The 68029-nt window shown below is 36.4% G+C and overlaps 2 protein-coding genes, 1 non-coding gene and 3 pseudogenes across 6 annotated transcripts; 4 read left to right on the plus strand and 2 right to left on the minus strand.

Moving 5' to 3' along the window:
* Positions 1-5802: 5802 nt before the first annotated feature.
* LOC147486566 (putative glycosyltransferase At5g03795 pseudogene) lies at positions 5803-6787 on the minus strand (annotated as a pseudogene).
* A 7190-nt stretch (positions 6788-13977) lies between these two features.
* LOC147486567 (ras-related protein Rab2BV) lies at positions 13978-15560 on the plus strand. The gene is made up of 2 exons (XM_086570149.1): positions 13978-14331; positions 14671-15560. Exons 1-2 carry the CDS (start codon positions 14167-14169, stop codon positions 15154-15156), a joined length of 651 nt encoding a protein of 216 aa, XP_086426275.1. The 5' UTR covers positions 13978-14166; the 3' UTR covers positions 15157-15560.
* Positions 15561-15811: 251 nt separating this feature from the next.
* LOC147486568 (metal tolerance protein 1 pseudogene) lies at positions 15812-18010 on the minus strand (annotated as a pseudogene). 2 transcript variants are annotated; one of them, XR_015200848.1, is made up of 3 exons: positions 17870-18005; positions 17307-17401; positions 15812-17144 (listed from the first exon to the last, which is right to left on the minus strand). The product of XR_015200848.1 is annotated as a metal tolerance protein 1 pseudogene, transcript variant X1 (transcript). The 2 variants fall into 2 exon arrangements; XR_015200849.1 differs by lacking the exon at positions 17307-17401 and having other exon boundaries at positions 17870-18010.
* Positions 18011-22915: 4905 nt separating this feature from the next.
* On the plus strand, positions 22916-30529 carry LOC147486569 (uncharacterized). The gene is made up of 6 exons (XM_086573774.1): positions 22916-23039; positions 27245-29297; positions 29422-29685; positions 29780-29965; positions 30127-30307; positions 30353-30529. Exons 1-6 carry the CDS (start codon positions 22916-22918, stop codon positions 30527-30529), a joined length of 2985 nt encoding a protein of 994 aa, XP_086429900.1.
* A 2193-nt stretch (positions 30530-32722) lies between these two features.
* Positions 32723-39637, plus strand: LOC147486570 (origin of replication complex subunit 1-like; annotated as a pseudogene). Its single transcript, XR_015202103.1, has 18 exons — positions 32723-33184; positions 33263-33387; positions 33495-33768; positions 33984-34136; positions 34405-34545; positions 34638-34789; positions 34869-34968; positions 35168-35290; positions 35373-35534; positions 35619-35676; positions 35778-35956; positions 36107-36221; positions 36663-36743; positions 36845-36944; positions 37053-37138; positions 37206-37292; positions 37403-37453; positions 39368-39637. The product of XR_015202103.1 is annotated as an origin of replication complex subunit 1-like (transcript).
* LOC147486571 (small nucleolar RNA snoR28) lies at positions 34044-34121 on the plus strand. The gene has a single exon (XR_015203419.1). It is a non-coding gene; the product is annotated as a small nucleolar RNA snoR28 (small nucleolar RNA).
* Positions 39638-68029: the final 28392 nt, after the last annotated feature.

The following is a 68029-nucleotide window of genomic DNA, read 5'->3' on the forward strand; positions in this document are numbered from 1 at the left end:
TTTATAGTGAGCATTGTTTGATGCATGTTATGTTAGATTTTTTTTTTGTGTATTGGAGTATGAAGTATTGTTTTTTTTTTACGTGGGCATTGGTTGGTTGTATAAGTTAGTATTTGGTTTTCTCTGTTTCAAGTTCAAGTCGAAATAGACAAGTCTTTGTATGTTCCTACTCAGCCTTGTATATTCCACCTTGAGAGGGGGAATAGGGAGATATAAAGACATTCAATAGTATATGAGGGAAGAAGAATATGGAGACATATGAGAAAAAGTACTCATTTCTCCATATTCCAGCAAGCCTTGATGAACTCTTCATGACAAAGCATATCCACTATTCAGTCTTCAGTATGACATCTCCACTATTCAGTCTTCAATATTCAGGTAGCAGTCAAGCCTAAACTACCAGTATGTTTCAGGTAGCAGTCATGCCTAAACTGCAAGTATGTTTCAGGTAGTAGTCAAGCCTTAACTGTATGTTTCAGGTAACAGTGAAGCCTAAACTGCAAGTATGTTTCAGGTAGCAGTCACGCCTAAACTGCAAGTATGTTTCAGGTAGTAGTCAAGCCTTAACTGCAAGTATGTTTCAGGTAGCAGTCAAGCCTAAACTGCACTCATCAGGATTCAGGTAGCAATCAAGTTATAACTGCACCAGTATTCAGTATTCAGGAGTACCCATAATAGTATTTTGTTAACATTAATAGTGATATTGATAGCAGCAGCCAAGAAACTCACATCAAGTCAGTGTTATTGTTTTTAATTTATATTATGACAGCCATAACACCGAATAGAGTGAGTAGTAGCCAAGCAGTGCGCCACTAAACTAGTGTTATGATTTCAGTTTGTGACTATGGTACACCTTTAGTATTCAGGTTAGGCCATTGCCTACACCGACAGTTTCACCTCCATAACGTCTCAACAGTTGTTCGAGTTCTTCAACTAAAGACAGTTCTATACAAAAGGGGGAGCAGTATTCTTATCTTTTGTTTTTTGTAATACAAGCTGTAATTTGCATAGTTTGCGTAATTACAACTTGAGGGGGAGTGTTAGAATATGTCAGTATTAGAATATTTCCTTAGATATATATTATAGCTGTACCCTCTTGGCTCTATTTTTTTAGCCTTTAGAGAGTGTCCACATCATACAACTAATTACTAAAAAATCAGAGTGAAAAACAGGAAGTTTCGAAAACGTATAACGAAAATATAGAAATAGGAAAGCAAAAGAGAAGTTTACATAGACCTTAACCCAAAAAACCAACTTCGTCACAAATAAATAAAAAAAGATACTAAAAATTCGGAAAAAAACCCAAACATCATAGCACAACTAAAACTCTAAAGTTAACTCTGTGCACGCCGTGCCATATTGCAGAACAAGGGTATTCCTTAAACCCTTGGTGAACGGAACAAGGACGAATACCCTTTATAGGTATAACGTACTACTCGATTTGTTGGTTGGTTTAAATGAACTTCTCTATTTTCTGTAAATCTAGGTGTTGGATTTGTTTGTTGTTGTTGTTGTTTTTATAATATTGATTACTTTTACCAACAATTCAAATTTGGGTATGACAGATAGATTGGTGGCAATAGTAGTTTAGTGAAATCTATTTTGTTGTTTAATCGAGTGTATAATGTATAATAGGTTTATAAGCTTAAATGTTATAGAGATTTTGTTGGAGCGAAGAGTCGAAGATAACCAAAGTCCTCGAATTCTACTCAATTTTAGATACGTTAAGACCAGCAAGTTATGTTTAGGTTGTGCGTCGACCTGGGTACCCAATATAGTTAAGTTTATATGATGCCATATGATGAAACTTATTTGTATCGAAACCTCGAGGCATTGGTGTGTACAGTTAATATATTTAAAGCATGTTTAGTGATTTTTTTTTTTTTTTTTGCATAAGTGTATGTTACAGTTGAGGAAACGTAAAACTTCAACTGCTTTGATGTGTGCTATCTGTAATCACATTAACTGGAATAATTGCATTAATTTGTACCAATTAGCAGGGTTAAATTTTACGTACTATCTCTTACTTTTGATTATTGCGAGATTGTCATACATAAGGACCACGATATGGTATACTTTTGAGTAGCCTAATTTTTTGATTACTATGGTATATGGTTATATTACATATGGAATTGTTGATTATTAACGAAAAGTTATTATTATTGATTTTTCGTTTGAATTGAGCAGCTCTTTTTGCAGGCCCCAAAAAGAGGTGCAAAAGCTCCAGCACCAGCAACGAAGAAGGCTGTTGTAAGTTTTACTTCCATTGTTGAGTATTATTGATAGACATTCATATGGGTCATGTATATCTTCAGCATATAAGAATCATTAAATGAGGATTTTGTATCTATGCTCTCTACTAGAGTAACGTTTAGTGGATTAGCTTTTAAATATTGTAATTGAAGAGCATGTATATTTGTTACAGGAAAAGGTCACCAATCCTTTGTTTGAGAAGCGCGCAAAGCGGTTTGGGATTGGTGGTGCCTTGCCACCAAAGAAGGATTTGCACAGGTTTGTTAAATGGCCAAAGGTTGTTCGTATCCAGAGGCAACAAAGAATTCTCAAGCAGCGTTTGAAGGTTCCTCCTGCATTGAATCAGTTTACAAAAACACTTGACAAGAATCTTGGTAAAGCAGTCATAGTAATTATTTGCAACTTTTACTTAAATAAAGAACTTAAAAAAGTAAGGGTACTTATCAAGTTAAAATTTCAAAATGTCTTGATGGTGCAGCAACAAACTTATTTAAGATGCTACTTAAATACCGACCTGAGGACAAGGCTGCTAAAAAGGAAAGACTTCTGAAAAGGGCACAAGCTGAAGCAGAGGGAAAAACTATTGAATCGAAGAAACCCATTGTTGTCAAATACGGTCTTAACCACATCACATACCTTGGGGAGTTTAATTAGAGTGAGTTCTAATTTTATTGATGTTGTAGAAAAGAGAAGGCTCAAGGAGAAATGGAGAAGATGGAGGCAAATCTTTGCTTTAGGTAAAAATACTGCCTACTCCATGCATATGTTCTTTACTTTGTCTTTTATGGTCCTGACTTTCTTTTTACTGGTTAATGCCAGTTCCGCGAATGGAGTTGGATATTCAAAGCTTTATGCAAAACCATGATCAAAGGCGAGTTCGAAGTTTCAACATTTTCCTACGTCATATCTTCGACTTGCTGCTCACCGTGTCGCTTCAACATTATAGGTTGCAGTCTATGGTAGCTGATAAAGTCTCTCATTTGATCTCGAGGCAGTGACGACCGATCTATTCCCTTGATTTTTTGGTTGATAGATTTGAGGGTTAGTTCTTTCTTCCCCTTTTCATTCCATCAACTATCAATTTTGCGTTTTTCAAAGTTCAATATTGCAGGTTTAGGTCATCACTTAGGGAGTTTAATTAGACTGAGTTCTAATTTTATTGATGTTGTAGAAAAGAGAAGGCTCAAGGAGAAATGGAGAAGCTGGAGGCAAATCTTTGCTTTAGGTAAAAATACTGCCTACTCCATGCAGTATTTTTACCAGAATCGTGCGTGGTGAGGAAAACTGCCGAAAGTAGATACCCTGCTATTTATCTATCAATTAACTTTTGAACAGTCAGGAGAATCATGTAAGTCTTTTCACTACTCAGAGTCAGTTAAATCTGCACAAAACTTTGTTTCTGAACAACAAATAACTGCTTACCTATCTAGAATACAAAGGGGTGGTACTATTCAACCTTTTGGTTGTATGCTTGCTGTTCAAGAACGTTCTTTAACTGTTATTGCTTATAGTGAGAATACCATTTCTTTGTTGGATCTTGATACTCAAGTGTTTAGTGATTCTTTACTTAGTCTTGATGTCCGTTATCGTTTACTCCTCAAGCGATGGCGTCGTAGGGCGGTGGCTGCCGAGGGAGATTTTGTTGGTAAACCCGATTTGGGTTCATTCTAGGAATACCCAAAAACCGTTTTATGCTATATTACATAGGATTGATGTGGGTATTGTGGTAGACTTGGAGCTAGCACGTTCTGGTGACCCTGCATTTACAATTGTTAGGGTTAGACAAATAAAAACTTCATTTGTGAGGGCGATTTCTAGGCTACAATCACTCCCTAGGGGAGATATTGGTGAGTTGTGCGATACGGTGGTGGAAAAAGTATATATTTTTGCTACTTATAAGTGTCAAATCCATCATTGGAATAGCTAGATCATACTTAGATAACTTCAAATTGGACACTGGCACTCTTTTTGTGGCTTCAATGATTGATTTTCTTTGTTTAGTATGCCTATTTTACTTTATATATTTCAATATTTGTATTTTCTTGCCTACATGAATGCTTTACGAGATCTGAGTTAGACACTTACATAAATGAGTTTTTAGGAAATTTTGTAGCATAAAGATGTTTTATCGCCTTTAATAATAACCATGTACCATGGGTTGATCTTCCATACTGCAGTCTAATTAATATTGGAGTCTATGAGTTTTTTTCTTAAGAGTTGAATCAGATTAAACAGTTTGGTTTTACCCCACTGTTGCATCTGCTTAGTTGTCGTGAAATTAAGCATGTGTGTTCATTGTTAATGTCTAATACTCTCCGTGTTCTTTTTTGCTCATTGAATATTGACTTGATTTAATTGATCTTCATTAATACTCCATTGTTTTCGGTAGGATGATTAGCCCTTTCTTGACTCTTAAGACAGCAAGTTTATTTTTGCAAGCCATTGAGATTTGCTGATAACCTTTTCAAGTTGGTCTTGAATTATTTTTCTTATTGTATTACAGCGAAGACGAATCTGGATCAAGACATCAAGTCAAATTTATAAATCCTCTTTCAGTTTTGATGCAATCTCTTGCAATCTCTTTCAGAAAGCGAATGATTTGGTGTTGGCAGAGATGGTGGATAGAGGGTTCATGCCTCGGAGATTTACTTTCAATCGAGTTGTGATGCCTGATGGTCAGTTCAGAACCTGAGGCCTTACTCCTTAGCATGTAATGTAACTTAAGTGTGATTGTACTGATACGAGTCATTTGTAACTTAATATTTGTTTTACCTAAAACAAGAATAATCAGCAAGAGATTACTTTCAGAATATCTTTTCATGCTAACTTTACATGGTGTGTTTCTTTCTGTCCATTGATTGTTATCTTTATCTTCCATTTCAGTATAGCAAATGCTTATAATTAATTATCTTTGTCACCTTTGTGGATCTGCTCCAGCAGATTTAGGCTGTTTTTAGCCTTTACGAAGATGGTTAGCATGGTGGCACTTCCTACTTGAAATGGTTTTCAGTATGTTAATCACCAATCCTCTATTGCTCTGTATGAAGTTGACAGAGTCCATTGAACAGACGGGGTTCTGTTGAATGATCCTTATGCAACTTCATTTATGCCCTACAATCATTTTCTCTGCATAATTTTCTATGTAGTGGGAATAAGATAATGCTTCACTTATGAATTGACAAACAAAATTGTATCCTTTTACCCCATTAAAATTGTAGTCCCAAACTCTAACAAATGATGAAACAATCTTCACCTCCACACTCAATATATTTTTATGAGTACTTGGAGTGCCTTTTAGTTTGTTCATTGACAACTTGGGTAGTTGGGTGTCTTGTAGATACGCTGCAACATTCTTTTTATCAATTAATAAAAGCCTTACTTGCATCCAAAAAAAGGTCATGTGAAGACTGTCAAAGACTCAAAGTGTTTCAGACTTTGCAAAACCATTCTTTTGCAGTTGTTATTTCGAAGTTAAACTCAACAAACAATCTATCCAATAGTTAGAGTGAAAAACAGGAAGTTTTATGAGACCAAAATAGGAAATCTGGGTTTCCTTCTTTACGAGTGGGTTCTTTCTACTTCATATACAAAAACTCTCTTCTGCAGCTTTGTCAAAAAGAACTTTACACCACTCCTATCTAGGACTTACCTGAAAAACTCTGTTGTACCAAATCGAATGAAGGATCATGTGAAATATGTCATATTTCACAGGCTTTAGGTTCCAAAGAAAATGTCGCTACACCCTCTGCACTCTCATCTGCAGTTTTTTATACTTCTCCTCTGGTATTGAAGGGACACATTCATAAAAGATGGCCTCAACCACTCTTGGGTTGTTCACCTCAAAACCCTTTGCACAGATACAGTACTTGCTGTTTTTCATGTGTTGGGCATAATTTTCTTTGCTTTTGGTTCCATGACCCATATGGCTAGAGATTTTCATATTAGGGTCTTTGTTTTCCCAGTACTGTAGTAGGATAGGACGGAGATACCCATGCATGCCCCCAGCAAAAAACGCGAGAATCTGCCTCTTAGAAGGAGGTTTTCCACCAAGATCTCTAAGAGGATTAGTTGCTCTACGCACATTAGTCTCTGGAAGAGACGCGTCTTTGCCAATTACAAAGCCTTCATTAACATCAGCATTGCAGAGTGCTCTAATGCACCTACTCATATGTCGCACCGTTTCATGTGAAGCCTGGGAAATACACAATTTATCAGAGACTATACATGAAATTGGAGTCTCAGCTAAAAACGGTGAAATTCAAGTCTGAAGGAGGCACGCGAAGTGTACCCAATTAGGTACATATAAAAATTGCTCTAGCCTTCTTATGCTAAAAGGCATATAGAAGAGGTGAGCTTTTCTTGGATCTTTAACCGAAAATTGTCTATTTCCTTCCATTTGTTTCATAAACCATCCCTCAGAAGCATAAATTCCCTTGGTTTCTGGCTGGTGGAAGACGGGTCTTGCTCCTTCTCTGTAGGTGTATACTTTGAGCGTCTGTTCCATCAGTTCATAGCTCCTGCAAATATTTATCATATTGAAGTCTTCAAGTAAAGAACTCTTCCCAGGGGTAATTTGATTATCGAAACAAATTCCCTGGGGTAATCATTGTGTATTTGGGGATGTGTGAGATATGCGTATCTTTCCAATCAACAAAACTCTCTAAAAATTGTAGCCAAACAGCTTAATTCTATAAAATAAGAAAGGATGATTGATGCGAAATCCAAAAGACAAAAACTGACTTGGTCTTAACCAAACTGCGATAAAAAAAAACGAGAAAAAATATTTCCTATAATGCCACGTCAATTTCCTAAACACACCCAATTTGCACTTATATAGTGTCCACTTTTTCCTAAACTCTTGCACCGATAGAAGTTTAAAAACTTAGAATCTTCATCACATTCTTCATCTTTATCTCTCTCTTCCTCCATGTCCATCATGAAGCGTTAATTTTGCGTTATAGTGAACTCAATGTGTTTAACGAGGCATAGAAATTTATGGCTCACCAAGCAATCGAGAAAATATCTACAACAACAAAATTTCATGCCTTGATAGTGGTTATATGAAAATTTTGAGTGAAATTGGTTTAGGCCTACTTTTTCATATCTAAGTTAAACTAATATTCCAACTTGCAGAGTAAAATATACTACATCATGAGATACAAAGCAAGTACATCAACTTTGATAGCAGTCAATGCAGCTTAAAAAGCTCCCAGATAGGTGACACCAAAACCATGTTAAGTTGTCTAAGAGAAGTATAATGCAGCATGTAATAAAGTACCAGATGCAATAAACTCAATGTAACAATCGCCCATATCAGCAAACAAGCGAGCAATGCCCTTCACATTGTATTTGTGTCGTATGCTTGAGTGTAAGAATTCAACTCAGGAAGTCATATAGGGGTGTCAATATAGCCTGACCTATATACACAAACAAAATAATATACACTCAAGTCCCAAAGATTGAAGGAATCCTTCCTATGTTGTCAGAGGCATTCATTTTTATCACAAATTATATCAGAAAGTATCTGAACAAGGGTATAAGCCTAGGCCGATCCAGAGGTGTGAAATGTTCAAGCAATTAACCACGACCGCTGAATAGAAAACTGCGTGGATACTCATGGAAGAAGAGAAACTAGGAGGGCTAGGTTCTTTAGGCTATAAACCTTTTCCTGTAAAGCGGTCAAAATCAATAAGAAACTGCAACGCAAGCTTTTATCCCACAACTCAGAGGAAACTATAAAGTTTGGCAAGCTGATTTTTTAATCTAAGGAACCTATCCAGCACCTTGGAATCCCCATCCTAAGATTCGAAGAAAGATTCACTTATTATTAAGATTAGATATGCCAACAGATAGATGGGCGGCGGGGACGATTTCATGAAATTGTAAAATTTGAAAGACAGATGGATGGGTAAAAATTAAAAAGCAATACATTTACTCAGCAAAGTGAACTTTTCAATCCAACAAGATGACTAGATGTCAAAGTAATGCTTGACTGGAGATTCAGACCATTTGAGAGATTATGCACAAGACCTACAACATCTTGACCTGCAAGAAGGCTCCACACTCCTTGCAATAAAAATCCCACAAGATTAACTACTACCTAATAAATAACATGTATTTCATAGCGTCAAGAGACTACATCAAATAGAACACATAAGTTCCAAATAAAACCACAATAATTGATACAAAAGAATCAAACAAAACCAACAAATCATTACATACCTGTGCCAATCTCCCCAATGCAGAGGCTGACATTTCACTAAGCTGTGTATCTGGAGATTGAAGCATCTCAACAACACAAACACTTCTACTCACAACAATACTATTAACATTAAAAATAACTGTTATTGTTCTTTAAGTATGCAATCTGAATCTGTACCAGCAAACTGCCCAAGTAACAAAGCTGCCTCCTATTGCCTCTCCGAACAGCAATAAATGAAACAAAAAACATCCAATGAAAACTTTGTGTTCTACTAAACTGCTATAAGAACATATAATAAGGATTTCAAGGCCTACAATGAAGAAGTACCTTAGTAATCCAATTACAGGTTGTAAAGCTCCGGCAACTAGAGCATCCTTCTTTATGTTTGGGGATGAGTGGACCAAATTCCCAATCACACCAACCTGACATGCACAAAATCCTTCTCATAATAAACTATAAAATTACAAAGTATGATTCCAACATAACGATTTTGATGGTAATTGTTGTTGTTTTAAGGTCGATTTGATTGAAAAACGTGTTAATTAAGCCTCTATTAGTCTGCCTCACAAGGAACAAGAAGTGTGGGAAATGTTAAAACAAGTAAAGAAATGTGATGAGATATAGCCAAAATGTTAACACTTGAAGAAAACGAAATTAAGATATTCAGACGTGAAATCAAGTGGTATGTTGAAATAACCGACCTCAAACATGAAAAAGAAAAGAAAATCCTCAAGTTTATTCGTGAAAAATATAATGGGCTGAGCCCAAGTTAAAGACACCAAACCATATTTGCAACATTAGCCGAATAGTACAATTATAGATATACATGAAGTTAGAATAATACACAAACTAAACTTCTAATCAAATAGGGAAGCCTAATCAATTTAAACCTATAAATACACCACAACAATGCCTCAAGTAAAATAATTTTAAGAAAACTTATCATCATAAACAAGGATTCAGAGCTACTACAAAAAAAAAGGTACACATTCCAATAATTTTTTTTTTCAATCTTATTAGATTTTTTAATAATATTAGTTAACATGTGTTATTTTAATCCATGAATTCAGCATAAATATTCGAATAGATAGTTGTATGCTTTAGACTGTGAATTTCAGCCCATGACCAGAACTAACAACCACAAGCCTAAGCATCAAAGGCAACTCAGTCATAATTCCTTACGCATGAACCCAATCTGGTACTTCCCAATCAAACTGCTGCAAAGGCAACTCAGTCGTAATCTCCTATCAAGACTCAAAACAAAAGCACCATTCGCAATAGGTTGAACCAATTGCACCATCGATATTCTATCCGTTGGTAAAAACACAATGGCAAGAATACCAGTGACAGCGCAATAAGCAGAAAATAAAACAGTCATGCCCAAATCTTTAAACTACCAGTATCACTAATCCCACAATATTTAACCAATAAATCATTCATACCCAATGTTTCGTTGCCATACCTTTCAACCCAAAACAAATTAGAATTAGCTTCAAAGGCACTAACAATATGGTCACCCATTCATTTTTACTCCAAATGCCACATCCATAAGGCATAGTAGTTTTACCAATACATGAATCAAATAAAGTTTTCCAATATTGCCTATCAAATTTTTTTAATTCTTCCATATCATGTCTAATAACTTGATATACTGTTCTTAATATGGATCTACAAGAAGCATAAAAAGTACGATTTTTTAAAACAAGTATCTTTTTTTTTTTCTGAATGTGTATTGCTACATTTAGTTATTTCGATTAAAAAAATAATCTTCTACTTACTACAATGTGAACATAACATTTTTCTTGGCTATCTTATACAAAAAAATAGAAAAAGATCACTATGGAGATGAGAACAGAGCAATATTCAAGACGGATTGAAGTGTCATTCAAACCCATGCTGGAATAAATAATGAAAGATCTAAATCTAGATCAACCTTTTTACGAAAGTTCAATACATAACGGAATGTACAATGCAAGCGTCAGGGTGAGAAATGATGTAGTTGGTGTGGAAGGTGCGTCTGAAATCATAAGTTTTAAAGGAGTACCATCAAAATTCATTGAAGAGACTAAAAACACTGCAGCAAGACGGGCTATTGGATTTATATAAAAAGTTAATGAATTCGAAGTTGTTGACTACAACTTCAAAGAGTTGAAAATCAAGCGAAAGTTCTTCAAAGAACAACAAGAAAGAATCGAATTCCTCGAGAAATCAATGAATATCAAACAACGAACAGAGACAAGTTTTTTTTATTTAATATGATTTTTCATATGTTATATATCACTAACTTTTTAAAGCTTAGGTTGGAAGAATTGAAGCACGTCACGGAATATCCAGTACAGATATTATAAGTATTATTTTAGACAATACCAAACTCATGATCAAGGAGAATAAAGAACGGTACTCGAGTCTCAACAAATTCAATAAAAAGGTAAACAGATTTAACATTCATATTTTTTTTGGTTAATTGTAATTTTTAAGTGTTTTACTAACAATAAATTGATCTATAAATTGATACAGCGAATTCAATTTCAAAAACTTATCCCTCTAAAATTCAAAGATATGTTGATGCACTGCACCAAAATATTAAAGATAGACGACCCAGAATTTTGCAATGAAATATTGGGAGAAAATCAATACAGATGTCAAATATCAATTGACGTTCCAATCTTTAACATCAAAGACAATCACCAATTCGAAGGAAATTCAACAACTCAAGAAGATTCAGAAAATTCAGCATCGAAGAAAGCAATTGATTTTTTGCGCAGTGAGATAGGCTTTGAAGTAGTAGACTATAACTATGAAGAAATAGAAGAATTGACATTTGCAACAAACTTGAGATTGCATAAAAGAACGACACGCTTAGAAATCAGTGCATACAAATTCAGGAAGAAGAAATTTAGAGTCTAAAAGAAGATATTGATTATATAAAGGCAATTATAAAGAGGGAATGGTAGAGTTATGATTCTCTCTACGTAATTATCTGTTCAATCTTGGAGATGAGATGACTTATCAGACATTTTTAGCCAAGGTTTTGTGTACAAATGGAGTTTAAGAGTTATCCCCAATCATCAAACCACGAGGAAAGAATGACAGGTATCTTTGAACAGATAAATTGCTCTACTCATGTATATTACAGAAAAAAAAAAAACTAAAATTGTGTTGCCACTTGCCAGTATGACATAATAAGAAGTGCTAGGTTTAAAATATTAATTCTAACATAATCAGAAGTGATGGGTTTAAAATATTAATTCTAAACCAATTATACAAAGTGCCAAAAGCTGGAAAACATAGCGCACAATGTTTTCTTTGTGCGTTGTTACAACTCATTTTTCTATTTTGTATAACATGACGAAATTGAAAGTAAGCAAATACCAAATCAATATATCATAACCCATTTAAAAGCCCATTTGAAAGCTCATAGACAAGTGAGAAGCAAATGCAAGAAAAAGATCCCAGTAGCTATGTAAGCAATAAGCTAAGGGGTTCACAATGTTCTGTGCTTGAAGAAACCTCTGCATTGCCAAATTCAAAGCAGAAGCATAGAATTGAAGGAGCATGCCACGGGCAAAGCATAAATAATCAGAAACTAAATACATATGCAGAAAGGGGTTCTAAAATTGCAGATAATGTACTTTAGAAGTAAACTAGACTTCCAAGAGTAATCATTTGTTCAAGTACATCTACTTGAATAGCAAGGAGTTCCCAATCATCCTTCTCACATGAGTAATTACGAGTAATTAGGAACCCAAAACAAAAGTGAGTTTATAAAAACATACTTTTACATGTATAAAAACTGTATAGAAATTGTAAACTATCAAACTAACCTAGAAAAACATTTAACGGAAAATCATAAACTGGATGCAAATGCAATTAACTAAATCAAAAACTTAATGCAAATGCATTGAATTCACCACAAAGAACAATTAACATAAAATCGGGAATTGGATGCAATTGCATTAAACTAACCTCAAAGAATAATTAACAGAAAATCATAAAGTGGATGCAACGGTAGTAAACTATAATCATAAATTAACTAATGGGTTTTATCAATGTCTGCTGCTTCCTTTTTATAGATAGTACAAGAAATTTGAATGAGTGATTAAAATAATTTTCATATCTCATAGCTATGCATAGTTACTAATATTTTTTAGAATAATTTAATATAACGGCACCCGTTCGTAGGACGGGTTCGAAAACTAGTCCAATATGGAAAGTCCCATGTTTCTATAAGTGTGAACATCCATATATAGTAGTTTCTATTATCATGTTTTAGTTTTAGTATAAGTATGTAACTCTGGGTAGAGAACACCTCTCTCAGACTCTATATTCCAACTCTAATCAATACCTAGTCTTCTCAGTTCTTATTTTTGGTTTCTCTAATATATCAATGTCATAACTCTCGTAGCATCACTACTAACATAGACTTCAACAAATAGAAGAAGAAATTGTGACACACTTGTTAGCCCCCCTAATCCCAAGAGACCTCCTTACGTAAGTCAAAAACTATTGGCAAGTGGCCACAGCCGAATTAGTTTTATCATGAGACCGACGTGGCAAAAATCAAAATGCAAAAAAAATAAAATAAAAAAAATGGCAAGATTCTTTCGAATTATCAAACTCATCGTTTCGAGATGGTAGGGACTTTGTTTTTCTAATCTGTCCAAGTCAAAATGAAGTCTCAACGAATAATCGTAAAGCTAATAATTGGTTTTGTTTTAATAGGCAAATCAATAACAAATTCATAAAAAAAAACATATTTCAACTATTATGATCAGTTATTCTACCTTTTGATCAAATTATTCGTCCACTTTTTGTATAATAACATATATAATACCGCCAACTTGTTTTAATTGATCCAAGACAGCACTAGACAACATTATCTAGCAGTCGCATACTATACAAGCACTATATCTACAAAAAGTTCAAAACCATTTCGCTTATATTTTTCATAACATACAAGCTGTGTAGCTAAAGTTCTAAACTGCAATTTTGTCTTTACTCGCACGGTTTATAAATATATAATACTGAGCAATTGTCAATATTGTTGTGAGCAGCCACACCTTTTCGTTCATATGCAATCGTTGCGTTTTGTATAGTTGCATATAAACCAAAAAGAATGATAATGCGGCCTAATAAATAAAACTGAATTCGTTTAGCGATTTAGTATTAGGTGAGCGCGAGACCATGTGATTTTCATACTGCAGAACACTTGAAGACTCGAACAACTCATAACTCATAACTCATAACCATGTTTTAACACTACATAGGTTACCCATTCTTTGTTGATTGGTAATTTGAGATTGTAAGTGGTAGTCTAGTAGATCATCAATGTTGAATAAGTTTTTATTAGTTGTAGAAAATCAAGAGAAAAAAAGACAGTGAAAATGTTGGTGTCCATAAAAAAAAACTAGTTGTCATCTCCTTTGTTATCTACCCACAATTTAATAATTTATTATTAAAAATAAATAAATAAAAACAAAAAACAGAATATATATTATATAATAAAATCCCCCGTAATAAAAGCATTTTCGTCAGTTATTCAGTTTCTTCGGAAACTCTCCTCAAAAAACCCAAACCGTACCTCATTTTCTTCATTTCCCTTGTTTTCCTTCTTCTCATTCTTCATCTCTCTATCTAACACAGATCTAGAGAATAATAACATTCTATACTTTCTTTTTCGAAGATTCTAGAAAGAAGAATCTTCGTTTGGAATGGCAAATAGGGTGGATCACGAGTACGATTATTTATTCAAGATTGTATTGATCGGTGATTCTGGTGTGGGCAAATCTAATATTCTATCCAGGTTTACTAGAAATGAGTTTTGTTTGGAATCTAAATCTACCATCGGTGTCGAATTCGCTACCCGGACTTTACAGGTCACTTTGCATGAATTTATTTATATCGTTTTAGATAAGAGTATAAAAAGAAATCCATTTTGCTTTCATTTTACATTCTATAGATTATAACTACGTAGTCGTGGGTGAAACAAATTGAGGGATTGGTAGTGGAAACTAGTAGACAGACCATTGGGTATGTGTATTGACGTATTGTGAATATGTATCTTGTTTTGACAGTAGGTGAAGTGAAGGCAGTATTTGAAATTATCATGACATTTAAATTTGTCATAATAAGCTTCTTGCTAATGTAATTTGTAATATGCACAACTATATTGGTTCAAATTTGTAATCTTAACATTAAGTTTTTCCTTGTAACAGGTAGATGGGAAGACAGTTAAGGCACAGATATGGGATACAGCCGGGCAAGAGAGGTACCGAGCCATTACTAGTGCTTATTACAGAGGTGCAGTGGGTGCACTGCTGGTCTACGACATAACAAAGAGGCAAACCTTTGATAATGTCCAGAGGTGGCTTCGTGAATTGAGGGATCATGCAGATTCCAACATTGTTATTATGATGGCAGGGAACAAATCTGATCTGAACCACCTTAGAGCTGTTGCGGACGAAGATGCCCAAGTTTTGGCGGAGAAGGAAGGCCTCTCATTTCTCGAGACCTCGGCATTGGAAGCACTTAACATTGAGAAGGCATTCCAGACTATTTTGACTGAGATCTATCACATCATAAGCAAGAAGGCATTGGCTGCCCAAGAGGCAGCGAACACAGCCACAGTTCCTGGTCAAGGAACCACCATCAATGTTGCCGATACTAGTAATATTAAGGGGAGAGCTTGCTGTTCTTCATAAAGGGAATAAACTTTTGAATTGAAGAGACAGAAAAAACTTGGTGTGCAGTGCAAAGGGACATTCTCTTTCTACGAGGCATGTAGAATACTGTCTTGATCTGTGAGATGTTTTCCTTTGGGGGCAGCAGAAAGATATTGTCAGACAATTAGAAAGAGGATAATTATGTGAAAATGATAGTTCTATTAGTGTAGTGGGCTTGCACTTTCTTTTTCTTTTTTCTGTTTTACGTTTTTGTTTAGTGGAGCTGACTGCCACCATAGAAGTGTGGCTGGGGATTGAGTGTTTCAATTGATGGCAGATGGGTGGGTGAAGGAGTATATTGTAAGTGTAGTCACTTTTTTTTTTGTCTTTCTAACTTGTAATAAAAGTTTCACTTTCCATATAAAACAAGAGGTCTCCTAAAACAATCAGTGTTCGCTATGTCTAAGTGGATACAATGATACGGTCTCCTAAAACAATCAGTGTTCGCTATGTCTATGTGGATACAATGATACCCTGAGTGTCTTACTTTGAGGCAGAATGTTAGTGCAGTAACATCATATCTTTCTTTTTAGCACATATCTGGATCAAATATGTTATTTTTACGTTGGGGTAGCACTTGTGGTTTGTGTAAAAGCAATGTGAAGCTAGTTGGAAAACTAGAACTGAGCGCAACTTTACAAAGACATGATTTGCATTGTATTTAATCCTGGTCAATTTGTATAGTTACATGTTGAATACCGTATTCCCTTTCACAAAGAACTTGAGCCTTTTGAAGTATTTCCTTTGAGTTTGCTCCTTCCTCAGCTTTTACATGACATGACAACAAAATTTTCCTAACGGAGATGGCCCAGATGTGCAGGTCATGGATAGCTTGTATTCCTCTGATACATTTTAGACTAGCTTCAAGTTTGGCATTGTCAATTCCATCCGGCGTGCCTTCCATCAGTATAGGCATAATATCATTGATCAAACTTATTGTGGTAAGCAGAACCAGTACAGAGAAGCCCAGTGTACAGAGCAAATCAACTATCAACCAATCTGGTTTTGCCCATATAACTGCCCCACCGATCATCACACCAACAGATTGGATAAGATCGCCCATGACATGCAGGTACGCTCCCTGCAGATTCATGTCTCTTTGTGTTTCTTTTAGCTTTCTCAGGTGCAATGAAATCCATGCTAACACGCCTTGGTTTTCATTGCATGCTAATATGCCTTGGTTCTGTACTTGGTTGTTGCCAATCTCACACTGATGATGCTCATGCACTGGATTGTGCACAAGATAAGTACTGGCCTCTGCATCTTCTATTTCATGGTGATGCTCTTTACTATCACAGCCATGAAGCCTATGATGATGGCTGTGATCATGACCTAGCCATGTCACCATTACCAAGTTGATGAAGAACCCGAATGCCGCAGTCACAAACATGAGCTTTCCATTCACCACTACGTTTTGCTTCAAAATTCTGTCTATGGATTCGTAGACTAGAAACCCAACGATAACCCAAATGAGCTGTACAGAAAAGAGTGCTCCTAAAACTTCAATCCTCAAGAACCCAAATGAGTGCCGACGTGTGGCTTGCCAACGTGAAGCCCATACTGCAAAAAGAGAGACGGAAAATCCCATAACATCTGTAAGCAAGTGAGCAGCGTCAGTCAAAACGGCAAGGCTGTTGGCCTTGAAACCTCCAACAATCTCCACCACGACAAAGATCAGGGACAAGATAATGAGTCCGCCTAGTTTTCTTGCAGACCTTGACGTGCTTTCAAATTCTGACTTGTGGTATGCTTGTTTCGAGAATGCACAAATGGCGTCACAAGAAGAGCATTGTGATGGACTCCCTTTAATTCTGTGCACTTCAGATTTTCCTTGCAGTTCAACTTCCACATGGTCTCCCGTTGTTGATACAAGCATCTCTTGATCTTCCATCTATTTCTACTATAGCTTTATTGTTAGAAGCTAGACTTACAGTATCAATCGAGAATAGATAACTGATCTGGGAGTTCTGTTTATTTATGTCAAGCAAGAAGTCAATACAACAATCAAGAGTTCATGCTGAAGTAAAGCTATAACTGTATAGAATTACAGAAATTAACGAACTTTTTTCTCCTAAGATAGCTCTATAAATAGAATTGAAGCGAAAGGAGGAAATGAAAGACAATAAAACCTCGGGGCAATGAAAATTTCTCTTGATAGAGCAAGTTTAACTTTGATAAACCATTTGACCAAGCCAAACAGACCGTCTAGATGTCTTGGTCATTCCTGTAGTGGGCGATGCAAATAAAGTTGCAGGCATCAGAAGGTTCCAAGTGAAAAACTTTGAATTTTAAAGGAAAGGTAGGTGAATCATTGGTGCTAAGTCAATATTAATAACAGTTAATTTAAGCCAGTCCTTTTTGGCTACAAGTAGTTGGTATGACTCATACAGAGAGAGGACCTTGCTAATTGTCTAGAGAATGTTATTTTTAAGAACTTTTTTTTTTTTTTTTTTAAATTTTAGAATCTAATGAGCAGTGCGTGAAACACCCCTTTATGCTCCTTTTTAAATCTAACCATCAAACTATGTTAATCATGAACAACCCGAACTTTAAAAACCAAAACATAGACACACAGACTGGAGAGAAACTATTACTCGAATCAGAATGACTACTTAATTCTGCTATACTATTACAGGTTTGATTAAAAAAGACGTAGCATGGAGATAACTGTTACAAAGAATCGGAAGCTTACCAGATTATATCATTCCATGCAACAATTTCCTCTGTTTCCAGTTAAGTAATGCAGTCATTACTGGAGTTCGAACAACTAAAGTCAGTATTGCGTAGAAGTGGGTGATTTAGGGTGAACTAGTGTTACCCCACTAGATGAGCCAATTAGGATTTTTATTTTTATTATTATTATTTTATTTTATTATTATTTTTTTTTTTTTTTTTTTTTTTTATAGGGAGACCCTAATTTCCCATCACCCAAATTTGGGCGTGGGGAAATCCTAATTGGCTCATCTAGTGGGGTAATATTGGTTCACCCGGTGATTTAAGAAGGATTGAATTGCCTTGTCAGATAAGGTGATGGTAAGATTTGTCATTGAGACATAGAAGTTTGACACGCTTAGAGCATCTCTAGGTGGTGGTAGCATTCTTTTTATATTTGAAGAAAAAGTATGAAGAAATTGGTCGCAAATTTCGACCAACTTTAAGTGGTCGCAAATTTCGACCAACTTTAAGTGGTCGCAAATTTCATTCGCAAATTTGGAATACCTTGCGCGACATTACCAATGTCGCCCCCAAGTTGGAAAAAAAACTCACATGACATTCCCACTGTCGCACCAAATTAAAAAGGTAAAAAAAATTAACTCGCGTGACATTAGTAGTTCTTGTGGCAGCGATTTCTCTTGGGTGTGTAGTCGGGTCAAAGTAAAAAAAAAAAATTAGGGCAACATTTGCAATGGCGTGCGATATTACCAATGTCGCTCCGCATCCGCATCCAAATTGCCAAATTTGCGAACAAGAATGCGAAAAAACAGGTGATGCGACCGGATTTGCTACCACCTAGAAATGGAATTTCGGCAAATTCCGACGCAGTCCTTCAAATTTGAAAGATGCGACCAAATATAAAGCCACCTAGAGATGCTCTTAGAACACTCCAATGTAGTCATGGGAAACGCCTTAAGGTTTTTTTTTGCCTGACAACCACACTATAGGCTCCCCCCATGTAAATGATACTCCCCAAAGGTTGGATTGTTGAAAAGTGGGTCATCAAAGATAAAATACTTTGGCTCCGCTCTCGTTCATGCTTTGTCCCCAAAGGTTGGATTGTTGAAAAGTGGGTCATCAAAGATAAAATACTTTGGCTCCGCTCTCGTTCATGCTTTGCCCCAACGCCATCATAGGTAATGAGAGGATAAGGATGTTGGCATTTACTGGATTTCAATGAGACGGCACCGCCCAGGAAACACATTGGATCATATTACACTAGTGTTTGTTGGGATATGCTCACACTTGAAAAAAGGTGCGCACCTCGGACAAATGCCTTGGAGACTTGGAGCATGTTCTACTAGATGCAACATTATCTACTTAGTTCACAACCCCCATGCACTTGCACTTGTATTTTCGACTACCATGATCACTAGAAATTTTGAGTAAAGCAGGAAGGAATAGTGTCATTTTAAAACTAAACATACTTTATCTATTGATAGTTTTCTCTCTCGGAGGCTTACAGAAGAATGTAAAGGAAACAGGCATTCAACAACTTCAGATTTTGTACAAAGATAATTTAAAAATAATAACATTGCCTATTACAAGTACAACCACCTCTGCTATCAACTCAAGAAAACAATTATATTAAAGGGACAAATAAAAAAGAGTAAAAAAGAACCATGACATCAATACATAGAATAATGGAAGAGTTTATTTGTGGTTTACCTTGTAAAGCACCTCCGCAGGACAGAAAGAAGGAAACACACGCAAGGATTGTGGAAAGGAGATGTGTGCAAGTTTCTGTGGGTAAGAGGAAGTTAGCAAATATGGAAATGTACTATTCCACTTCATTCAACAAACATGGTAAAAAGTAAAAACCACATTCATGGGCAATTCAAATCCGAGTATTTAACAACATGTCACTTTTTGGGTGTATTAACTGTTTTTAAAACTTCTTATTTCTCCTTTTTACCCTTTCATTTGTAACTGCCAATTTCTTCCACAAATAAATAATACGAAAATCTAATGTGCGCAAGCTGTAGGTGTGTGTGTCAATCGAGACCACTCATCAGGCAAGGGTGCGTGTGTATTGCTCCAAGATGTACTGCAATCAAATAATACAATTGTCTTATAAAAAAAAAACCCATTTGTCCTTTCACAATTTCACAATTTGAATTACATCAAACAAAGCTTAAACATGATATTCAAAATTATCAGAGATGCATTTTAAATTGTTAAAGCTGTATTGAAATTAGTTGTAATCAACATACATTTTTTCCGTTTTTGAAGTTGATGTTTTCCATATTGTTTTGGTCTCTCTAGAAATTCATCTCACTTTTAATTGGAAATTTGTAGATTTTAGATGAATTTTAGTTATTTTGATTAACCCACTACTCTTTTGGTAACTGATTTAGTTCATAGTTTTTTTTTTGTTGGTAGTTGGCTTCTTTAGTTGGGACTAATAAAAGAGGTCAAAATTGTAAAAGTCAGCCTCAAATTTGAGACAGATGTCAAATTTCAGTTTCTATGGAGGAAAAACAAAAAAAAAGTTTGTTATTTCCTCTGAACATAAGAAATTTGCGTCTGTGTACCTATACCCAATTTTCTGCACTTCAAATTAAGGTGTTTGTAGTCCAACCCAAAGGCCTAAAGCCCAAAAAAACTAAAGCCTAAATTGTAGTTGGCCCTAAGTTTTTGTTAAAGTGCCCGAGCTTTTTCTTTGCCTACAGTTCATCAGCCAACTCGGTCTTCCTCTTCATGCTAATATCTTCAACACTTTATCTTCATGTAATACACTTTGTAGAGGTACATTTTAGTCACGACCTTACAATCTCGTAGAATAGGGTTTGTATAAGATGTTTGACTGAATTTAGGTCGGTGTTTTGAGTTGCCTACGTATCCAGTTCTCTGATGAATTGGAATCAAGTTAGACGTAGTTCATCTTGAGTGATTAAGTTGGAGATTGAGAGAATGTGAGCCTCCCCTTGAGAATGGAGAAAATGCCTCCTTTTATAGGCGTAGATCCCCCTTTTGCACTGTTTTGATGATTGCTTTTACTCCTTCCGTTACGAAGTAATGATCTGTCATTAATGATGTTGTTGACTAGCTGCAGCAGTTATTTCCTAGGTCGTATACACGACCTGCTTATAGTCTGGACATGTGGTCTGCCACAAGTGGTTAAGAGTGGAGGGTACTGACATAACCCCCTTTCTTTATATCAGTGTTTGTAGAATAGTGGTGTAAAGAAAGATAATAAAGGAGACTACGTGTCTGACTTGGTTGAAAATGGAAATTGCTGCGAAATGAATTTTCTGTGTTTGTAGGCTGGATGTTATTTGTTGCTTAGAGCTTTGTTGGGAGTTGATGTGGTAGTTCCTACGTCATAGTGCGCAGATCGTAGCTCGAAGTGTGTAGATCGTAAATCGTATATCGTATATCGTAGTGCATAGATCGTAGTTCGTAGATTGGATTTGGCTGATAATTAGTTTTTGAGTGGTAATTACAGTTGAATCAAGCTTAAACCTATCAGAGGTTTTAAGTTGATTTACGGTCCTTTTGGGAGCACTGTGGATTGGATTTGACTGATGATTAGTCTTTGAGTGGTAATTATAGTTGAATCAAGCTTAACCCTGGTGTTGGTGTTAAATTGATTTGTACTCTTTTTGGGGGCGTTTTTGTTGATAGTTAGCCTTTTGAGGGAATCACTATGGTTGATAGCTAGCCTTTTGGGGGCGTCACTATGGTTGTTTCCCGTTGAGCGTCCTTGATTGTGATTTGACATCGTAGTGCGTGGTTCGAACTTGATCCTTAGCAGGGCGTCAAGCTGGTTGGTTGATAGCTAGCCTTTTGGGGGCGCTATTGTTGTCGTAGATGCCATTTGAGTTGGCTAATTAGTAAGCCTTTTGGGGGCGTTACTATGATCGTAGATGCCAATTTGGTTGGCTGATAGTAAACCTTTAGGGGCATTACTATGATTAATAGTTAGCCTTGAGCTGGCATGCTTATAGCTAGCCCCCAGTTCGTAGTAGAAGAAGCCCTTTGTGGGTGTTAATGTTGTTTAGCCCCAGTGTTGGAGCTTGGTTGACATGTTTAGATGGTAATAACTTGTCCTAGTTCGGAGATAGCTATGGCTAGCCCCCAGTTTGATTGGCTTGCAATAAACTGCAAGGGAGTGAGCTTCCATTTTGCAATTCAAGCGACTCACTGATTTGTAGTATATGCGAACTGTCGAGGAGGGAAATGCGTGCTTTGAATTGTTATATCTGATTTGGGAACACTTGGATGCTTCTCGATTTGGAATTATTTATTCTTTGATTCAAAAAAGTATTGCTTCCCCTTGATTTGTTATTTCAATTGATGATGTATATGTTGGCAAATATTTGTGTGTGGTATAACTCCATAGCGAGCGAGCTTTTTAGATTGATTGACATCATTGACGCGAGCTTTGTGGTGTGGTTATTATGGGATGACCTGGAATATTGATGTTCGTTCAAGCTCTAGTGAAATGATGATAACCTGTGTACAAGCTAAACTGACAGTGATTGTGTTCGAGTTGAACTGATAGTTGGAATATTGGTTGCTTCTTCCAGGTTGTAGACTTGCTCTGACCTGACTTGAGGATGATTTGATCTGAGGACGACCTGACTTGAGGAAGACCTGAGTTGAGGATGACCTGATCTGAGGATGACCCTGACTTGAGGACGACCTGTGCTGAGGATGAGCTGACGGGGATGAGCTGACTTGAGGACGACCTGACTTGAGGACGACCTAACCTGAGGAAGACCTGAGTTGAGGATGACCTGAGCTGAGGAAGACCTGAGCTGAGGATGATCTGATCTGAGGATGAGCTGACTTGAGGATGACCTGACTTGAGGACGAGCTGAGCTGAGGATGAGCTGATCTTTAGCTAATTGGAGTAAGTTTGGATGTATTTTGGTATTTTGGCCATAACTTTGGCTATAGCTGTCACCACCGAGCTTCGCTCCGTGGTGGTCATTTTTAGGTCAAAATCCACTGTTTTCTCTTGCAAATTCACCTTTTTCTATTTTTGTTCGACCTGAGCTGATGATGCGTTGATCTGATGGACGACCTGGCTGAGGACGGCTTGGAGGAGGACTACCTGGCAGAGGACGATCTGGAGGAGGATGACCTGGCTGAGGACGACATGACTGATGACGACCTGGCTGATGGACAACCTAGCGGAGGTCTTTGCATGAGATCTGGCTGAGGTTTTGATATAGCTCTGTGATGAGTTGTGCTGGTGTGCGCTTCTCCTCATTGATATAGGTCCATAGATTAACATGTTCTGAAATTTCTATTTGAGATTAGTTGAACCAATACCTTAGTTGACCTGGTAAGGAGCGACCTGTAAACTGGATTTGTCACACCCCAAATTTCCAGACAATATTTAAAACAATTATATTTAATTATCTGGAAACCCGGGGTGAAACAAAACCTAAAATCCTGTTATCAAACACGATATATACAAAACTGAAATCAAAAGAAAACTAAAAGGAACAATCCTTAAATTACATTATTAAACTACAAAGAAACTAACCAACTCTATTACATCTGTCTCAAAACAAAACCGTACCCTTCAGAAAATCTTAAACCAGAAGACTCCAAGAGCAACTCCAAATCACGTGTCCTTATCCACTGCACTCTACTATCTATGTTCCCAAGAACACACCCATATTGCAAAACAAAGCAAACATGGGTTAGCAAATTAAATTTGCTGGTATGAGTAGACTAACCACAAAATATATATAATAATCTTTCAAATTAATAAATATAACATTACCAACCATTTCAACTTGGAAGACAATATAGTTCCGTTTTCTAAAACGGCGTGTAGTTTCTTCCCAAGTAAGATTTCACCCCCAATATACAAATTCCAAGAATCTCATATAACAGTACTCATCATTCCCACTTTTCAAAATAACTTACAACATAAATACCACTTACATTCCATTTATTAAAATGCACATATGATAACCTAATTAAATATGAGTTTGGTATACCTTACCTTTAAGCCAACACGTCGTCTTAGGGTAGGATATTTACGTCCCTGCAGAAAAAATTAATAGATCCTACCCTCCTGCAAAACAGAGTTAGACATCACAATAAAATGATTTATCTCAGCCAGTCAAATTTTAATTCATAACCAAACCTCATTTAAGACATTTAAGTCTAATTGATATAACCTGGTTCGTCCCGCATATTCGGGGAATACCACTTATCATAAAACCTATATCAAGGGTAGTCATTCATATAACATCATTACGTCATAAAGTTTATGCGTGCATAACCATAGATCTCAGACTATCACAAGTCATTAATATTTTTGTAATAACATATCAAGTTATAGTCATTTCGCAGTCACATAGAAATCACAATCATTTACTAATATTATTCACAGTCACACTTCACATCCATAACATCACACAATTCATATACTTTTACTTAAAAACCACTCGTCTACTTATGAGAACAGGAAAATATCACACCCAAGGAGTACATTCATCCCTTGTGAGTATCAACTCATACAAACCACGTATATATTTCTCATAAGAAATCATATACATCACATGCAATAACAACATCACACGTAAAAATCAATATTTTACTTCACTTATTAATTATCTCGTTGACTTATTTATTAAAAGACACAACCCAACCTTTAATTCCTACTCTAGGATTTGCACTACACACATTTGCTAAATCACACATATCCGTGTGCCTCACTCACACCGAGTACCACTACAAGACATATGTCCCAAACGGGATATCGCCTCCAAGAAACATACTTTCATCTTGTAAACTCGTAACTTGTGAGTCACAGCCATCTCTGGGCTTCCGTACACATAATCATAAAGCCTCCTTTGAGCATAACAAATTATCATGTCATTCATGGCACATTCAATGAATACCTTGGGTCATTCCCGCCACATTCAAGGAATACACATCATAACACTAACGAGCCATTCATAGAACATTCACACTACAAGAAAATAGGGCTTTAGCCACGGATTACCCGAAACGTTTGCCACGGACCAAAGCTGTCGGATAATTAGCCACGGTTGTTCTCCATTGGTATTGTAATAGTTGTTGTAGCATGGGATGATGATATTTTGCAACCTTTCTCCACGGTTAGTACGCGTAGGTGTTCCCATGGTTTGGACCGTTGGATCAGATCCTTCACACTATCTATTCTCTCCCACGGCTATACAGCGCCGTCATTGCTCCAAAATTGCTCCAAAATTATGGGCGTGCACCAAAATTTCCAGCCCACAAAAACTCAAAATATTCAGAGAAATTTAGAAACTAATCTCACCTCTAGATTCCACCGCCTCTGTCACCATCTCTCTCATCTTCTGCCCTTTCAGTTCGTCCACCACCACCACTTGCACCTCGCTAACAGTTCGTCACTACCGCTTCTCTCACGATGTCTCTCATCAAACATCAAAGGTAATGCTTACAACTATTTAATTTTTAAGTGTTTATTTTATTAAAGGTTTCTTTTTTTTTTTTTTTTTTTGGATGGAAATTGAGTAAAGGGTGTTTTTTTTTGTTGTTATTCTTGGCAACTCAAATGATAACAATAAAAAAACAACTAGATGGAAAAAAGACAGATACCTGTATATAAACATAAAGATTAAAACTATACCTTGGTCCTGGAACAATGAGAGTACACGCGCAAGTGAGGGGAGCCGTTATGAGTAGCTCGAAGAACATTATTCCCCATTAATTTGTGTCAAAGAAGAGCACTGATAGGGGAAGAAAGAGGTATTAGGAATCAAAATAGCAACAGTAGATATCTTACATGCAAATGACTGAATTAAGACAAGGTTTCACTCCAATGAGGCAATGACATACTTATAGTAATCTGGGTTGGGGACAAAGTTTGTAGTATTCAGCAGACCATAGTTCCCGCCAATTAACGACTGTCTGCAGAAGGTCTTGTGATTGAAGGTTGATGTCATACCAAGTTGATCTAAATACACAAAATCAAACTCTTGGCCTTCATTGCCTTCAACTTTATCTTCAAACTATCGGTAATCAAAACTCATCTTTTCCATCTCAACTTACATACGATTTTCACTTTGGAATTAAGTGTGTTGTACGTACCACCAACAAACTAATTGAAGTTGTAGTTTGATATTTGTCGTACGTTAGATTAAAGTTAGTATTTTTTTTAAGTTGGGCTTTTGTTTTTTCACTGTTAGTTAATTGGGTTTCATTTATTTGATTTATTTATGTGGATGTTGCCGTTTTCACTGGTTTAGTTCGGTTTGAGATTTGAGTGCTTGATTTGTTTGCTTATTTTAACTTGTATGATTGATGGTTTGCTGATAATTAAAGATGGTATTGTTAGTTTGTGATGAAATTAAGGTTGAAGTTTGTTAAGTTTTGATCATGTTACTACTATGTTACTGCTTTTGAGTGTTTTTCCTTGACTGTTTGTTTCATGGATGTTTTTTCAGAGAACAATTTTTTTTTTCTAACTATATATAGTATTAATATATAACTATTAAATTACTGATTTTTTGTTGGTTTGAAACATATAGATAGAAACATATTTAATTGTTACGCATTTTTTTCAGCTCAAGAAGGTACGCCTCAGTGCTTATAGGGTTCTCTTGTAGCGTTTTACTTACTACGGAGGTGAGATGTCAAACTATGAAATGTATTTTGTTATTGGTTGTATGAGTGAATAAAACAACTATGTGAAATGGGTTTATTTAATTTTCAATTTAGCTCATTTGGATATGCTCTCTTAATATATATTTTTTTCTAATCAATGTGACCTCCCTAGATGGCCGAGTTTTAGTTTTCTTAGTTTGAGCATATTGCACACATTTATTTATTTCAAAAATGGATTTACATTGATATTTGTTTGGTTACTGTCTCTTTTGCTTTATCTATTACAAATATATATTTTTCATTACAAATTGCTTAGGTTTTAAATACATATTCATGTGATTTTTGCTAGTCCGGTAAAAATAATTCATTTTTAGAGATTTTGTTAATTTGGTTAGACATTTTTTGCTTGAGATGAGGGTTTGGGATAGGTTTATTCATGAATGGATCATGCTATTTATCTTGTATATAGTTTGAAGTTTTGAACTTGTGTGATTTTTGTTTATTTGTAGATACGTCATGGAGGGTTTTTCTCCAACTGATAGAAGTAGTTGGGTCAATTTAGACTGCCATGACACCCGCTTTATAAATGGGGTAAACTATTTTATGGACTTTATGGTAAAAAACTACCGTAACAAGCTCTTAATGCCGTGTCCTTGTCGTGTGTGTAAAAATGGAGGGAAAGCAAAAACCTACGAACTCGTGAGGTATCACATCTATAAAAACCGATTCAACCTAACATATTTACACTGGATATTTCATGGTGAAGAAAGACATGATCCGAATGTGGTGTCCCATGGGAACTCTAATCTGCATGAGATGAATATAAATGATGCATTTACAACCGTGGTTGAAGAATTTGGTGGTGAAGAGTTAGATTCATTTCTTGGAGGTCTCGGAGTTGATAATGGAGAGGCACCGAGCATTGATGATGCTGAATCAATATTGTCAGATAAGAACTTTGAAGAGGCCATGAGTGCTTTGTATCCTGGTTGCAAGAATTTCACTGTCTTAAGGTTTGTCATAAAGCTATTTAGAATCAAAGTTACACGTGGGTGGTCTGACATAAGTTTTACTGAGTTGCTTCAGTTACTTAAGGCAGCGTTACCGGCGGATAAGAAAGTTCCGAAAGACACGTATCGATCTGAAAAATTAGTTAAGGAGTTGGGGCTAACTTATGAGAAGATCGATGCATGCCCAAATGATTGTATTTTATATTGGGGGAAGAAAAATGAATTGTTGCAAGAATGTCCTACTTGTAAGGTGTCGAGATATAAAATTGCAACAATTGAGGAGAGAAAAAACCGTGTAAGACTACCTGCGAAGCAGTTGCGGTACTTTCCAATTGGGGATAGGTTGAAGAGAATGTATGGTGTCGGTTGGGTAGCCAAAGCTATGTGTTGGCATTCTACAAATAGATTGGGGGATGGTGAGTTGGGTCACCCAGTTGATTCATCATCTTGGAAACATATTGATAAGATATACCCAAGCTTTTCTTCCGAGCCACGTAATGTTCGATTGGGCCTTGCCAATGATGGGTTCAACCCCTTTGGAATGCAAAGCACATCGTATAGTTCTTGGCCAGTAATGTGTGTCACATATAACCTCCCTCCTTGGCTATGTATGAAACCGCAATTCACTATGCTAGCACTGCTCATTGAGAGACGACGACAACCTGGTAATGATATAGATATTTATTTACAGTTGTTGGTCCATGAATTGCAATCCTTGTGGGATAAAGGAGTGTTAGTCAAAGATGCTAATAGGGGTGATGTCTTCAATATGTGTGCAGTTCTCTTATGGACAATTCACGACTTCCCAGCTTTTGGGAACATCTCTGGATGTAGGACTAAGGGGAGATATGCTTGTCCCCCTTGTGGTTTAAATACATCTACTGTGAGACTTGTTCATGGGAGAAAAAATGTTTACCTTGGTCATAGACGATTTTTGCCGCAATTAGATCCAAATAGACTTGATGTGAGAGAATCTACTTTCAACAAGGAAGAAGAGCTCAGGTCACAACCCCTGCGTTTGTCTGGGGAGAAGGTTAAAGAGTTAACTCAGAATCTCAAAGTGAAATGGGGAAAGTTAAAGAAAAGGAAACGGGGAGGTGGTGACTCCGAGGATGAGGAAGATGTGGACAGTGATTCTAGTTTTTTGAAGCAGTCAATATTTTCTAAACTTCTTCCATATTGGGAAGAACTCCCCGTTCCTCATAACATTGATGTGATGCACACTGAGAAAAACGTATGTGAAATTCTTATTGCTTTGATATTGGACACGAAAAAAACCAAAGATGATCTCAATGCACGCAAAGACTTGAAACTTTTGGGGATAAAGAAGAAGTATTGGGTGACAGACAATAATCGTAAAAAGCGTGGAGTGTTCTGTTTTACACTTGCCGAGAAGTCTTTGTTTTTTACCACCTTAAGAAACATGCGCGTACCTGTTGGTTTTAGTAGCAATTGGAAGATTATTGTCAAGGAGGGGTCCATGGAACTCAAAGTAATGAAGTCTCATGACTATCACATTCTAATGCAACATTTGCTTCCTGTATTGATCCAACATGCATATAAAGATCGGAAGGAGGCCCGGGCTATTATATTGAGTTTTTGTACTTTTTTTCGTGCTTTATGCTCGAGGAGAATTGATGTTGATTCTTTGGTTATACTTGGGATGGGTATGGCCAGAACCTTATGTGAGCTTGAGAAGATGTGTCCTCCGTCGCTTTTTATCATAATGATGCATCTTCCCATTCATTTAGCCTATGAGGCCCGCGTGTTAGGACCAGTGTTCTATCGATGGATGTATGTCTTTGAAAGGTATACTTAGATCAAAAACTTTTCACATGATTATTTGGTTTTATTTCTCGTACTTTCTATTTAAGTTTTGTTATTTAAAGGTTAATGAAGCAGTACAAGGATTATGTTATTTAATAAAATAAAGCCTTAAGGTTGCATTCTTTGAGCGATACTTGAAGGAGGAGACAATGATATATTGTGGAGGATATGAAGGAGGGGGTGGCCTCCTTCAAAAGCTAGAAGAGTGCACCGAGGGTTTTGAGGTAACAATGCCTCCTGGTTTGCTCGATGAAGTTGATGAAGTAGGTCCTCTTGGTCCAAGTAAATGTTACCTTTTAGAGGGTGTTGAGTGGGAGCAAGCACGTAAGTGGATATTGAAAAGTCATCCAAAGTATGAGATGTGGGAGAAGTAAGTCTATTGTAGTTTACGTGTATGGTTTTTTCAATTACCAAATAGACATTTTTATATTATTTATTGTGCTTTTATTAATGATATTGAACAGAGAGTACAATAACTTCTTCGAGGTCTGCAAGAGAAACACAGGAAGAAAGTCTGGCCAGTTCAAAGTACCTGAAAAAGACGAGTTCATGCCATGGTTAAGGAGAGAACTTGATGTTCAAAACCAGAAAGATGACGAGCTTATAGAAATAGCAAGGGGACCAGCACGTTTTGCTATAACATATGAGAAGTATGTAGTCAATGGTTTTTTATTTGTCACCAAAGATTATGAGTTGACTAGAAGAAACCAAAACAGTGGAGTTTGTACCAAGTGCCCAACTACCTTTTCGCCGAAAGTGCTAAGGATAAAAATCCTATAGAATCATCTGCTGAATACTATGGTGTTCTTAGGAAAATTGTTCAATTGGAGTACCCAAATACTGATTACAAACCAGTGTTATTCAAGTGCGATTGGGTTAAGCTCCCAAACGGTGTAAAGGTGGATAATGAGTCAAAACTGTTGTCGGTCAATCTATCCAATATGCTTGGTTCATCTCAAATGAATGACGAGCCATTCATTCTTACTGAGCATGTATCCCAGGTCTTTTACTCTAAAGACCCAGTCAATCTTGATTAGCATGTGGTTATTGAGGTTCCAAGAAAGGTTTACTCTGATATGGACTCAACAAGAGTAGTGTCAGAAAATATAGTTGTGGATGAATTGTTCGCGAGGCCTATCATTCCAGAACGTATGGAGGATGAGTTGATCTTTAATGAAGAGAATATGGTTGCTGCTGTTGAGGTTATCAACTGAAGAAAAATACCTAGAAAGAAATGAGATGTTATTTTATTATATGAAGTCTTTTGTTCCGAGAATTACATATTTAAACCTATTTTGCTACTTTTTTTGAATTCATATTTAAATTAGTGGTTCACATTTTTAAATTAGTGTTTCACATTTTGACTAATTTCTGAATTCATTTTTTGTTATTTGTACATTGATCCTTATTGTATTGATCATTAACTTAATCAGATATGCAAGTGCTTGTTTAATTTGCGTGAGTTTAGTTATCGCTTTGTACTATGGCTAGTAGCACATCCCCGCATTCATTTCACCCACTAGAGGACTCCCCAACACTAACACCGGTAATTAGTTAATAATTCATGATTATCGATTAAGTTAATTATTTCCATTTCATCCTTGTATAACATCATCGGGTTTTGCATTATCGTGGGTGGAGTGCGCACTTCACGACCAAGGCCAGATAACACTAGAGGTCCTACTCTACCTATATCCGATCATTTGGAAGAGGGGCAGAGAATTGAACTTTGGCTTAATATCTATAACAAGCCTGATTTCCTAAAGAAGGTGTCAGCAGGCTATCTAGTGAAGCTACTCGCCTTGCGGACTGTGAGATCCCATGCTTCTATAAGGATTGGCCAACTATGATGAAACTTAGTAAAGGAACTCACTATAACATAATCATTAAAAGCTTGAGCGACACTTTTGTATTTGTTAATGGTGACGAAGACAAGGTGGTAGACTGTAAGTATGTTCGGGATAAAGTTATGGCCGCATGGAGGAGGCACAAGGGTGAACTAAAAAAGAAATATGTTGCTGGTAAGGATCCAGAAATTGTGAAAATGAAGGCACCGATGGAATCCCTTTGGAGGATTGGAAAGCTTTTGTGAATCATTGTCATTCAGATGAATTTAAGGTACTGTCTTAGACATTCTAACGATATACTATACGATATGCACCGTCCTTACTAGCTTATAAGATGCAAAGCAAACTATAACTTAATTTGTGTATGTTATGTAGGCATTAAGTTTATGAACCGTGCAATGCAAATTGAACCAAACTGTGGGGGGAGGACACCAGCACAAGTTTATCGCCGTAAAATTGCAAAGGAACAAGGTGTGTCAGTGGAAGAAGTTGATCGGGGTGATATGTACGTATAAATGCACACACTTAAAAAAACTGGTACACCCCAACGACAGAGTTTGGCAGTAAGTCTTTATTTTATATGTTTTTTTCTTGGATGCTTAGTCAATGCATCACTTACATATATATACTATTTAAAAGTATATGCTTAGTCAGTGATACATCTGTGTTATCTATGTGATTTTAGATTTTTTTTTATGTTTTCCATTGAATAGGATAAGATTTCTCAACGTTCCCCTTTGAACTCTAACACGACCTCCAACTCCGACTTTGAAGCATGCGACAACAATGATGTTGGACAGAGGTATGAATTTATACTTTGCTCAATTTTATTTTTATTCCTCGAATTAAAATCTCCAAGTACAGGTTGTTGGTAAAGACTCAAGAGGGCACATGTGGGTCATGGGTTCCGTGTCTCTAAGTCTTCATTTAAGCATTGGCTCCTTATAGGAAGAGATATCAGAAACAGATTAAGGTCACTGAGGAGTTAAAAAATCAGTTTGAAAAGAAAATTGATGAGTTGAAGGACTCATTTGATGGAAAAGTAAATCAGATTAATGAAACAGTGCAGAATCTTGTCCGCCAGATTGCCACCCACATGTAATTCCCCTGTTGGACCCTCTTCTTCTGGATCACATGATATATTCTCTCAGGTACGAATACATATGACTTTATTTTATTCTCATAGTAATAGTAAAATTTAATGGTTTGTGTATTTGAAATTTTAACTAATGTTATTTTATTTTATTTTTTATCTATTTTTGAAAGGACCTGATTACATGAATGCTGAAGTCAATGTGAGAGCCTTTTGGCCCTTGAGAAAGGTTGCATCTGGGAGGGTGAAAAAAGTTGATCCAACATTGAAGATTGGAAATAGAACTTTGGGGGATGGAAAATTCTTGGTTTACATTGAGGCGATTATTGTGGGTTCTTGCGAATTGCTTGAGCCCTATAATCACTTTCGCACTCTTTGGTCAAGTTAGGCGGGGACATGTTATTTGGCCTAAGGAATTTCTGCAGTTTCTCCCCCCTCGTTGTTAAAGGCCATTTCCCCTTTTTTAGTAGACACATAGTGTCATTTTCATCTTGGACTTGGAAGTATTTTATTTTGTATTAATCAAGTCAGGATTTTGGACATGTTACTTTGCTTTCTGGATACGTTGTTTTGTTATGGATACTTCCAATGTGTTATTTTGTTTTATGGATATTTTGGTTGTGTTATATGTTGGATGAGCTTGTTTTATAGATATTTTGGTTGTGCTATATGTGGTACTTGCAATTGTGTGGTTGTTTGTTTACTTTTTCAGGTGGCGGGATTCTTTGTACTAATCTAACCCTTTTTTAGCTCCGCCAACGCAAACTAGATATTTGTGTTGCTGGTCATAAAGGAGGAGGGAAAAGGTGGAACTGATTGGTTTTTGCAGGTTATGAAGTGAAAGCAACCTCACCTGTCCCTTGAAGCACAAGAATATGCAGGTTTAGTTCTCGAGTTGAATAAGATAGTGTCTACAATTCAAGTGTTTGGTAAGTATTGCGTATAGCCTTGTTACTTTGATAATTATCCATTTTTTTTCTTCCAACGAACACTGAATCTCTTGATAGTTTCTTGAAGGTGAGAATTTTTCGTAGCCTGAGAGGTTTGAGTTTTCTGGAGGTTTTTCTTGGAATCCAGAAAATTCCAACCAGTCCGTGATGTGGAGATGGGAATTTTCTGCAGGCCAGTCACTGTAAGTACATCTACATTGATAGTGCATTAGTGCCTGCTTACGTCATTGACAATAATTTTTTCTCATTCAACCTCTTTTGTTCGCTTATGTCATGATTACTATGCAAGGAGGCTATGGGAGGAGCAGTAAAAACATCACAATCAAAATAAGCAACATGTGGATATGGAATCAGTACCAAGTCTGCAGAAGGAATCAGTACCAAGTCTGCAGAAGGAATCAGTACCAAGTCTGCAAAAGATGACCGCAGAAAGCCATGGTAGAATTTTAGGCGAGAAACCTTTGGAGAGAAGTTACAAAGATTCCAGCCCATTCATTGCTTCTGCAGATGCCGTTCAATTTCAGTTTAATCTTTCAGATACATTTACAAAACCTGCATCACTTGTGAGTGGTGTATCTCTTATATATGTTTTTCCTTTGAAATTTACCTTAAAGTAGTAACTTTGTGGGCAGGTTCCACTGTCTGCTCGGATGCAATCACCATATATTTTAGAAGTGACTATCTATTGCCCTTTTTTTTCCCACTTCCTTATTCCATACCAATTTAACTCTTTCATGAGGATGACAATTTCAACTCTGTTGTTGTGCACTACTTGCAGATGGAATCTGTCCTAAGTCATTGTTTTGTTATGAGCCCCAAAGAATTTCCTAAAGCCACAAATGAGGGAGATGATGTCTTTCTTTGTGAGTATGAATATGATGTCCATTGGCACAGTTTCAAGCGTCTCGCTGAGATTGATAATGGAGATGAGGTATGTCTCAGAAACCAGAAAGTAGCATTTTGTCAGATTAAGTGGAAAGTTAATTATGCAAATCTTGTATATAACTAGTGTATACTTATATTGAGGATTCTTGTTTTAATTTTTTAATTTTTTTTCATTTTTCTTGCATATTTTGTCTAGTGCATGCATTTTTCTAATCAAATTCCAGAACTATACAAAAAGATAAAATGTATAGGAAACTGTTCTCTAGGAATTACATTGTGAAACTTAATTGTACTTGTATCTTATCGTGTGCTAGGATGATGGAGGATTTGACAATGATGAAGAATGGAATTCCTGTAAGGATTCAGGCTCTGATAAGGACAAAGACTTGGACTTAGAAAAAGAAGACCTGAAGGGATCATTTACTGGGCGACTGCCTACTCATCAATTGGCTGCAGTGCGTTCACTTATCTCTTTTATTGTATTCTTGCGTCCTTAATTTGAGGGGTACCAAAATGTTAATGCTTATCACGTTGTCTTTGCATGCAGAACTCACAGAAAGGGCAGATCTATGGACTTCAAAAAATAGGGTAAAAAAAGATACCAGAGCATGTGAGATTTCGCAAGCAATCTGTGCTGGAAAAAGCACAAGCAACATTGTTGTTGGCTACTCTACCTAAACATCTGCCTTGCAGAAATAAGTATGTAGCAGGTGTTAGATAATGTAGGTTGCTATTTTGTGCTTTTAGATTTAATAACGAGTTTGTTTGTATATGCCAGAGAAATGGATGATATAACTGCATTTGTCAAAGGCGCAATCTGTGATGATCAATGCCCAGGGCGCTGCCTTTATATCCATGGTGTTCCTGGAACTGGCAAGGTAGGTTCAAGACCATTTTCTCTGTGTTTTATTCTTTAAGTGGCTGGGAGATTAATTATTGTTTTAGTCTCTCAAGCTTGTGATCACGAGTATTTACTTTCTTTTCGGTTTCCCTCATGGAGTGAAAACCATGGTTGTGCAACCCCTGACCATAATCTGAAGGTGTGCTAATTTGCATTCTATCTGCTTTCTATTGCAGACCATGAGTGTCCTTTCAATGATGAGGAATCTAAGATCTGAAGTTGATGCAGGAAGTATTAAACCATATTGCTTCGTTGAAATTAATGGTCTAAGATTGGCATCTCCTGAGAATATTTACAAGGTAATGGAATTATGAATGTAATATGACTTTTGCTGTTTTTTGTATTGTTGTCTTCATTTTTAGTAATGGCTTGGTTTCACAGGTTATATATGAAGCACTAAGTGGACATAGAGTTGGTTGGAAAAAGGCTCTCCAGTTACTAAATGAGAGGTTTTCAGATGATACTAGAGTTGGCAAAGAGGATAACTAGCCTTGTGTTCTACTCATTGATGAACTTGATCTCCTTGTGACTAGGAACCAATCGGTAACTTTTACTCTGCATTTCTGTATTCTTTTTTGTTGTCACCATCATAGGACTTCCAATTCTTAACCATCTCTGTGACTGCAGGTCTTATACAACATTCTTGATTGGCCTACAAAGCCAAATTCCAAGCTGGTTGTAATAGGTACCATTTATTCTCATTGTACTTGCTTTGATCCCTTGTTATGCGGCCACTGAGCCACTCTAGTTTCTTTTAAATCAACTGCTGATACTTTTTTTTTGCAGGGATTGCAAATACCATGGACCTTCTAGAGAAGTTGCTTCCTCGTATTTCGAGTCGAATGGGGATACAAAGGCTGTCTTTTGGCCCTTACAACTATCAATAGCTTCAAGAAATCATATCAAGTTGTCTTAAAGGCATTGACGCATTTGAAAAACAAGCCGTAGAGTTTGCTTCGAGAAAGGTGAGTCCATTCATTTTGTTGGCTTTGTTATTTATTGTAAAATCAACTTTCTCAATTTATGATTCGTTGTAAATGTATACATGATCATAATGAGTTGCAAAGTTGTAATAAATTGCCCATCCATTTCAATATCTCGCAATGGCACTTCAGGTGGCAGCTATTTCAAGAGATGCACGTCGTGCCCTGGAAATATGTAGGCGTGCAGTGGAACTTGCAGACTACCGACTAAAGAAATTCCCATCCATCCAAGAATCTGCATCCGCAGGTATAATCAGTTTCTTACCTGCAACCCGAAATTGGTTTATCATTAGCTAGAACTGTAAGTAGTTGGGAGATGAAGTTGTACAATATTACTTTAAATTAAGCTACTCATATGGTTAATTGCGTCCATTCTACCTTATGCAGTTCCTAGTCATATTTGATTTTGGACCTCTACGACTTTAAATTAAGAAATTCCATGTTTGTATCTCAACCAGAAACTCAAGTGACTCCTGATGAAGTATTGAACAGTGAAACTGAAATTGAGATAAACAGTACTAATGTCCCAGAACATTGGTTAAGGAGGACAAGGAGTTTTTAGAGAAGAAAAAGAAGTTGCACGATCATGAGCAGCAACTTAGCAATGCCTTTAAGCAAGTAGTTTGTCTAATCTTTACTGTTTATCCTTGTTATACATTCCTCCATTTCTGTCTTTTCAATCATGTAGCTGAATCTCGTCCAAGCTCAGCTATATATTGGAGGGAAAATGGAGAGATAGGATTGGCACTCATAAACTTCCCTTCAAACAGTAATTATGGTTTCATTTACAATTCTAACTTGCTTTCTACGCTTTTAGATTTTGTGTGTCTTCTGCAGAATGAGGCGATTGACATTATTTTGGTCATGCAGAGTAAAGGGGATTGACTATAGGGTTATTTTGCAAAATGAAAATCAGCTAGAGATTTCCTTCACAAGAACATGGAATCAGATAAACGATTGGAGTCAAATGGTACGTCGGTATGCTTTCTTTAAGTATTAGATAGCATCAAGATTTCATACTATCACTTCATTTTTTGTACTTCAACTTGATAGTTACCATCCCTTCCTGTTTAATAAGGTAATGAAGAAGTAGAATACAAGGCCTTACCTGGTGGCCCAAGCAACGGTACTCACAAGGAGACAAATACTAATGGAGATCAAGAGGTTAGTATATGCTACTACTGTGTCACTCTGTTTAAGCAGCCTAGGTTAACTTCAGATGCTTTTCTAGGTCCCTATCCTTGAGAATGTCTACTGGAAGGAATTTGGCCTTCTTGTTTTCGTATGGGCTGCGTTCCTCGCTCTACAAACAGCTAAGGTACACTTTTTCAAATGTTTCAATCGTTACTAAATGCATATACGTCAAATTTTCATGTTTCTATTTGTAATCCATGTTCTGATAGAAGACCCTGCTTCTTTTTGACACAGAACAAGACAACAACCTGTTCGATTGCCTATTGGATTTTGAACTTAATGCAGGTATTTGTAGCTTTATTCGACGAAATGCTCGACGCTTTTTTTCCCCATTTCTTTTATGATGGTTTACATTATTAATGGAAAAGAAGGTCTTTGGAGGTAATGTGGAACCAATGGATCTTGTTTTATCACAAAGCATTTCCCTTAATACTATTTGAACCGGTAGTCTAAGTTGTTTCCATAATGGAAACTGATTCATGTTCTTTGGGAGATACTCGTATCGGGCAATTAGCTTGTATAATGGAAAGGTGGTAATTGCATCCAAGGGAGGCGGAACCTGGCTGGAAAGTGCATCGGCTAATTTTATCTGATTGCTTGTGGTATACTAGTTGGTGTGGTGGGCTCCTTGGTCTTGGTGGTGGATTCATATTGGGTCCTCTATATTCCGAACTTGGCATTCCTCCCGGTGTGTATCGGCCACCATTCTTACATTAGCTAGAACTTATGCGAGATAGAGAGGGCATAATATTAATTGGAACTATGGATCACCCCTACTTCTTTCCCGTCTTTAGTTTGCCTCCACAATTCCGCCAATATCTACATTTCTTTGGGTTTGGGAGAATAGATCCCTATCACCATCTCAAGATGTTTCGTCGATTCGGTGCACATCCAGAAATAAAATTGTTGACCCTTCGTAAAACCCAACTTGTTGTTCATAAAATAAATCAATAAATGATTGTAGTTACGTGTTTACTTATTTTTGCTAGACTTAATGTGATGGTATAATTGCAGGTCTCAAGTGTTACAACAACTTTTGCCATGGCGTTCTCTTCATCGATGTTAGTCGTGGAATACTACCTTCTAAAATGTTTTCCAGTTCCCTATGGTAGAGAAATTATGTTATTTGCTTTTGTCATTTTTATATTTATTATATATGTATATCGTAGACCTACCGTAAGGCTCCTCGAGCGTCGAGGTAGCGCCGCAGGCACGTCGACGCCTCGCGGGCCGTAGGCATGGGCATACCCTAGTATTTACATAAAAGGGAAAATAGAGTTAAAGTTAGTAACGAACTTATACTTTCAGAAATTTTCTAATCGGCCTTATGGTGAACTTCCTTATATTTATGGTTGTGTATATGTGTTTTGTCTTATCTGGTTAATCTCTTTACTGTCAGGTAATTGAGATATGTCTTATTTCCGTGATTACCTTGGTTATTTCCTTTGGGTTGCCACTTCTTAGGAAATCGGTCCTTGCGAGGAAGCAAACGCTAATTCGATATAGAGTGCACGTCGTCCTCGGGATTGTATGGGAATTATGTCAATTTCAACGGTCGATCATATAGTGTAACCATTCAATCATAATCAATATGATCATGACATACAATAAGATGGTCTGCATAGTTTGGATAGTACAATTAGTGATTTTTATTTACACAAATATAACTTTACGTAGGTGGACGACAAGTACCAAAATTCCTCCAATCTTTTGAAGTTTAGGAGGGCCTTAGAAGTAGCAACTCGCCTCTCATGCTGGTCCAACCACTCTCTCAGTAAGAATCTCCATCATCTCATCTTTTTACGTACATTAGTAGAACATGTGGCATTTTTTCTTTGGAGTTTCTGTACATAGCTTATAGAAATTAGAAATATATGTTACGCACTTACACATGATGAATGCGACTTGATTGGATACAATTAGGCAATGTAGAGCATCCCAAGTTCAACGAGTTATGCAGAGTAGATGTCAAGCCCAAGTTAGTGGAAACCACTGTCCATTGATTAATTTAATTTCCTTTAGATGGTATTTTTTAGAGCAAGTAAAAACAAAGTGAGATGCTAATTTAAGTTTTAATTGTAGCAAATAGAAATGCTCTTACTATGTGCTATGACTTTTTTCCATTCATCTAGGTTCCGACTTTTAGACTTATGGGATTTTGACTTTAATATTATTTCCTTGTGATTCATTTGTATGTAGGTATTTGTATGCAGGTGGATGCTCATGAAAAGGTTATTAAGGCTAGGGTTCTATGAAGCTAGGATTTCAAATCATTTTCGTAAGTATTCAAGTGCAAGGGAATGATAAAACGTAACGGAGAAACATGTGCGAGGTGAACTAAGGCATTATTATTTGTACAGGGTGATGAAATATATTGAAAAATATTTGGAAATTCATACTATATTGAGTTTGTGGTAATAAATGCTACATACTTTTTTTTTTTTACTTGTATGAATATTCGTCTCTTTATCTATTTTTTTAACAAAGGAATTTTGATTGGGAATGTGGTTTCTTTGTAATATTGTTATTAAGATGGATGGATTATTAGTTGGATTGAAAGGTAAAAGTGGATAAAACTAGTATATATATATATATATATATATATATATATATATATATATATATATATATATATATATATATATATATATATATATATATATTATTTTTTTTTTTTAATTCTAAAATGTTTTAGCCACGGCCAATGTCCGTAGATAACGCAAAAAGATGTGTGTGGCAGAGGTACTTTTACCACGGATTATGCAACAGCTTTTATCTCTCACAAAAATAATTGCAGCGGATTATGCCACGGTTATTATCTATGGCACTTGCCACGGCTTATGCCATGGTCGAGCGCTGTGGTAGTTGCTACGGCTATTCCCACGGTCATTATCTATGGCACTTGCGACGGCGTTTGCCACGGTCATTCACAGTGGCAAGTTCCTATGGCTTGAGCTGTTGCATGGACTGTCGCAATTACCCACGGTCATTCGCTGTAGCTAATATTTTCCCGATAGGTCAAAACCCCACAGACTTGCGACAGCCGATAGCTGTGGCTAAAGCCCTTTACCCATAGTTTTGGTCCGTGGCTAAAAGTCAGCTTTCTTATAGTGTCAATGAATGTCTTGAGTCATTCCCGCTACATTCAAGGAATACACAAACCTACATTCCCGTACATTTAAGGAATACGACCAACCCGCAAGGCGAATACCTTAGTTCATCTCTAGTGTAGTCCAAACTATTGGGTCATTCATGGCACATTCAATGAATACCCGGGTCATTCATGGCACGTTCAATGAATACCCATCTATCACATGACATCATAAGTCATAATATCTCATTACCAAATCCTGAGGCGTGGAGAGTTCTAAAGATGTGGGAGACACATTAAAACATTATTATCACTTATAATTATATTAGCATTACTCATGTCAAAACAGACCACACATGCATAGAGTCATTTTCGCGTCAAGGCAAATCAAGCACTTAAATATCATTGAATGTAAACAAACTTATAATCAAACAAATACAATTTACATAACCACACTCATATATACAATATCGTAAGCAAATAGTTCATTAGCCCAAATTCAAGTCCACACACATTAATGTCCAAAACAGATCTACATATACTAAAGTCTATATTCATATACAACTTCTATCTCACGCATATCTATTTATGTAGTCTCAAAACAACAGTAATTTCTAACACAATCACATAGTTATCAAACATAGTTATATATATAAATATATATATATATATATATATATATATATATATATATATAGTGGCTGCACTTTTGTTCAAAGCAGCCTACGTATCCAAATCTTTCAGGATTGGAATCAAGCCTTCGTAGTTCTTAACCAATTCTCCAAATATTTTAATAATCACGATAAAAGAAAACATATAGATATTTATTCATTCCACACCAATATTTCCACAATAGTAAGAATATATCGAAAGTATAATAACCACTGACCACCTAATGCCATCATATAACCACCTAACTATATCCATTTTAAATTTTAGCTAATTCTAACAACCTTGTTAATCCGTGCCTTGACAGACAACCCACCATTGGATCTGCCTAAACTTTGTATATGTCATTTAACTGGATATCAAGGATCTACGGATTTAAATTTGAGGTCAACCCGATAATAGGTTGACCTCCATCTAAGTAGAAATAAAGGATTGCACCCATCAGTTTTCTGGTGTAGTTTCTACTACGACCAGTCCCACTAATGGAAGCCTCGACAGATATCAAGCCGTTGGAGACTACAATGTGTCAGGAAACTATGGATTAAATTTCATACAAATCCGAAAATTAAAAAGGTCACCATCTAAAGCGAAACAAAAGATCGCGGTAATCGTAGTTTTCTCGGTGTAGAAACACTACGATCTATCACGCTTATGCGCGCCTCGACAGAAATCCAACCGTTGGATCTATCTAAAGTTTTATAAAACTACAGATTAAATATGAAGTCAATCCAATAATAATTTGACCTCCATCTAGTAAGAAACTTCTGACTGCGCAGTGTAGTTTTTCAGGTCACCCTTTTTCAGTTCATCTTTTTCTCAAATATTCCTAGTTAATATAAGTAACCAAACCTTAACAAAATTGAAGAGGAGAAATCCAGCATGCACAAGATAAGTGTATTAATACATACGAAATTATCCAACAGAAAACCAACGTGAAAATTACCCATTATATTTTAATTGTTAACCTTGACACCATATCAAACAACACTTGCATCATCCGTTCTAACCGATCTTTTGTCAAACCACAAGACATTAATAATTACGATAATAGATCGTAGAAGCGAATATATATCAAAGAAAAATAAAAAGAAAAATCCACTCACTTGTGATACGCTCCTGTTGCCAGCAAATCTCCAGCAAGAAACCTCATTTTTTTTCTTTTTGTAAAACTCCCTCTCTCTACTGTTTAAAACTCTCCGTGTAAACACCATTTTTTTCTAAAAACTCCTTAAAAATAGGGAATGGGGTTTATCCTCTTTCTAATCTTTATCTTTTTTATTTTTATCTATTATTATTATTATTTAACTTTATATATATTTAATTAAAAAGGAGAATAAAAATAGGGGTGTTATAGGATTTCTAGATCTGTATTGTCAACTATTCGTCGTAAAGGAACGTGTGACATGGTGGTAGTTGCAGTCCTCGGGTTGGTATTGGATCGACTGCTAGTGATATGTAAGTATAAAGTATATCTTGCAACATAGAAGTGTGCACAGATTATCCGAACTGATCCAAAGATTAAAAATTAGCATAAATGAAAGATAGTTGAATGTAGACTTATCTTTTAGAATGCTGACTTTTCGGTTGCTGCCATTAATAGTTAAATAGAAGAATGATGACTGTTCTTCCATGGTGGTTTTACCAAATTTCGTGGGCTTGAGAAAATAGTGTGAATGTTTTTTCTCAAGAAAACGAACCGGTAGACAGCGCCAATGTAGAGGTATATTTTAGTCACGACCATACAATCTCAGAGAATAGGGTTTGTATAAGATATTTGACTGAACTTAGGTCGGTGTTCTGAGCTGCCTATGTATCTAGTTCTCTGATGAATTGGAATCAAGTCAGACGTAGTTTCTCTTGAGTGATTGAGTTGGAGATGGAGAGAATGTGAGCCTCCCCCTAAGAATGGAGAAGACGCCTCCTTTTATAGGCGTAGATCCCCCTTTTGCGTTGTCTTGATGATTGCTTTTACTCCTTCCGTTATGAAGTAATGATATGTCATTAATGATGCTGTTGACTAGTTTGCAGCAGCTACGTTTTCTAGGTCGTTTGGACGGCCTGACTTTAGATTGCATGCACGACCTGCTTGTAGTCTGGATACGTGGTCTGCCACGAGTGGTTGAGAGTGGAGGTTACTGACACACTTTATAGGCAGAACGAATTACATGCCCAACGCCCGCTTATTGAACTCAAACCAATATCGTCACACACTCTTTCACCTCAATCTTTGTTATCTTTTTTTTAGGTAAAGATAGTTAACAACCTTTGTTATCTAATCTCAATCTTTTCTCTCAACTGGCCGGTACGTAATCTTAAAAGCTTGCAGGAATTCAACTATAATGTCCACCTCTAACCTTTTCGTTTAGAACTTCCACTCAAGTTGAATTATCTTTCAAGTCTTTTCTATATATGTTCAAGGTCAGAATCAACTTTAATTAGCATACAGCAAATTTGTTCTTACTCTTTCGGAGCCCATAGTCATTGGCCAAAGAATCATGTCTCATGTGCACCAACCCACAATAGCATGTGAAACTCAAACAGTATGCAACTCTTCACAATGCGTGCCTTTCAGTGGGTCGGTGGTGCAGCCAAATTGTAGTGTCCTCAAAGGCTCAAACCACTCTTACACCGTACCATATCAAATCTGTACTAAAATTAATCAGATTTTGCCTTCTTTGACTGAAAAGGTGTAGGGATAAGGATGTTAATAGTAACATGAACTTTTTTGTTAATGTAGTTTGAATTCTATGGATCTAGCTTTATCAGGAATATATCTCTAAAGACTCTAAGAGGAGAAAAGGGAACAGTGTAGTTCTAAGTTCTAATCTTTATGGTGGACACATATTGAAAAATGGTATGTGCATGTATACACATGTTGCTTTTAGAGTAACTGGTTTTAGTGGGGTAATATTTAGTGGACGTGGGTTATACTTGCTGTAAGTGGATTATGGTCATTATCTGTTAGTGGGTAGTTTACTGGTAATTGCAAGTTAATATGCAAGTTTTATAAATAGTTGTAAACAATGACTTAATTATAAACGAGAATAATATGATTGTAGTTTGCATTTGTGTGTAAAGTAGAAAGTCACAAGCTCTAATAAGTCTGACTTTCATGTGTTTTAGATTCAATCACTTCAAGATTGTATAAAAAAAACTATCCTAGACTTTGACTAATTAATAACCTAGATGAGATGATGGCATGATCCTAACTGTATAGTCATCCACTCGTCCTTAAACTGATAGGTTTCCACCACACAGACTGTCAAATCATGCATTTAGGAACTAACTCTGTAATCTTGAGGGTTGTATACAACTCTTTCCTGGGCCTTAGATGTTGCTGACATAAAGGTTGGTCGATAGCAATCGTGTAAATTAAGTCTGATTATAGTTGTCCTCCCTCCGCCTCAGGCTGGAACTAAATTAGTTGTAGGGTCTGTTTAATAAAAAATTCTGTCTTGCTAGGCAAATAAATAATGACAAATAATTTCCCACTTGATAAATATCTAGTGGGAAAATTTTATTTTGCTGCTGCTTGTTTGCTGTATCAAATCAACTGGCTGGTTGTCAGTTTTGCCAGTACTTGATAACACAAAAAATTTCATTGGCAAATAATTTTAAAATATTTTATTTTAATTTGTATTAAAAAGTAATTCACATATAACAACTAGTGCATATCTCTTTAAATTACATGAACAAGGATAATTAGTACACATGTGAGAAAGTTGTAAGGCAATTTGAGGGGGTTGAATAGAATCCAGTTGGTGTAGAACACTGACGCATATATAGGCCTTCTTGTACTCGCAAAGGAAGTAGCAACACCACTAAAGATATCATCACCGAGGATGAACATTACAAAGAAAGCAGCTGTGTGCGTCTTTTCAGTTGTGTGCGTCTTTTTATTAGGATTAGTAATTAAAATAACTATTGTTAACTATTTCGAGAATATTATTGGAGTATGACACTGTTGGTGACATATGTTAAATTGCTTTTGTTCCGCGCTAAATATCCTAATGAGAAATTGGAGTATAACATTGTTGGTGACATAGATGTAGAAATGTGTTTGTTCAGCGGTATATATAGTTTCGAATGAGAAAAGTGTTCTGTACTTATTTCTCCTACCAGACTAACCTACACTAGCACCAGCCTTTAATAATCCATAACTTGCACTTATTTCTCCTACCACACTAGCCTACACTAGCACCACCACCACTCACTCACTACCTGCTGTTGGAAACTTCAATGAAATTGTGTCCTCATGGGTTTGAACCCATGACATTATGTCTTTACTACTCTCTAATGTGGGGGCTTTAGTTCCACATTGGTTACTAAACTTAAGTCTCTTTAGTTTATATTGTTTTGTGTCCTTATGGAGAGAGAGTGTAGAGAGATATAAGGAGGTGCTCGCACGCACACAAGGCCGCCTTGATTTGGGGGCTCTCAGGAGGTGGGAGCTCTAGAAAACCTTAGTGTGTGTGTGCCCACACACGTCGCGCGCAAGGGGGGTGCGAGTACTGGGCTTGTTTTTGCAGAAAAAATATCTTTTGGTTTTTCCAAAACTGTTTCCAGAAAATATGTCCTAAACGAAATCACGCTTTTCTCGCACATTAAAACTAGCTAGTAGAGTTGAGTGATTCTCACCTTCAGTTGCGAGTGTAAAAGAAAGGTCTTTCTTGTTTTATCACACACGCTGAAAAGCTTTTCGAAAACCTTCCCTCTTCCAAAAACATGTCAAGAGTACTGAGAGTTTTTGCAGGGGTGATCATTTTCTGGTTACTTGCTCTTCCGCTGTTGTATCCTGGGAGGCGTACGCTTGAGGCTGGCAGCTACCATACCGGCAGCGTTTTTCGTCTTAAGAAAATTGTGCCGACCACAATCCTCAATGATAAGTTTTTGTTTGCATTCTTATTTATGTTTTGTGTACTAGATGAATACAATCTTAAGACGAAAAAATTCAGATTTTTTTATTTATCTAGTATTGCATTTGTACTCTTTTGTTGTTTATACTGCTGAAAATGGAAAAACCCAATGGTAAGTCATCTGTCAAACCTGAGATTTTTTATGGCAGAAATTTCAAGCGATGGCAGATGAAAATGTGGTTTTATCTAACTACTCTGAAACTGGTTGAATGGATTTCGACTGAGAAACGCATTTCAAATGAACATGAAGAAGAACCTGGTCGCTCTGGGGGTGTGGAAAGATGGGAAAAGAAGGATTATTTATGTAGAAATTACATACTTGACTGTCTTTCTCTTGAATTATATGATGTTTTATGCTGTGTGTACGACTGCTACAAAGTTGTGGAATTTACTTGATAAAAAGTATGCTACTGAAGATGCAAGTTCGAAAAAGTTTCTTGTATGAAAGTTTTTGGAATTCAAGATGGAAGATGGGAAATCTGTTGTTTCTCAAGTGGAGGAGCTGCAAATCATTATTCATGAGATTTTGTAGGAAGGATATAAAATCTGTAAAGGTTTCCAGGTTGCTTCCATCATTGAGAAACTCCCTTCTTTGTGGAAGGAGTACAAAACAGTCTTAAACATAAGAAGAAAGAGATGGCCTTAGAAGATCTGATCATTAACCTTCATATCGAGGATGATAACAGAAAGACTGAAATCAATGTGGAGACTTCATAAATGAAGGCTAAGGCTACCTGGTTGAAGGTAACGCTACTAGTTCTTCTAAGTCTAAATCATCTAAAAACCAAGCCAAAATGAAACCATATGTAAATAAAAATAAATAGTCTCAACCTCACTTTAAAAAGAAACCTTACAATCCTAAAGTTCATTGCTATGTGTGCGGATCACGAGGTCATATAGCCCTAGACTGTAAATTCAAAAAAGGTCCAAATGATGGGAAGAAAGATAAGGCACAAGCAAATGTAGTTCAGGATGGTAACTTTTCTACTGTGGTTACTGAGGTTAACTTGGTGAGTAACATGACTGACTGGTGGGTAGACACTGGGGCTACCAAACACATCTGTGGCATTAAAAGTGCATTTGCATCCTACACTCCTCTCGGAGAAGGAGAAAGTCTGTTCATGGGTAACTCATCTGCTTCTAGAGTTGAAGGAAAAGGGATTGTTAATTTGAAGTTCACTTCTGGAAATATTCTTAATTTGAAGGATGTTCTTTATGTTCCTGATATTAGGAAAAATATGGTTTCTGGTTCCCTTTTAAGTAAGAAGGGTTTCAAACTTGTCTTTGAGTCAGACAAATTTGTTTTGACTAAGGGGGGAACCTTTGTGGGTAAAGGTTATTTAGATGAAGGCTTGTTTAAGCTCAATGTAACTGATTTTGAATTTAATAAAGCATCTGCTTCTTCTTATATTGTTGAGTCATTTGATCTGTGGCATAGTAGACTTGGAAATGTTAATAATATTTCGATTAAAAAACTGATGCATCTAGGTAACATAACTAAGACTACTATTTCTGAAAACAAGAGATGTGAAGTATGTGTAGAATCTAAATATGCTAGGAAACCTTTTAAAAAGGTAGAAAGAAACACTGAGTTGTTGGCATTGATTCACACTGACTTATGTGATCTTAAAGGTTACATGACTAGAGGAGGTAATAAATATTTTGTTACATTTATTGATGATGTTTTACGTTTTTGCCATGTTTATCTTCTTAATAGTAAGGATGATAGCTTAGCTAGATTTATTTCCTTTAAAACTGAAGTTGAGAACCAGTTAGACAAGAAAATAAAAATAGTTAGGTCTGATAGGGGAGGTGAATTTTCTGGTCCTTTTAATAAATTTTGTGAAGATAATGGTATAGTAGATGAGACCACTGCCTCTTATGCTCCCCAATCGAATGGGATAGAAGAGAGGAAAAATAGAACTTTCAAAGATATGATCAATATATAGATCTGGTGGGTTTCTATGAACCTATAGGGGGATGCTTTGCTAACAACTTGTTATATTCTAAATAAAATACCTTTTAAAGACACAGATAAAACTTCATATGAGATGTGGAAAAATAGGACACCGTCTTATAAATACTTTAAAGTGTGGGGCTGTTTGGCTAAGGTGTCTATTCCAACACCCAAGAGGACTAAACTTGGCCCTAAAACTATAGATTTTGTCTTTATTGGGTATGCACAGAATAGCAGCGCCTATAGGTTTTTAGTTTTCAAATCTAAAAAGCAATTTATTGTTGATAATACCATTATTGAGTCTAGGGATGCTGTCTTTTTTTAGGATAAATTCCCATTTATTGAGAGGTCTAGAAGGACTCCAAGTTCTTCAAGATATGCTCCTAGAGTTCGAGAAGATTCTTCTGCTGAAGATGAAATTGAACTCAGGAGGAGCAAGAGACCTAGGACTAACACCTCATTTGGACCTGATTTCCTTACTTTCTTAGTAGAGGATGATCCTCAGACCTATTAAGAGGCTATGTCATCTTATGATGCTGTATTTTGGAGGGAGGCCATTCTAAGTGAATATGAGTCCATTATAGCCAATAACACTTGGGAGCTGGTTGAGTTGCCCCCTAGTTGTAAAACTATTGGAAATAAATGGTTATTTAGAAAGAAACTTAAGGCAGATGGATCCATTGATAAATATAAAGTGAGATTAGTAGCAAAAGGGTATAAATAGAGAGAAGAGTTTGATTTCTTTGATACTTACTCTCCTGTGACAAGGATTACATCTATTAAAATGTTAATAGCTTTTGATTCTACTCATAATCTCGTAATGCACCAAATGGATGTTAAAATGGCATTTCTAAATGGTGAATTACAAGAGGAGATATATATGGATCAGCTAGAAGGTTTTGTATTAGAAAGCCTTGAGAGAAAAGTTTGTAGACTAAAGAAATCTCTTTACGGTCTCAAACAAGCTCCAAAACAGTGGCATGAGAAATTTGATATTGTGCTAATCTCTAACGGTTTTAGTATTAATGAGGCAGATAAATGCATTTATTATAAATTTGAAAAATAATTTGGTGTAATTATCTGTTTATATGTGGATGACATGTTGATCATCGGAACCAGCTTAGAAATCGTCAATAAGACTAAATCTTTTTTGAGTAAGCATTTTGACATGAAAGATTTGGGTATTGCTGATGTCATTCTTGGAATTGAGATTGTGTATAATTCTGATGGAATTACTTTTACTCAATCTCATTATGTGGAGAAAATGATTAAAAGATTTAATCAATTTGACTGTGTACCTTCCAAAACACCATATAATCCTAGTATACATTTGACAAAAAATATTGGATCAGGTGTATCACCTTTAGAGTTTTCTAGGGTTATAGGCAGTCTCATGTATCTTATGAATTGTACTAGACCAGACATTGCTTAAGCTGTAAGCAAACTAAGTAGATACACCATTAATCCCAGCAATGAGCATTGGGATGCTCTTATCAGAGTATTGAGATATTTGAAATATACATCAAATTATGGTGTTCATTATGGCAGATATCCAGCTGTGCTTGAGGGGTATAGTGATGCCAATTGGATTGTTGATTCTCAGGAATCTAAATCCGCTAGTGGCTATGTGTTCACTATGGCAGGGGTGTAGTGTCTTGGAAATTTTCTAAGCAAACTTGCATTGCCCGTTCTACTATGGAATATGAGTTTATAGCTTTAGATAAAGCTAGTGAGGAAGAAGAGTGGATCAGGAATTTTTTGATGGATATCCCGCTTTGGCCTAAACTTGTTCCACCTGTCTCTATTCACTGTGATAGCCAAGCTGCTATCTTGAGGGCCAAAAATACTTCCTATAATGGGAAATCTCGACATATTCATCGAAGACATAACACTGTGCGACAATTGTTAAGAGATGAGATCATAGCTATTGACTTTGTGAGGTCAAAAGATAATTTAACTGATCCTTTAACTAAAGGCCTGGCTAGACAGCTGGTTTTTAGTACATCGAGGGGGATAGGGCTAAAGTTTATTCAATACTAAGCCTATTTATTTAAATCACCGATAACCGACACCCAACCTTTGTGAATGGAGATCCCATGATCAAGGTTCAATGGGGGAACAAGTTATCTGCGTGATTTGTGGGGGCACTACACCTAGAGTGAAAACTCTGTACCCATCCCTATGATGTACTAGTACTTTCTGTATCTTTTCAAGGATGAGTGAATACTCTTAATGCTTTCTATAACTGGTTTTTCTAGTGGGGTGTAATGATACAGTACACTCCTGATAGAGGCACCTATATGAGTGAAGAAGTAAAGTTGCTTCCTATGAGAACTTATAGGCTTGTTCTCTAGAGCACTTATGAAACCTGGGAAGCTCATGGCTATACGAGCACATCTGAGGGAACTCTATGATGATTTTTGAAGTTATGTGTGTTACCTGTTGACTTAGCTTACATAAATGTTGAACAATTCAAGACTAAGGTTACTGTTCAACTAGTAATCCCAACAGACAAACACCAAGCGAAGGTTCAAGTCGAATGACACCTTCAGCCCATTCATATACTCCAAACATTCTTGTTTTTTCTTCTGTTTCTTTATAATTTCATTCATGTGGGGGATTGTTGGAAACTTGAATGAAATCGTGTCCCCATGGGTTTGATGAACCCATGACCTTATGTCTCTACTACTCTCTAATGTGGGGGGCTTTAGTCCCACATTGGTTGCTAAACTTAAGTCTCTTTAGTTTATATTGCTTTATGTCCTTATGGAGAGATAATGTAGAGAGATATAAGGAGGTGCTCACACGCACACAAGGCCGCCTTGATTTGGGGGCTCTTGGGAGGTGGGAGCTCCAGAAAACCTTAGTGCATGTGTGCCCACATACGTTGCGCGCAAGGGGGGTGCGAGTACTGGGCTTGTTTTTGCAGAAAAAATATCTTTTGGTTTTTCCAAAATTGTTTCCAGAAAATCTGTCCTAAACGAAATCACGCTTTTCTCGCACATTAAAACTAGCCAGTAGAGTCGAGTGATTCTCGCCTTCAGTTGCGAGTGTAAAAGAAAGGTCTTTCTGTTTTATCACACACGCTGAAAAGCTTTTCGAAAACCTTCCCTCTTCCTAAAACATGTCTGGAGTACTGAGAGTTTCTGGGGCTGGTCATTTTCTGGTGACTTGCTCTTCCGCTGTTGTATCTTGGGAGGCGTACACTTGAGGCTGACAGTTACCATACTGGCGGCATTTTTCAACTTAAGGAAATTGTGCCGAGCACAATCCTCAGTGATAAGTTTCTGTTTGCATTCTTATTTCTGTTTTGTGTACTAGATGAATACACCTGCAACACCTTAGCACCACCCACCAACACCCGTAACACCATAGCATCACTCACTAGAACCTGGCAGTACAATAGCAGCAGCAGCAACAACATCAACACAACACAACACAACAACACCCACCCACGCAACCACCTAAACCTAGCCTGCAACACCCACCCAACCACCTAAACCAACACCACACACATCGCATAACCTACACCACACCCCACACCACAAACACATAATAATTGAATTTAAACATTCATACAATACCACACATGGATAACAACATTCAAGCGTAAATAACTTCACTCCGCAAGTGCCAATTCCATATATACCCTCGAACATTGTATACACATAATAAATGAATTTAAACACTTAATAATTTAAGTACAACACATAAAAATTCAAGTACAACAAAAGTTTTGAAAAAAAATTAAAAAATATATGAAATCTCATCATGTTTTAAGTTTCTTTAACAATCGGATTTCTAGATGAATCTCGTTCTAATATCCAAGTACACCAAAGCTCAGCTTGTGAAGTATCACCAACTATACCAAATATCATACAAGCTTCTGCCAAATGAGGAAACATCCATCATTGGGAGATCAACGAGTTTGCTGTCGACTCGCCATAACTATGAAAAGTATCACCATTACAAACAAATAAATAAATAAACCAATAAATATTAATTACTAGCAACCATATATACAGGTCGTAACAACTATCAACTATTTATTTTAGAACCATTCTCATATTGAGTGTTATGCTTAATTCTAACTAACGTGTTACCTTTTGCAGTTCAATCTACTCAACATGCTTTTGCACTCCCTTAACTAAAATTCCTTAACAGTTACCCAACTAAAATCCATCAAGATATAACATGTGATGTAGGATTACTAGTCCCTTTTCCTTGCCAGAATTCCTTCTACTTGTGCTAAAATTATTATTTGTCAAATTAGAATTATTACTTATTAGGAATTTTGAATATTTGATATTTTCTATTTATAGTTTAATTAGATTTAGAAGTTTAGGTTTCTTGGTTGTCAAGTATGGTTTATCTATATAAGGAGGTTATTGTAGTTTGGTTCAGGTATTCAATAACCAATTATCAAATTATCAAATCTCCGAAAATCCTATTATACTTTTTTCCCTCAAACTTCTACAATTCTTCAATTCAATCTTCTTCCTCTTTAAATCTATTCTCTCTTTTGAAGATCTCCACATTTTTTCTTCTAAATTTCTTTTAGTTCCGCATCAATTGGCATCAAGAGCCCCACTTTTTAGATTCTCATCTAGAAAGTGATCCACCACTACCGCTTTCGCAAACCACCAAACTTCATCAATGGTTGAATTTGATTCAAAAGTGGATAAATTTATTGCAAAGTTAGATTCAAGGCTTGAACTTTTTGAGACGAGAATCACATATATGTTTAAAGAAGTTATGGCGGGAAGACTACCATCTTTGCCCCTTCTACAACAACCAACCATTGAATCACCAAACAAGGATCTCTATCCTAACCGAAAAAGATATATTTCTTTTGTTTCCATCGAACCAAAAATTATCCCACAAACCACTTCTGCAACACCCAACCCTAATGCCATCACAAACCCTAGCACCACCACTATCACAAATCCTAAAGCCACTTCCACAACTTCCACCACCACACATACAAACCCTAGCACCTCTGCAAACCATGAGACCATCAACCCTAAATCCATACCGAAAGATTTCCTTTCCACCCCAATCACATCTCTATTAATCCCAATTCCCACCTATGCTCCCCAATAAGTTGAAATTGTGAAAAAAGAAGTTAGTGCTTGTATTACATCTCCTTTACCAATTTTAGACGAGGCTTAACTTATTGAAAAGATCAAGACTTCACATATTTCATCATTATTTATTACCAAAGGTGAGATCTTTCAACATACATAATTCTATAAAGAAGGGGAGTGCATAACAACTTTTATCATTCCAACATATAAAGATCCATTTGTGTTATTATATTTTCCAATGGTTACATGTTATTTGAAGAAGTGCAAGAAATATCAGAGGAAGTGTTGTCGAAAGAAGTTCGTTGAAAGTTCGTTTGAAGCTTCTTTTGGACATATGTTTACTTTAAGCAAAATACTACAAAAATTTCATCCAAGAAGTCAAAAGAAGTGTTGGAAAGATTGTGAAAATATTGTTTTTGTCAAAACAGAGTTTTTTTTCTCCCTATCATCAACTCGAGGTCGAGTTTTTCAAAAGAAGAAAAGAATGATATAGGATTACTAGTCAGAATTCTTTCTGCTTCTTGCCAGAATTCCTTCTGCTTATGCTAAGATTGTTATTTTCAAATTAGAATTATTACTTATTAGGAATTACGAATTAGGAATATTTAATATTTTCTATTTAGAGTTTAATTAAATTTAGAAGTTTAAGTTTCTTGGTTATCAAGTATGGCTTATCTATATAAGGATGTCATTGTAGTTTAGTTCAGGTATTTAATTATAAATTATCAAACTATCAAAGAGGGGTGAGTTTCTCAAAAGAATGGAAGAATGATGTAGGATTACTAGCCCCTCTTTCTTGCCAAAACTCCCTCTACTTGTGCTAGGATTATTATTTTTAAATTAGAATTATTATTTATTAGGAATTTGGAATATTAAGTATTTTCTATTTAGAGTTTAATTAGCTTTAGAAATCTACGTTAGATTTAAAAGTCTAGCTTCCTTGTTAAGTATAGTTTCCTTGTTAATCAAGTATGACTTATCTATATAAAGAGACCATTGTAGTTTAGTCCATTCATTCAAAACCCAATTATCAATTATCAAATCTCCAAAAACCGTACCCTATTATATTTTTCTCCCTCAAACTTCTACAATTCTTCAATTCAATTTTTTTTCTCCTTAAATCTATTCTCTCTTTTGAAGATCTTCGTATCTTTTCTTCTAAATCTCTTTTAGTTCCGCATCAACACGTGACATTTTTTGTCAGATCTTGAATAATTTACCACAACTTTACCTCTAGAAATCAAAAAAGTTTTAAGGAAACATTGAACAATAGCAGACCAAGTTAGATAAGTGGATAACATTATCAAATACATATCACAAACTAAAATAGGAAGAAAATATATCAAACAGAAACAAATTCCACAAAATAACCTAATTAAAACTAACATTTACAAATTATATTAATTAATCAAAATTTCAATAATACATGAGATCATGTTCAATTAAATAGTCAGAATAACGAACTATTATTCAACCAAATCGAACAAATATGAAATGAATTTAATGAAAATGAAACATCAATTGTGAGATAGTAGAAGAAACCTAAATTAGGGTTTGAAATTTTATCGTAAACGAGAGATGAGAGGTGAGAGTCAGCTTCTAATGATTGTGGAAGAGATGTTGTTAGGGTTTGTGAAGGTGATGAAGAAACAACCACCATCATCGATTTCAAAAAAGAATTAAAGCAAATAGGTTACGACTAGGGATGATCGAAGTAATTAGCAAATGGAGTGGGAAAATTTTGGTCGATTTTCCTCTGGCAAAATATATCCAGCTCCCACATGGATAAATTTTTCCTGCTAAGAGTGGGAAAAGAAGGTCACATGAGTGTTTTGCCAGGAAATCTCTTTTCTAGCTTTTTCCTGGTCTGAAATTTAGCAACAAGTAGCGACAAATGGGCTTTTAATCAAGGCTCAATTTTTCCATATCAACCGATATATCGGACCCCCCAAAAACCGATATATTTTGGTCTAATGTCAGAGATTTCAATCTTTGTGGCTGTGCAGTTTAAGCGCCGCGGCGATTAATAGGCGAGTAAGCGCTATGCGCTACTTCATTGATCTGATTTCATAAAAATTGGGAGGTCTGAGCGGGAGCGAAAAAGTGGGCGACTTTGTTCGATTAATTGGACGATTTCTGAGAAATCAGTTTCAAAAAAGCACCGCTTAGTTGTTGAATGCTGAAAATATCGATGCCGAAGTTCCCTTCTTGGCCTCGCATCTGTCTTTCCCAACTTTGAATTGAAAATCAAAATCGAAGTTTTCTTTAGCCAAAAATTGACAATCTGATCTATTATTCCCATATCAGATTTAGTAATTAATAGAGATAGAGAGAAATTAGTAATAATAGATAAAGAATTCTATGTAAAACCAAATCTAACATGTCGAAGAAGAAAAGCAGATCGAGTTTTGATCCAGTGGAATTCAGGTGTGTATAAGAGTTGCAACACTTTTACAAACACAAGTCCACTGTCCACACGTGGATAAACAAGGGATACCTTACTACCTTTTCTTTTTCCTTATTTTTTTATTAGAGAAAATCTTAGGATGTGAAACACTAACATGGTTAATAGGTACATAAATTAAACTAAAATTAAAACTAGTGTCCGATTAATTTTGATTAATCCCCGATAAATTTCGATTAATAGGACTAATAGCTATAAACTCGTAGAGCGATTTGCTGCCGATTAACGCTTAAATTGCACAACTTTTTGGTGAAACATGCAAAATATCAGTCTATATCGTTGTATATAAAAAATATCACCAATATATAATGATATATGTCAGAAATATCGGTCCTCGAAAAAAAAAATCAGTCAAACAATCAAAAAGTCAGCCAAGTCAATCGATATATATCACACATATCGGATATATCACCGACATATATAAATATCGAAAAATCCGATATATATCGGTTTAAAAATTGTTGAATATTCGGCTACGAAATATCAAACACATCTATATCGGGTACCTCAACTTATATATATCAGCAATATATCAATATTTCGACTGATATTTTCGCCCTTCCTTTTAAGTGGAAAATTTTGGTTTGCCAGCAGAAAAATCGGGTTATCAAGCAGGCTCGTTATATCTATATTTTCATTTAACCTGTCAGTTTATTTATATTTTTATGAAAAGAAATTATGAATATTGTTGTTGGTTTGTGTGTTCGTGGCTATACATTGCTCTAAGAGTATAGAAAGAGCATCAAGGAGATGAGTCTGAGTCCGAATTTGTTCACCAGCGCTAATGCTGGTAGATTCTACTAGCACCTTAATTGCTCCACGTGTCAACCCAACAATTGGTTATTAAAACACTTTTATTATTTTCTATTTAAAATGATTCAATTAATAAAGTTTAACCAAAACAGAAACGTTTATTTGTTTGGGCTATCTCCCTCTAGGGGTGGAAATTTGGCCCTAACGACCCTAACTCGACCTTGACCGACCTGACCCTAAGCCCTATAAAGCCCTCACAACTAAAGCCCTCACAAAGTTTAGGGCAGGGCCGGCCCGGCCCGGTCCTAATACCTTCTAGGGCAGAGCTAGGGCTAAGGTTCTAAAATATAAGCTCGGCCCTAATTCAGCCCTCATTAGCCCGACCCTAACCAAGCCCTAACCGGCCCTGTTTCACATTTTCACTATAAATACACGTACTATAATTGTCCAACTCTTTGTTAAATATTTTCAATTAAAATAACATTGTCCTTTGTAATTTATCACTTACACCCAAGGGTACTTTCAATAACTTGTCAACTTAGCAGCCATGAAGAACAACAAGCACTATCCTAATAAAAAATAAGACTTTATTCCTTTGATCATCAAGTCAAAGTCCATAACTTATTATTCTCAATTTCTTTTCTCACTTACTTCTTATAAATTATATTTTTATTCACATCCAAGCCAAGTCTAGAACTAAATGTTTCCTTCCACATCATTAAAGCGAAATACAGAGCAGACATTTATAACATAGAAACCAAAAAACAACCTTTGTCAGAAAAATGAAATTTGTAATCTCAAACCTTTCTCCATCACTTGTTCAAAAGCCAATGTTTTCATTTCCACATACAAAGCTTGAATCACTTTTAAATTAGAAGAAAGATAATATTATATTTGTTTGAATCTATTATGGAAACAATTTATGATATTAGAAATAGTTTAACAACTTCCCTAGCCCTTAACCAAAACTATTCTGTTTCTTCTTTATATCTATTACTTCTTCATTTAAAATGTTAATATAATTATTTGTCTATGTATTTCAATGTTAAATGTAATTTTAGTGAGATTTGAGTACAAGGAAAAACAAATTCCGAACTCTCGATGTACTTCAATTTATTAGATTGTGGATGTGCATTTTAAATTGTTGGACTTATCCAGAATTATTACTAGATTGGTGGGACTTTGAGTTTGTAGATAATTGTACATTTTTGTAATATAAATGAGTTTTAAAACTACTGTAGTAAAAAGAAAAAAATATATAGACCCGACCTAAAGCCTTTAAAGAGGGCTTAGGGTATGATCAAAGCTTGAGATTTAGATTTGTGACCCGGCCCGACCCGATCCTATGCTGACTTTAAAGTCGGGCCGATCCGGCCTTAATATCTGAAGGACTTTAAATGTTTAGGCCGGACTAGCCCAACCCGGCCTATTGCCCACCCCTATCTCCCTCCATCTTTTTCCCCACAATTTCTTCTTCTCCACAAGTGTGGCCTTCTCCTTACCTACAGTACTACTCGATTCAATTCAATGAGTCATATTAAAAGAGGAAGCACACCTTCAAAAAAACCATAGTGCCCATTCTTGGAAAAGAAAGGATGACTCGACAAATAAATCCGATAAACGAGATGGGATCTGCTCCAATTTAGAAATTATCATTGTCCATCTACCGGGAACAAGAGCACCCGGAACACTCAATAACCGCTCTTCCGTTACCTAATGAAACTTGTGCACAAAAAGAAAGTTGTTTATGTATAGAAATTAATTTCTTAAACCCAATTGTCCATTGAAGGCTGTTATCAAGTGGTTTTATTTTTTCTCTTTTTGATTGAGATGTATTTCGGTGAAGAAGAAAACAAAGAGGGAGCCAGGAGGCAGGTCGTTCAAATTAAGGTTTCTTGGGATAAAAACTAGAGCTATTGATATTTCATTTTTGGTAAATTTTAATTATAAAATATCCTTAAAAAAATAGTTAAATTGATTAAAAACCAACTGTTGGGTTGATACGTGGAGCAATTAAAGTGCTGATTGAATCTACCAGCATTGCTGGTGAACAAATTCGGACTCCAAGGAGATTGTCCTGAACAAATCAACTTTTCGAAGGGATGAAAACCACTCAGTTCAAGATTCTCTAAAGCAACAAAGCCAAAGAAATAAGTTCTCCACTAAAATAAAAGGTCCCCAGCTACTTCTCAGAGGCTTAAAGGTTACAGATTACTTATTTTATTTTTTCACCAACCTCATCCATATACCAAAACTAAGCACATACATCACAATCCAGGACACTTTGAATATATGCCATAGAAGAATATTTACGAAAAAGAAAAGAAACAAACTGCCAATCCTCACTTATTGCTGTTCATACAAATGGAATAATCTGCACACATGATGGTTGTGGCCTGACATTCCATTCCACGGCCGGTCGATCCCCAGTTGAATTCTCACGAGCAGAATTGGATAGTTAGTGAAACTTCCTCCAAGGGATTTTGTTTTGGCACATCTAAGAGGTCCCAGTAATAAGATAAACTGAATTTTCATAGTGTGGCTTTACAACTGTCATTGAGGTCATTGCAATCAATTCTTTTCTTCAAGGTGTAAAAGGAACAGTAATTGGTCTCCCACCAAGAGAAAAGAAACTTGAACAATGAAAACAGGTAAAACATGCATTTTGAAAACGAAGAATTCCCATTGCGTTATCATAATGACGCAAGTACAGAGATGAAAACAGCATTACCATTATTCTAAAAATGTGTACACTACTGTCTATTATCAACTAATTTTCTTAGGTTGGCATTCGAAATGGTCTATAGATCAATTTTATCATGTTTACTCAGGTGTTAAAGAGAGTGCTCTGACCACCATTTAAAGTTGTCGTCCATGGCCGCAACAACTCAACCACTAAGAAAACAAGCAGTCATTCTATATTCTTAGAGCATCATCAATGTGTTTCTAAAATCGATTTCTAATGTGACAATTGACAAAAAATTTGGCAATTTTCGTCCCTAACACGCTGTCAAAATATCATTTTTATTTTAACAATTGTCAAAATCTGAAACTAAATTAGTCAAAAATATATAAATGACTCGTACGGGACAAGTTGTCCCGTCTAAGAGTGGGATGGGACAAGTTTTGCCGTCCAATATATATATATATATATATATATATTTTTAATAAAACATTAAAATTTCTCGATTTTGTACTATTGGGCTTTTGTACTGTTGGGCCTTTATACGAATTAGATTGAAATGAATTCGACTGGAACAAGTTTATCTGTACCAAATAAAAAAAGTTTCGCACCGTACAAATTGTGGTATCCAGAAAACGTAATCAAATTTTCGTATTTTTTACGCTGGTACTTAAATTTTGATTTGACAATTTTATTCGTTGAAAAATACTGACGTGTCTGCCAATTATAACAAGGCTAAATCTACCCTGCGCAGGTCGTATGGTGCGCTGTGAATTCTGGGCTACTCATACCAGGGGTGCGTGTGTATTGCACGGCTGAAATACTGAATCCAAAGGCCCACATTACTTGCGCACGATACAGCTCGCGCACTGAAGACCAGCTCTTATAACAATGCGTTGAGAATGCTATTAGCTGTTTTTTCATATTTTCCTCGGCCAAAAAAACTCAAGTGACGGAAAGTTAAGATATCTTAGGTAAACAGTACAGTCAATATAATAAAGTTACAAAATACAATGATTACAGAGATGGAAGTCTGGAACTACCACAGAATTCAAGGTCAACTCAGGTAAAATAATGATAGTACTAATAGTAATAATAACAAAAAAAATGTGACTATTTATATGTGTAATGGCCCATTAAAACTACAATGATTTCAGCTTTTCATAATTTAATGCTCAAAACAATCGGGATTACAGATATTGGGAAGCATTACCTGCAGACAGCTTATTTACAGACAGCTTATTTATATAGTGTTATCTTCGTTTGATATGGTTTCCACATTCCCCCCCGGCCCCCCCCCGCGCAAGTGTAAGCAAAAGATTGTAGGCACTAGTCAAGATATATAATGACATCAAATAACAGTTAATTCAATTTCCACTTGTTATTCGGTCGCAATTGTAAATGTCTAATTTTATTTTATGGGATTAATTGGATATTACACCAATAATTTAAGATATAGTTCTAGTTTGGATGAAAGAAGGGGATGGTTTTAGTTGATGGAAATGGCTGTTCTTCGTGAATATGAAAATACCTACGTATTCAGCACTATGTATGAGAGTAGAATCAGCAGTATTAGAATCAAGCCAACGTAGTTATGAGGGTGGCTTTTATAGGTATTGAGGGTGTATATCTAGTAAGACACGTGTGGTGGTCCGAACAAATGTTCGGTTAAGATGAGCACACGTGTAGTAGTTCTAGGTGTTAGGTTGTTTGATGGTAAATGACTGTAATGATTTGGGTATTATGGCGGGTAGAGACCTGATGCTAATGCTAGCAATGATGAGAGTAGTAGGTGATGGTGGCACGAGATGGGATCGAATGACGAGTCATCGATGTTGATTTGAAGTCGATCGAGTGAGCGAGTGCTTGTGTTCTTGGAGTCGATCTCGCGGAGTCGTTGTGTGCGAACTGCGTGCACATTACGTGCTTGATAGGATGTCCCTTACAATGATCATAAAAGATGAACTACAATAGAGCAAATCACAAAAATAACACTGTAGAGATGGATATTTGAGTTTTTTCCTTCAAGAAGGCTATACATTGACCAATAGCGCATGTATTAGGGGATTAGAAAAAGAACGTGTACAACTAATTGATACACTCTAGATTTCAGCCAAAAGTTCAATACACATTTTTATCCACTCGTGTTGGGTATTGTTACGACTAACGCGGAAGCTATCAACAACAAACTAGTTTAACCCTTAAAGGTTTGAACTTTCTACCAGCAAAGTATTCAACAACTTTCCAAGCAACAACGCAACAATAATACAATATCAACATAAACAAGCATAAAGAGACTATGTAAAGAACAAACATACACAAAACGATGATTTATCGTGGTTCGGCAATGTGCCTATGTCCACAGGGAGAGATCGATGGTACCACTAGATGAAGAAGAAAGTTACAAGAGGAGTTTCTTTGATTGTACATAACAATCAACTCTCAAAGAATGCTCTCAACAAATTTTCTCTCTTTCTCATTTTTTAGAAACACTAGAAAAAGTTCTATCAACAATCTCACAAAGAAATTGTTCTACCTCAACAATCTCACCAAGAAATTGTTCTCAACTATCTCACAAAGAAAAAGTTCTCCCTCAACAATCTCACCAAGAAACTGTTAGTTAGGTCAAAAACCCTAACTCTTCTTTTTATAGTGGGCCAAAATTTCAATGTAGAAAACACAATCTCGATTTACTGGCGAAATCTCGAAACTTGGTGTAGAGGCTAGGGCGCGTGCACGCCTTGGGCTAGGCATATCTGAGTGCGTGTGTGCCATCTTCTTGACTAACTTCCAGTACTGTTGTTTTGCTCAAAGGAAAAAAAAAAACTAACTTCTTTTCCACAACATGCGCAGCGCTCTTTGGCTAGGTATACTTGCCAAGACGCACCCTCTTCTTTTTATCTAACAAGATGCTTTAACAAACCAAAACAACATTCTCCACCTTAGTGAGGTTTTAACACATAAAATCGAGTCGAACACAAGATCCACAAAAAATCACTAGTTTTCAAACCACATCTCGAACTCGCCGTCAACTGCCCCGAAGGACCTTGCCCACAAAGAGCCATACCCACAAAGAGTCTTGCCCACAAAGAGCTACCCACAAAGAGTCATGCCCCCACAAAGGTTATCTTCACAGAGAGTCATGCTCACAAACAGCAATAATGCCCACAAAAAAGTGGAGTGACTCCACCCAGTGTTGGAACTCAACTGCATGGAGAACCTTCTACAACCCAAACCCCTCTTGCCCTTAGACAATGAAACAAATTCCCAAATACAAAACTTCTCACGAGCCTCCACCATTTTCTACATATCCGCCGACCAATCTTTGCAATGACTATTTCTGACAACTTCTTTGAAGTTGTTTGGTTCATCACCCTCGATATTCAATGCGTAGGCAACCGAGTCCGGTTAACCATAATGCTTCACTGGCTTATCATGCTCATACTTCGTAATTTCTTCCACACTTCTTTTTGGCTTTGATTTAGCCAAAGCTTGCTGCTTAGGTTATGGTAGCTCTACTTCTTGTTGAATAGTTCTTTCATTAAGAACCTCACTCTCTATAGCATCTTCTGACGCTTCCATCTCAATCACTTGAGATTTTATAGAATCACCATTGTCTAGCCTGCTAAAATATAGCACAGAAGTCTCACCAAAGGTAACCTCACTACTGACTAGGAACTTATGGTTCTGAAGACATCACAATCCGTATCCCTTTCTTCTCTTTGCATAACCTAAGAATATAGCTTTCTTAGCTTTAGAATCAAGCTTACTATCCTTCATGTGGTAGTAAACACTAGATCCAAACATGTGAAAAGTATCATAATCAGCTGGTTTCCCTGTCCACACCTCATAAGGTGTCTTGCAGTCTATCGTCGGAATTGGTGATCTATTATACAAGTAACACGCCATGGCCACTGCATCTGCCTAGAACTCTTTGCCAAGATTGACATTGAAAAGCAAACACCTAGTTTTCCAAAGATTGATTCATTCTTTTGCTAAAAGCAAACACCTAGTTTTCACAAACAACGTGTGATTCATTCTTTTTGCTAACCCTATTATACTAACACGCCATGGCCTATCACTATCTTTGCCAAGATTGACATTGAAAAGCAAACACCTAGTTTTCACAAGCAAAATTCTTTTGCTAAAGAACCGTAGGTATATCCAGTGTCTAGCAATACCCTATTACACACAAAACTCCTTGAAAGAACCGTAGGTATACTCAGTACCATTATCAGACCTCAAAGTCTTCACCTTTCTTTCTGTGTGTTTCTCAACCATTGTTTTCTACTTCTTAATATCACAAACACTCCATCTTTGGTTTTCATCATATACACCCATACATAGCGAGTATGATCATTAATGAATGAGACATATATGTACCACTATATCCGTACCCCTACAAACATAATTTGTCGAGTACCACTATAGCGCCACTTACTACTAGGTACGATGCCCAAAATTATGGAAGGCATCTGCTGCCTAAAATTATGGTGTGCCTGCCCTACCCAAAATTATGGCGTTGAAGGCCTCCGCCAAATTTATGGCGTGCTGCCACGCCTAAAATTATATAGGCGCCTGCCTTAAAATTATGGCACCATAAGCTAGATATGGCAGGTTCAGATTTAGAAAACATATTTGTCAAGATATGCTTCCATATTAAGACTTTACATAATTACATAAGATTTTCTAGCAATTAAGGAAATGATATTTCTTATTATTATCCTATAAATATCCCATTCTTTTGAAGCAAAAAACTACGCACATGGAGACTTGATTCTGGAAAACACTTTGAATACGTAGGCAGCCACCTGGTTCAGTCTCTCCTCTACCACAATCAACACCCCTTACAACTTCATTAGTGTATTTAGGTGAATCATTGCCCAAATATAAATTGGCGCCGTCTGCGGTTCTTAACAACGGGCCCTCTTTCATGTTTTTTTTTCAAGCTCCATTAATGGTGACAACTACAAGATCACAAGTAAACAACCAGGCAAGAACACAACAGTCCGATGAAAACAACTTAGCAAATCTTGAAGATCCAGTCAATCAAGTTCCACCATACCAAAAGGCATCACCTTTGCAGCTTCAAATACCACGAAAGCCCAGATCTAAACTTCCACGGTCTCACTAGCCAATATCTTTAATTCTTCTCATAATGGCGAGATGTAGATCTAATAAATATGGAGACAAATGATAAAAGCCTGACCCTGGAAGTGCTGCGTCAAAGATTCAGAAAAACAAAGAAAAACTTAACGACAACTTGCAGAAGCAACTAAACAAAGGGAGGCTAGTACAACTATCAACAATGGTGTGGTGAAAACGCAAGAGAATTTCCACAAGTGCTCCAAGATGTTATCAGATCTCACACCCTTAGAGAGAAGAACACCGAAGTTAACCATGGCAGAAAGCAGAATAAAGAAGTTAAACAAACATTCAAATGTCAACTATCAGCCGAAATAGATCTACTACTTTCAAATTCCATCAATGGTTATTACTCGATATCAGACAAGCAGGCAAACAAGAGTTCATCAGTCTAACACAACAACTCGCTGGGTCAAGAGACTCTATAAACCAAAAGGCTTAATATTAATTTGCATCCTCTACCGCCTTCATTAATGGCCACCACAATTCAAATCCATACTTTTACAATCTAAAGTTTCAATTTTTGCTTTTCACTTTTTTTTCGTTTAATTTTTTGTTACTATTTATTTTTGTCATTAGGCTTCAGCAATGGAAAACATAACTACACACAAGACAATAGCATCGTTACAGAGAAGACGCTACAATATTGTCAGCGTAAAGCAAAATGAAACAACCACAAGATAGACAATGACAATAACACTGTCACTTCTACAACACAATCAGATTTAATGTAAACTATAGCATAAGGACTTAATACAAGACAACAAATAACAAGAACGGAGGAAGACGACACCATCTCGTAGGCATTAAAAGTGGGCAGCACTAGCTAGTGAGCAACAGAAGTAGCGAAACACTAGTGGATAACATCAGAAGGGAAATCAATTACACCTTCTACGCCCTAGCTAGGCTAACATGGTGTTCGCTTATGTTGTCAAAGCACTGAAGGTCTAACCATAGACAACCTAACTCCTGTGCCCTAGGGTTCACATAGAGCTCCAGGCTCACGACTTGCCCACTCTTTTAAAAGTACATGAGGTCTTAACTGAAGATACCCTTTTACACGGGTTCATAGGAGCAAGAATGCAAGAACACGGCAAGAAGAAGAAAACAACTTACCAAATCCTGAAGTTCTGATTAATCAGACCGCGATGATCAACTAGCCACACAAGATCTATAAGTTGGACCTTCACATCTCCAAGTGCCACGACAGCCCAGATCTAGACATACACGACCGAAGGCTCTAACAACTCATCTTCAAGATCTTGATGCTACAAATGCAAGCAAAGAAAATTCAGAGAATATGGAGATAGGAGATGAAGATGCTCTTTTAGAAGTGCTGCGTTAGAGGTTTAGAAGAGAGAAGGAATATAGCAACTACTTGTCAAAGCAACTAGACAAAGGGAAGCAAGTACAAAGGGATGACGCCAATATTGCATTTTCCACACTGGCAAGAGCCCCCAGATTTGGTGAAAACCAGAGTGTATTCAACCGAATACAATATAATAATGGCAGATCCCATCCATTGGAACCTGTCCCGAACATCATCCAAATCACTTAAGGTCAAGCATACATTCATCCCATTCGAGGAGGTGATCCAGATCTCAAAATAACAACGACGATGGGCGTAGCAAGGGTCATAACATAAGGCATGAAGAACAACAAAGCACATTGTCAGGTAGACATCATACCTCCCATGAAATTCCAAGATCATCACGTGTTGATCGCAACATGTCAAGAAGATAAAAAAGATGGAAAACATCAACCATAAGAGGCGATGTCAGACGACAAGGTCATGATCTCAGGCATGAATTGCAGCACGACCTAGGACATGGTTTGAATGCAGCAAACTGATACAAAAGATTTAACAAAGATCAGCCTAGAATGCGACCACACCGAAGAAACTACTCCCCAATTTGACAGCTTAGCCCGTATTATATATCGGCATAGGTCTCGCATTCTAAGAAACTAACGAAATCTAGAAGTAAGCAACAAGTGGGGATGACCACACCGTAAGATGCAACATAGCGAAGTTACTCTTCAAGTGGAAAATCAAGATGTCGCAAGAGCAGCATTCACAATACAACAATCAAAGACATTATCAAGAAAACAATGAACATTGCGGGTGTGGCTGAAACTCGATGGAAGAATCTTGTAGTAAACGAAAATGTCGTTGGGCAATTTTCTTAGATGATACAAAATGAAGAACTGGAGGCGACCGCAAGTAATTGGCGTCAAGAAGTCATATAATCTGGCATAAAACAGTAAAGAACCCCAGCTTGCCTACACTAGCAAAACAAAGACACGGTCAAGAAGTTGTCATTGAAGAAATATCGAAAAGTCGATATTACAACAAAGCTCAAGTTTTACCAATATTTTATACACAACTTAAAACTGGGGGCAAGCACTTGTCGACATTGAATAGTTGGAGCACCTATCTAACTATCGTAGAATAGGGTTGTTTCTCCAGTGAATTGCCAACAATTGGGGGCGACTACAATACGCTTAACGCTTAAAAGTTTCTTCATTTACTGTTGAGCGTTTTCATACCACAGGTGTTACCTGAACCAAACGACAAACAAAAAACAAAATGCAAAGGAGCTACGACCAATAACAATGCAGCACACACTTGACTGAAGGAAAAAACTATAAATGAAGATGTTCCAAGATGGTTCTCTTTTGACGAATCAGAAACCTAAAAAAGTCTACCTTGACGGCCATGTTACATGTGATTTGTTATTGAAAGCAAATGACGGAAAATCAAGAGGACAATATTATCATAAGTTTCAAGCTTCAACAACACTTGTATGTAGTAACTAAGAATTGGGGGCGACCACTTAATTGGTGTATTTGTAAATAACGACCATCGACAATCTGGGGGCGGCAATCGAGCTAAGTCTTCTAACCTATGTCAAAAGTCGTGGAGTTTGTGTTTGCAACACCTTACTCAACGTATCTAAAGTCATAGAGTTTGCGTTTGCAACACCTTACTCTATGCATCAAAAGTCGTGGAGTTTGCATTTGCAACACCTTACTCTACGTATCAAAAGTCGTGGGGTTTGCGTTTATGACACCTTTCTCTACGCATCAAAAGACGTAGAGTATGCGTTTGCGACACCTTACTCTACGCATCAAAAGTCGTGGAGTTTGTGTTTGCAACACTTTACTCCATGCATCAAAATTCGTGGAGTTTGCGTTTGCAACACCTTACTCCATGCATTAAAAGTCGTGGAGATTGTGTTTGTGACACCTTACTCCAAGCATCAAAAGCCGTGGAGTTTGTATTTGTAACACCTTTCTCTACGCATCAAAAGACGTGGAGTATATGTTTGTAACACTTTACTCCATATATTAAAAGTCGAGGAGTTTGCGTCTATGACACCTTACTCCACGCATACAAATATAGAAAATAATGGTGTTTTTTATCACATCAAAATGAAATTTACGTGTCTGCCATAAATTTTCCTTCATTTAATTTCATGGCTTGAGCTCTTATTTATATATGCAATAATTTTTTATTCTTTGCTGCAAGGAATAAATTCCATTCAGCAAAGAGGGGGCAATGTATGTACCACTATATTCGTACCCCTACAAACATAATTTGTCGAGTACCACTATAGCGCCACTCACTACTAGGTACGATGCCCAAAATTATAGAAGGCATGTGATGTCAAAAATTATGGCGTGCCTGCCCTGCCCAAAATTATGGCGTGTCTGCCCTGGCCAAATTTATGGCATGCCTGCCCTGCCCAAAATTATGGCGTGCCTTCCTTGCCTAAAATTATGGCACCATAAGCTAGATATGGCAGGTTCAGATTTAGAAAACATATTTGTCAAGATATGCTTCCATATTAAGACTTTACATAATTACATAAAATTTTCTAGCAATTAAGGAAATGATATTTCTTATTATTATCCTATAAATATCCCATTCTTTTGAAGTAAAGAACTATGCACATGGAGACTTGATTCTGGAAAACACTCTGGATACGTAAGCAGCCACCTAGTTGAGTCTATCATCTACCACAATCAACACCCCTTACAACTTCATTAGTGTGTTTAGGTGAATCATTGCCCAAACAAGACATAATAACGGTTA

The sequence above is a fragment of the Coptis chinensis genome, chromosome 7, assembly GCF_015680905.1.
Source record: "Coptis chinensis isolate HL-2020 chromosome 7, ASM1568090v1, whole genome shotgun sequence".
Classification (NCBI taxonomy): Eukaryota; Viridiplantae; Streptophyta; class Magnoliopsida; order Ranunculales; family Ranunculaceae; genus Coptis; species Coptis chinensis.

Excerpts from the sequence above, each read along its gene's own strand:
- LOC147486567 (XM_086570149.1), top strand. The coding sequence starts at position 14,167 with ATGGCAAATAGGGTGGATCACGAGTACGATTATTTATTCAAGATTGTA. Across the intron at positions 14,332-14,670 it reads TCGCTACCCGGACTTTACAG|GTAGATGGGAAGACAGTTAA; the intron begins GTCACTTTGCAT and ends TCCTTGTAACAG.
- LOC147486569 (XM_086573774.1), top strand. The coding sequence starts at position 22,916 with ATGGACGACCTGGCTGAGGACGGCTTGGAGGAGGACTACCTGGCAGAG. Across the intron at positions 29,966-30,126 it reads TTTGCTATAACATATGAGAA|GAAAATTGTTCAATTGGAGT; the intron begins GTATGTAGTCAA and ends TGGTGTTCTTAG. Across the intron at positions 30,308-30,352 it reads CATTCATTCTTACTGAGCAT|CATGTGGTTATTGAGGTTCC; the intron begins GTATCCCAGGTC and ends AATCTTGATTAG.